The sequence below is a fragment of the Acomys minous genome, assembly GCF_964271855.1.
Source record: "Acomys minous genome assembly, chromosome: 7".
NCBI lineage: Eukaryota > Metazoa > Chordata > Mammalia > Rodentia > Muridae > Acomys > Acomys minous.
In genome coordinates this window covers 65246434-65306700 of record NC_140488.1, presented here as the reverse complement: position 1 = coordinate 65306700, position 60267 = coordinate 65246434, and the positions used below count along the sequence as shown (strand labels likewise).

The window sequence follows — 60267 nt, the reverse complement described above, 5'->3', positions numbered from 1 at the left end:
TCCTTTTGAGATAAAAAAGGATCATACAAGGTGAACTACAGTTTCAAGATGACCTAAATAGAAGATATATAGCAGATATACATACCATAGTGCAAGCTGTGTCCTGACAATGTGAGCCTAAAGGTGTATGTGTGTGTGTGTCTGTGTGTTATCATGTGTGTGTGTGTGTGTGTGTGTGTGTGTGTGTGTGTGTGTGTGAGAGAGAGAGACAGAGAGAGAGAGAGAGAGAGAGAAAGAGAGAGAGAGAGAGAGAGAGAGAGAGAGAGAGAGAGAGAGAGAGGTTTTAGTGAGAAAAGAAATAATACTATGGTAGTGTCCAAGTCTAAGGAAGTAATACTGTCAATTATATACTTACTTGATACAGTAAAATCACATATATCTCTATGAAGTCATAGTTCAAGAAATAAACAATGTAATCATATATGTCTATAAAATAAGCCCCAATTTTTCCAGGTCGAACGCTATATTTCTTTTTCTAAACATTGCCTGTTAAAGTGAATGTTCCCAACTAAATTACATTTGTATTTGCTGCCTGACTAATATTTCTTTCTCTATCTCTTAATTTTCTCTTCCTAGCAGCTCTCCTTATCTGTTTCTGCCTTTTTCCATTTTGTAACTTCTCATTTTCTTATTGGCAATGCTACACAAAAGTGTCTTCTGATACTTGCTTAGCAATCCCAGTGACCATGAATTCAGAGATCTCTGATTCTAAGCAGTGTTGAAACTGTATTATGATAGAAATATGTTCCAAGTAAAGATTATTCTTTGGCAATAGTATGACATAATGAAACTCAGTATAAATAGTAACAAATAGTTTTATGAAATAGCACAAAGTTGAGAATAAATACAAGCAGTATACAATTCATAGACAAATCACTTGTGTGCTTTGGAGCAGGAACTGTGGGTACAGGCAACCAGTAAGTCTACAATGAAAAGTTAATTAGCAATTTACACAGGCTGAAGGAAAAAGTTCAAAATCCATCTTCTCGTATCTCCTATATAAGCCACCCACAATCTCTGTTCACCAGCAGGATGGCATAACTGCTGGAGACCTAAGTTCAGTTAAGACTGCTAAGGTTTCTGCTGTACTCTCAGAATGGCGGATTACACATTTATGCTGACTCAAATTCTGCTCACCTGCTGTTTTTTGATGACAAACTGCTCACAACGTAAGAAAAAATTTGCTTGCTTTATTGCTACACTTTGATGATATAGTGAATTAATTAGGCTTCAGTGTCCAGTTTACCAGCGTTCTAAGCAAAAGCTCTGTCACTGAAAATTTATACTTTCTCAAAGTATCTCCTTTATTTGAGGTGTTCACTTTCTGAAGGGATTTTTTTTTTCTCTAAAGCTAACATGTTGGTTTCTGACCTCTTAGGTAAACATAAAATTGAAAAATTCTGTGGGAAAATAAAAAAAGATCTTATTTTCAGGGGTGCTGGTAATTGGTTTTAAGGAACCTAATGGGTAAAAGTTGGAGTTTTTTAAAGAAAAATTTCAACCTGCAATATATTCAGTTATGTACTTATCTGATATAATCAAATCACATGGATTTCTTTAAAGTAGTGATGAAAGAACTAGAGGGTGTAATCATAACTGTCTATAAAATAAAGCTTAAATTGTTGCCCAGCCAAGAACTATATTTATTTTTATATTGTCTGGTAAAATCATTTGTGGATGAAATTTTCCCTAAGCAGCAATATTTGGCCCAATAATTGTGGTGGAAATTTCAGTAGTGTGCAGTTAGAGGGAGTGAACATTTTGGCCAGCTGAAGTTGCTTTCATACTAAAAACTGAGAATCAAACATTCAAAATCTTACACTGTATTTTTTGTTTTGCTTACAAATTCCATTGTGTTTTGTGATGTTTACCTTTTGTTCCTTTTAGTAATATATTGAAATAGTAAAATCAGGAAAAAATAGACTTTGCAAAAAGTGATTAGTTTCCTTTTGGATGCTACAAGTCTGATCTGCATGATGCACCGTCTTCTGTGCCAAACAAATACCAGGATTCAGACAATTCTTAAACCTCATTCTATAAACTTTCTGGTTTTGTGTCTTTGCTGATGAAAGATCAAAACAAGTCACCATTTTTTTGGAACTAAGTTTTCATGCTTTATGGGTCCTATGATTTGTAAAAAGTGTTCACTTGTTTTTAGACTCTAGCCTTTTTCTCAGTTCTCATTATGATGTTACTGCAACCAAAACGTTAGCAGAATGAATATCTATGGAGGCCTTGAGAAAAAGTTTATGTGTTGGAGCTGAAATGTCTGTTACTGTCTGTGGTTTACTAATTGTGGAATTATTATTATTATTATCATTATTATTAGTAGTAGTAGTCATTATCATATTTTGTTGTTGAAACTAGATTCTTCCTTCATACAATATATCCCAATGACAGTTTTCCCTCCCGTCACTCCTCCCAGCTTCCCAAAGCTTCTCTCTCCCCAAATCCTCTTCCCATCCATTTCCTTTAAAAAAAAAAAGAGCAGGCCTCCAAGAGACAATAACCAAACAGGACAAAACAAGATACAATTAGATAAGCCAAATTTCCTCATGCCGAGGATGGACAATGCAACCCAACAGAAGAGCAAGCAAAAATAGATACATCCAAAGGATTATTCAACCTGCCTTTGTAAATTAGTGACATTTTGCATGGAAGGGGACACAGTTGTTGTTCCAGGATAATAGAAAGAAATTGAGGTTAAGCATATTGGTTGCATACTTCCTCTACCTTTGGATATGATGTTTTTGTCCATAATGCTATGGATTGGCTTCATAAAGCCATATTTTCAAAATAAACAGTATAAAATAGTGTAAAAGAAGATGTTTGGGTATTCATCTTGAATTTTGAGGCCTAATTTTTATCAATATGATGTTTAAAAAATCTTAAAATAGCACAAACTTCTTTCATTCAAATTTTTTCTTTAATGAAAACATAATTTCATCCCCTCCCATGTCTGTGTCTTCCTACTTCCTTCCATATAAACAGTTTTCTTAACATTCAGCACTTTGCATATGTGTAGTGTGTACATTTGAAACATTTTTTTCTGTTGTTCAGATGGTTTTTGAATTTTACTGTTTACAGCCAACTGTACATCTGTGAAAGACTTTGATGATTGTCTAGGAAACACAACAGATTTCTGCCCACAGAATATTGTTTGTGCATGCAAAGATGAAAAGCCTTTCTGCAAGTAAGTAGGATTTATGCTATATAAGAATGGTATATTGTAAGTAATTTCATCTGTTTTTACTTGTTTTGTATATACAATGATGTAACATTTTAAAATAATTAATCAGAAACAATTCATATGCACATAAGACAATGGTTGTGGTCTTCCTAAAGTATTATAAAAATTATACTGAAATTTAAAAAATTACCACTGAGATTATTTTCTGACTTCATGAGAATAATAGCATTAGATTTTCTTTCTTCAGACAGACTTTTTGCAGCTAGTATATCTACTCATTATTAAACTGTTTTATTCCTCTAACAAACATGGAAAATTAGGTGTGTATCATTTAATTTCATCCAATAATGAATAACAATCTTTTGCTTGTAAATTAAAATATGCTTTAGACATACTATGGCATGTGACAGCCTTTCTTTTTCCAGTTATTAAAACATAAAAGTATGTTGATTTATACATTTTATTTTAAAATTCAAGTATATTTTTCATTTTTTCTAACTTTAAAAATAAGAGTATTTCCCAGTCATTTGATATTACTCTGTTGAGAATTCTCTGTTTAGTTCTGAGCCACATTTCTCAATTGGGTTATTTGGTTTGGTGGTGTTTAATTTCTTGAGTCCTTTATATATTTTGAATATTAGACCTTTGTCAGATATAGGGTTGGTGAAGATCTTTTCCCATTCTGTAGGCTGTCATTTCGTTCTGTTGACAGTCTCTCCTGCCTTACAGAAGCTTCTCAGCCTCATGAGGTCCCATTTATTAATTGTTGACCTTAAGGCCTGGGCTGTTGGTGTGGCCCTCAGAGGAAGGATAGCAGGCTACCAAGAAGAGACTTGATATCCTATGAACATATACAGGGGGAAGAGGTCCCCATCAGTCACAGACATAGAGGAGGGGACTAAGGGGAAAATGGGAGGGAGGGAGGAATGGGAGGATACAAGGGAGGGGATAACAATTGAGATGTAATATGAATAAATTAATAAACTATATTTAAAAAATGAGAGTAATTGGAGGAAAAGATAATATATAAATAAGTAAGCTTACCTCATTAACTGAAAGAAAATATAGACAGGACTAAATAATGAAATTTAGTAATAATATAACCATGTACAGGCAAGGGCTCTGAGCTGTGCAAAAATTTTAACATTGGAAAACCACTCTAGACATTGTTCTAGACATTCTGAATGACTGTACTTTCATCTCTATATATGCACTGTTCTGTCTTTCCACTTTATAAGGGTTTATTTAATGAATCAATTACTGAATTCAAGTGCTTTCTTAATACTACAAGTACTGGAATCATACTAAAAACAATGAAGAGTGATTTTAAGCAGTAAGCCATTAAAGCTGTCCCTGATGGCATGTGCATGTATTCTCAACTATTCTGGAGATGGAGGCAGGGAGTTCACTTACACCCATGAACTCCAGATCACTCTTGTCACAAAATAACAAGAGGCATATCTCAAAAACAACATCAAAGTAAAAAATTTTACTTTTTTCATTTTATTGAGTATAGATTCTTTTCTCATACATTATATCTTGGTTATAACTTTTCCTTCATCTACTCCCCTTAGCTCCTTCCCACTTCTCAAGATTCTCTCTCTTTCCATCTCTCATTCAAAAATAACAGGCTTCTAAGAGAAAACAACAAAACATGACAAAATAAAATGTAATAAGAGGAAGCAAAAACTATGATATCGAAGTTGGACATGGCAATCCAAAATGAGGAAGAATCTCAACAGGCACAAGAGTCAGAGACCCACTTGTGCTCACACACAGGAGTCCCATAAAAATGCTAATCTAAAAGCTATAATATATATGCAGAGGACCTTATGCAGACCCATGTAGGCTCTTTGTTTGCTACTTCAGTCTCTGTGAGCTCATATTTGCCTTGTTTAGTAAACTCAGAGGGCCTTGTTCTCGTGGTGTTCTCCAAGCCCTGTGGCTCTTAAACTCTTTTCATTTTTTTTCTTCCTTGGAATTCCTTGTAGACATGCCATTTAGAGCTATGAATTCCACTCTCTCTCTCTCTCTCTCTCTCTCTCTCTCTCTCTCTCTCTCTCTCTCTCTCTCTCTCTCTCCATAATTTCTGGATATGGTTTTCTGTATTTGTTCCCAACTGCTTTATGAAGATCCCCTCTGATAAAGACAAGATAAAGCACTGGCCTATGATTATAGCAGAAATAGGAGTCATTTTATTGATGCTTTCAAAATGACCAGTAGTGTTTGGTTTTATCCTAGGTCTCAGGGCTATTTAGTCTCTAGTTACTGGTTACCTAAGCAGTTTTGAGAAATGTTCCTTCTTGTAGAGTGGGCCTTAAGTCAAATCAAAGATTTCTCACACTGTGGCAAAAATTAGCTGATCCAGTCAATGAGGAGTCATACATTGTCCCATTGAACTATTTTTTTCTCTTGAATATAATGCTTTGTGTGTTTAGAGCAAAAACATGTGTCTATTTGTCAATTCTGATGTATAACATTTAAATAAATAGTTTGGATACAGTTCTTTGTTTCAAAAGTCAAAACCCATAAGGGACAGACATAGTGGCTACATGAAAAATTAAATTCATTAGTAGTTCTTCAAGGAATTCAGTCCCAATGAACAAGATGAATTTGGCCAATCAGGAAGTTATATATGATGTAATGATTTGTTTTTATTTTATATGCATTGGTACTTTACCTGCTTGTATGTCTGTGTGAGTGTGTTAGATCCCCTAGAAATGGAGTTACAGACAGTTGTGAGCCACCTTGTGGGTGCTGGAAATTGAACCTGTGTCCTCCGGAAGAGCAGCTAGTTTCTTAACTGTTCAGCCATCTCTCAAAGTCTGTTTTTATAAAGGCTTAATCCAACATGTCTGTAGTATCTACAGAAGCCAAAAGAGGAAGTTTGATTCCTTATAAAGGGAGTGACAAAGGGTTGTGAGTAGCTATGTGGGTGCTCAGAACTGAACCCCAGTCTTCTTCAAGAAAAGTAAGTATTCTTAACTGCTGTGGTATATTTCCAGCCCCATATGTTTTGGTTTAATAAGCCTTGTATTTTTCTTTATTCTAGCTCTGCTTCTTGAGAGATATATAGTAGATAAAAGTGCCATGGCACAATATTGGTCACCATGACCTGCATAATGAATATTCATACCATTGTTAACCAGTAGGCCACATTTCTGTTATAAAGACTTTTGAACCTGAAAGTGTAGTACTTAAATGTTTCGTCTGCCATTGTGTCATCTAGACTGTGATACCTCACTATATTGCTCAACTACTGTTACAAATAAATGGTGCCCCAGGCCCAGGCTCTTATAGTGCTAGTATCAGTACTACCCTTGTCATACAACTCTGGCCATTAGATATTTTGCTTTTTTATTTTCCTTTTAAAATGAGTGACATAGTAGTGAATTGTACTACAGTGTCATTCCAGATGTTTGGCTTCCCATCATTCAACCTTCTGTATCTCAAACTCTTCCCAGTTTAAGGGTCAACCACTCTTAAACTTTTCAGGCCATAGATACTAGGGTAATCATGGGAGGAGGGGGGCGGTGAGACAGTTTCACAGGAACATCCTGGGAGTCAATAACTACTGAGTAGGACACAAAAGGCCTGTTATGGACATGAATGCAACTTATTTAGTGCTCTTCCTTATAGCATATAGGAGCTGATAAAATAAAGCATTTACCCAGCCCTTTTATAAGTAGGATTGTTCACTCTATGGGTTACAGAGACACAATGGTTCTATCTGTAATAGGCACTGTAACACTGTTAGAGAATCCAGTTCTAAAATGGTACATCTACCCTCAGTTCATTTTCCCAGCTGTTATTAAAAAGCCAGGTGTACCTATTGTTCTTGCTCTTACTAAAAAGCCTAATTCATGCCATACAGATGATCTCTAGCTGCAATGGCATACTTGAAAAGCCTGGTATTGGGTAGTGAGCTAGGTAAGAAACTTTTGAAGCCCTTATATAGCCTAGGAGCCATACAAAAGCCTGTAAAACTCATGGCATCCTGGTAATTGTAAGGTTTGTGGGTAACATTGCTTGCTGTCTGAAATTAAGCTGGCTATATCTGATGAAGCCAACACACCTAAGAATTGTGTAGATAGCCCAAGACTTTGAATCTTGAAGCAGACAGCCCATTAGTTTATGTGTAAGTAAGGGGATAATCTTATGAATTAATAACAAACAATATAAACATGCCTAAAAGGATAGCTTATATACACCTGAGAAATATTAGACACTGTAATAGAAATAAAAAGTACTTAATTCCCAGTGGTCAACAATTAGTCTCAAAGTTACAGTCATCTTTTTCACTGGGAATTCAGAACTATGGAAGATGCTATGAGAAATTAATAATTGGTGCCCCAGTCCCACAGTCCACAATACTGAATTTAGGGGCCTCTCCATTCTGAGCTGTCCACCTGAAAGCTTCTGCTGTCAGGTAGCAGGAGCTGCTTTGCTTTCCCTCTCAGTTCCAGAACTTGCTACCTAATCCTTGCAATCTAAATTCTCCTGCAAATTTTTTACCCTAGTTCTCAAAGACTGAAAGGGTTTAACCACAATTGTGCAAAGCCTCTGATTGCCCTTAAGCAACTTAACTTCACTCTTAATCATGTCATGTCAAGAAAATCCAGGCTGAGCATCTCTGTCGGGAGCAAATTCTTGAAACTGTTATTTGGACCTAAGTCCTTTCCATAAAACTACCAAGATTGTACTTGAGGCTGTCAGAAGAAAGTAAATCATAACAATCTGATGTTTTATATTAACTGCTCGTTATTTCTCCCCCACCCCACCCTGACCCTTCATTTTTATTTCCTTCTTTTTCCTATCAAGTCTTGTGACAAGCTACACCCTGTTCTGGCTACATGTGATCTTTCCCAGGCCAACAGTAGCCTCGCCCACACAATAAACATTCTAGCTGACTATTAGGATAAAGAGAGAGGGAAAAACAGATTACACATTATCAAGGAGCATTTTGTAACAGCCATTTTTCATTGCGGCTATAAAATGGCTTTATCGTGTCCTTGAAAAACTTGAGTACAAATTGCCACTCAATTCTTGCAGAATACCCTTTCTTCCTCTATGTTTTCCCATAGGTATTGTCCTTGTGGAAGATCCTGCTCAGTTAGTCATGCCTCTCCTGCCCAAGGTGAATCATTAAGTAAGGGCAGATTTTCCCTGCATTTGACAGCTATTATTAACACGATGCCTAGGAATGAATGAACAATAATATTACTATTTTCTCAGCTTCATTTCTTCATAAAGAAGTGCCATTTTCTCCCCTGTCCCAGAGGGACATCATCCAGACAGTCAGATTGTCATGAGCTAAATGTTTAAGCCTTTGTAGTATCTAACATTTCTGGAGAGCATAAACTTGGCCAGTTGTAGTTTTTGAGCATGAAGGCCTTTCCCTATACTTCATGTGTTCTGCTTTTTCTTTGTCTTGGATTAATTGTCAGGTAAAAGAGCAAAGCTCGTGTGTGTGTGTGTGTGTGTGTGTGTGTGTGTGTGTCTCAGGTTCCTCCTTGTTCTTCTCTTCTGAACATAAGAAAGGGCCACCATCCATTTTCGTTTTTCTTTCTTTCCCTCAAAGAAGTCCTTTGAATATGTGCACATGAGTGGACCTTGGGAAAAATTGAATTCTATCCTCCTGAGGAACCGCTACATTGATTTGCAAAGTGGTTGTAAAAGTTTATGTTCCCACTAGCAAAGAGTAAATGTCTCCTTTCCCCTACATCCTTGGTAGCATATACTATCATTTGTTGTATTGTTCTTGTATGTTGTAGCAGGGGTAAGATGAAATCTCAAAGTAGTTTTAATTTGCATTTCCTAGATAGCTATAGATGCTGAATATTTCTTCAAATGTTTCTAAGCCAAATGTGTTTCATATTTTGAGAACTCCATAGTTCTGTACCTCATTTTAAATTATTTCTTTTCTTGATTATTGTTTTTTTTAGTTGTTTGTCTACTGTTGATTAGTAACCCACTGTCAGTTATATGTTTGGTAAGTGAGAGGTACACTAATCTGTGGGTAGAAAGATACTACTTTACAAGGCAGTTTGATCCTGTGTCCATTTAGCAAATTAATAATAGTGTATTCACTCCGGACTTGTGAGCTCCCGAACCACAGATTCTTGGCCAGATTTATATATAAGGCATTTGTCTTCAGTTGTGGGGTGGGACTTAAATACAATCAAAAGTGGTGCATTGTCTTCATAACATCTGTGCTACTATTGTACCCATTGGCATATTTTGCCACAGCTGTTATTATAGTTCACAACTAGGTAAAACTGTTGATGACTTTTTCTCCAACAGCAGCTTACACAGTGCCTTCTGGTACTATGAAACCTATGCAGCCAGGAAAAAGCTTCCAAATCAGCATCAATTTGATTTTTCTATGCCCTGTGATGAATGTTTATTTAATAATAAAATCTTACCACCAGGTTCTGGTTGGCAACAAAGAGCAATATTGATAGCCTGTACTGTCATGAAGATTTCTGGTTTACCTCTGAGCAACAAACTGACAGGAGGTATCCCACACTTGGCACTGGGCTTCAAATTTGGCAATCTTTGGCTTCTAGAAAAAGAATAATTATCTGTGTAAGGGAAATTCCAATTAAACTTTTATATAAATTCCTCTCTCTCTCTCTCTCTCTCTCTCTCTCTCTCTCATGCATGTGTGTGTGTGCACGTGTGTGCATGCGTGTGTGTGTGTGTGTGTGTGTGTAGTAGTAGTAGTAGTAGTAGTAGTAGTAGTAGTAGTAGTAGTAGTAGTAATAGTAATAGTAGTAGTAGTATATAATAGGTTTTATATAACTTTTTCAAACATTCTATTTTTTAAGTCATCATCTCACTATGTATCTGATTGCTCTCAGACTCACTGTATACACCAAGTTGGCCTGAAATTCACAGAGAGCAGCCTGGCTGCCCCTGTCTCAAGTGCTGAATTAAAGGCATGTACCACCATACCTCGCTCTTCAAACATTCTTAGTATTAGTTATCCTTTCTACCACCTTCTCTTCTGACCTACTCTCCCATTGCCATCTCCACATAAACATACATTCCCCTTATTCTCTATTTCACATAATCTGTGTTTTTTTATTCCATTCTCCTAAGATCTTTCTATCTCTGCTCCATGGTCTTTTTTTTTAGATTCCCAGTTTCTACAAGTACCCCAAGATAAACATATAAGTCTAGAAATATTGATAGCAGTCCATAAAACATAACAAATTTTAAGGAGGTAGGAAGAAAACAAGAAACAAGAAAGATAATTTAAAGGTAATTGATGAGCTATAAAAATAAAAGAATGTTCTGGAAGCCAAGTGAAAATTCAGCGGAGGAAGAGTAATCATCTGTGTTAAATGCTATTGATAAGTTAAGTGAAATGAGAACTTAGATTACTTTTAGTATCATGAGGCTAGGGATATGAAATGAAATGTTATTTTGGAAGTGTCTGAGACAGTTATTATTCTAAAATTGAAATATATCTTTACATTTAATTCTCACAGTAGTATTGAGTAGTATATAATTGTTTCTTATTGGCATTATGAAATAAAATCTTCATATAAATACTCATTAGTTAACCAATTTAACACATTAATCTGTATTTATCATGTAAAAATGTGGTATTTTCAAATATATATCCATTACAATATGCTTAACTCTAGCTTATTATGAAATGCATGACCTCACTCTTTTAGTGACAGTGTAATATTCACTCTCTTAGTATTTTAAGATGATAATATATCATAATTAAATACATTCATCATGCTGTATAATCAATATTTTGTATTTAATTACAATTCTATATTTTGACCAACAACTTGTCAATGTAATGAACATGTTTAATTTCATTCTACAGAAGCTGTAAGAGATGTCAGTGTTAATTGGAGAACATATTAATTGTATCAATACCCCTTAACCCATCCTACTTTACTTAACCCCGGGCACTTCTCAAACTTAAGCGTGGTAGATAAGTTACTAACTTGCTTACTTTTTAAAAAAACCTCTCTTTATTGTAAGTTGTTTGAGCATATGAATCATTTTGTTTTATTCAATAGTATACTTCAAATATCTGGAACTGTTTTTAGCACATAATCAATATGTGTTGAATGAGTGAAATATTATTGTAAAAATAATTCATTTGTGATTTACTGCTATGCTAAAGAAGAAATATATTCTCACCAAAGTCTTTTTCCAGAAATAAACACATGTAGATAGATAAGATATATGAAAACTGTTCTTTGACCTTCTTACATGGGTGAAAATATGTTGTATATTTAAAGGCACATCCTATAAGTAGATGACTATTAATTTGAAACTGGCAGATACATTTCTTAAAGAATCACAATCAGTGCTATAAAAGATTATAACTATCCAAATCAACTCCTTCATGTCAAGAATACCAGTAATATTTTGTAATATTTTTGTGTTGGAAAAGGCAACAAGTAGCTTACCTTACTAACTGCTTTTATTGTACAACTAGATAATCTCATATCAGTCGTTCAGGAGACAGTGAAGAAATCCCTAAAGACACTACTTCAGCAAACTTCACTTACAGTCTCTCCCAGGGAGGCATGGAAAATCCCATTCTCCTCTCTTCATAAACCCATAGACATTTTTATGTGGGAGTATGCCATGCCAGCTTTTAGTCTATGTACCAGAGGAACCATATTCACATTATTTGGCTGCATCCCAACTCCTATAAAAACACATGTAGCTCATAAATGAGTCACTTTTTTCTGAAAAAAATAAAAAGGAAATTTTGGAGTCATGGGAAAGATGGGGGCAGGCATTCTTTTGGCAGTCAAAACTCTTCTCATGTTTCTTCTTGTATTCCTTGTGGTGAGGTAGAATCAATCTGTTAACGTGTATTCTTTCCTGTAGAAGTTAGTGATGTGTGTCCAGAACTGATGGCTTAAACTGAGCAGAACTGTTGTTTTATAGAAGCCAGAGAACTAGAGTAGTCAAAGTAGAACACACGTAGGAGCAGTGAGCAAAATGTGGGTAGTTTTGAAAGCATTAAGACAGATTTCATTCTTTCTCTGTTCCAATGTACTAATTGCCACATCTTCATTAGCTGGTGGTTAGGAAATCCTGAAATCCTGCAGCTTTGGTATAATCACTCAATGTGTTCAAACTTGTAGATTTGGAGCAATTGCTCAAGTGGAAAATTGGATGATGTAGATCTCTGAAGAAGGAACTTAAGGATAAATCTCACGGTTGAATAACAATGAAATGTTTGATTCTCTCATATGAGATGACTTGTGTTCCCTTATTGTGTGAGATATTTATTTTATCTTTCCCTAGATGTTCAAATTTCAGAGGCCAGTGGGGAGACTACTGGTACATGGGGGGCAAATGTGAACAGCTCTGGAACACTCTGGACCTGATTTTAGTAGCAACATTGCCTGGAATAGCACTGGCTATAATAGTGGGTGTGGTGATCCAGATTGCCCACTACTGTAAAGGGAAGTCAAAGAAGAATGGAGACCATCACAGGTAAATTTCTAAGTACCTCAGAGAAAAGTAAAGCATCTCTCATGTGACCAACAAGTGAATCAAGAAATAATGAATGCCACTTATCATGCATGTAAATGTACGTGTTTTTTTTTCTCTACCCATCAACACTGTAATTCAAAGTCAGTCAAATTAACATTGCTAAAGTACACATATTTGGTTTAGGATTTCTGTAGGGAAAAATTTAAAAAGGGATTTTTCCAGCTTAAAAAATGCAACCAGGAACTTGTCCCATTTCAATAATTTCTTTCCACCAAGTCAAGTGTTGGCATACACCACATATTCTGCCCTGGTAGTGTGGGGACAGTGGACCAGAGCCTGCAGAGCCAGTCCATCAAACTCTCTTATACCAGCAGCACTATCTGAGACACCAACAGATGAATCTTGGCTGCAATGGGACTCTGTCTTCTTAACTAATTTCACCCCGTTGGGCTTTAGTTTCTGCAGCTACAAAACAGAAATGTTTATGATCAGGCCTACTCACTTCAGAAATGTGAGGATGATACTAAAAGCAGCAATCAGGTATTGGCTATTTATTATGCATGGCAGGATGAGTTACAAATGTTTCATGCCTATTAATTCACGTAATCCTCTCAGCAGCCCTATAAAATACTGATGAGACCACGGAGGCATAAAAAGATCAAATAACTTGGCCAAGGTTGTGGTGCCATCTGGTTACTAGGCATAAATTCCATGCTATGCTAAGGGCACCCGATGAGCTAAAACAGTGTTAAAGCTGGTAGTATACCTTGCTGCATCACCCTTATTTCTTTACATAAAACAAACTCTATCTCTTATAGTTTTCAATGCTTCTGAACTTTAGAAACATAAGGGTTAAATGGCAATGTATAATCTCCTCAAGTTTCTATCAGTTAGTTACAATTATCATTTACTTCACTATCATGCCTCTATGAAAAAATAATGTTACTTTTCTTCCAAGCACTGTGAGGATACTTTGAAATATTAGTCATAAATGGGGAGTGTCAGGTACTGTTTGACTCATATTGATAACATCTGGGTTTCAACTTTCAACAAAATCAACAACTTGGACTGCCATAGATATTTTTCTGTAGAAAGAGTAAGATTAAACTCACCAATCATTTTGTCGTTTTAAAGTTCCAATCTTTGTGCCATTATTCCATATTCTTTAAACTCTATATGGTATACATATATACATATGTGTATTCATATGTTTATATAAGTGGTACGTATAATAAATTTTAACATTAATTTTGTAAAATGAAATAATGTGAAGAATTTCATATTATCAGTTGGTATAAGCTGTAAACCCCTTGAGACAGCAAGGAATAATTATAATTACAAGTAACACTTATGCAAATCACTTTAAAAATACTCTCTGTAATGTTCCTATCCCAAGGTTCATTGTTTGATTTATCATTTTTATGTGTATGTGTGTCTGCATATGCAATGTGAAGGCAAATGCCCATAGAAGATAGAAGAGGGCATCAGACATCCTGGAGCTAAAGTTATAAACAATAGTGAACTGTCCAACATGGTTGCTGGGAACTGGATTTGGGCCCATTTGAAGAGCAGCAATTGCTTTTATCCACTGAGCACCTGACTCCGAGCCCCTATTGCTTAATCAATGTACATACATCCCAATTCTCTTTCTTTTGCTGATGCTGTGACCTTGAGTAAACCAAAGTTCACTATATATTCTTCATTTTTCTGCGAGTTAAATGAAATGATTAATAGTATTTAGCAAGATAGACAAAACCGAAATCTTAGCAAGATAGTAGTAGTCTATATAAATATTTAAGCTACTTTATTTGCTTTACTTAACATGATTTTAAGTTTGAGTTCCTTTTTATAGCTCTTTTATTATCTGAATTGTGAATTGATGAGATAACTCTGAATTTACTCTGTGAGATTCCTTAGCTTAGTGAAAAATGTAAAGATTCTTAAACCTGAGTAGGGTTCACACCTCTTTGCCACAAATCACTAAGTAGGTAGCCCAGGAGAGTTTTCCTTCTATTGTTGGGCCTTAGGTTTCTTACGAAATTGAATTTAAAACACCCAACTAGTAAGCTTTCTGTAATATTGAAAGGAGGATGCAATTCTTCATGTAATATCCTGCTTTCTAAAACTTATTTTCAATTTCATATTTAAAAAAATGGATTAATGATAAGAAATGGATATATAAATATGTATATGTACAATAATATAGTAATGGTCAAATCAATAGGGGAGACATATGGATATATGCTGAAATTCCTTCTGACTTTACCATAGTCTGAAAGTTTTTCTAACAAAATGTATAAAATCAGATGAAGTAAAGTACCTAGATCATGAAATAGACTTGACAGATTGCAATTTTTATCAATTCTTTTTCTTGAGTATAGTCTTAAAATGGAAGCATTCATTATGTACTTTCAAAAACAACTATTAAGTCATTGTTCTACAACCAATTATGCAAATGCTTTATCCTATCTGAGTTGTGTTTTTTATTTTTTTATATGCCAGAGAAGAGAGGAGTATGTCAGCACTGCGACCTCAGCATAACTCTGCATATCGTTTTGGTACTGATAGGAATCTTCCTCAACCTAATCAAGGAGAGGTAAACACTGAAACTCATTTGTCAAATAAACTAAGTTTACAGAAGGCATCAAAGTCAGGAATGCCATAGAGAATGAGTCCAGAGCTTTCCAGTGTTAAAAGTAAGTTTTATCATAAGATAAAATTACACAAATATGGGAAGGTTAGTGCCAGGCAATATTTCAAATATCGATAGAGTACAGGCTAGGACTTCAGCATTGACCCTGGAAATGGTTGTTGTTGTTGTTGTTGTTGTTGTTTTAACCTCTTCTATCATTTCCTTCCAAGTAAAATCAAGTTAAAATATATATCACAAACAGGCTTGGAGAAAGCTAAAATATATAGTGTGTGTGTGTGTGTGAGAGAGAGAGAGAGAGAGAGAGAGAGAGAGAGAGAGAGAGAGAGAGAGAGAGAGAGAGAGATGGTTTGCCAGAAGAAGGCAAAAACATTATGAGTAAAAGGCCAAGACTTTGGTCTAGATATTAAAATCTAATATCCAGTAATATTTCCAATTGCCCAGGCCATTTAGAAGAAGTCATTTGGAGATCTTGGAGACTCAGTGTGTTTTAGGGACTACTCTGAATAAAAAAAGTAAAAGAAATCTTGCTGTCACATTAGATCACAAGTATAAGAGGTGTCAGAAATAGTGTTGTCCAAGCAAATCACAAGTGCCATGAAGTAATCTTCTTTTTATTATAGAATTACAAACTGTGTTGAGATTAAATAACCTCAAGCTCAGTACTGTCTTAATATCAAAGCCACTTAAACAATGGGACACTAAAACATTTAACCTAAGCGTTTGTTGAATGAAGGATTTTTGCTGAGTTATTTTCTACTTAAAAATCAAACAAATTAAATATTTGAACTTTAAAATAACAGCATTAAAGATCTGTTCCAAACATCTTTCAAAAAGGAAGATTAAACTACTCTGGATGAATATCCTAATGTAGGTATTGTTCATATGTTTCAAATGATATTCTCTAAAATTATCAAATGGCTTTGGCAGGCTGTTTTTCTCTGAAGTGAGCATTTGTTTTGTAGGAAGAAACTATGAATTAGAGAACTTAGCATACAAGACACACTTTTCCATCTCTAACAATTCACTTGTTCTTAGCCTCTATAGTTATGTCTGTAACCTATCTAGTTTCCAAATCTCTGAGTTGACTGCATTATCTCTCCTTCACTCTCATCTTTTATAAAGTGATCTGGACATTCTGTGTTTGGCTAAAACTCATGAGAAAATGCTTATCAGGTAGGTTATATGCGTTATATACTATTTTCATTTCTTCCTCTCAACCTTTCTGTGGATAAAGACTATTGCTATTATGTCTACCTAAGTGTTTATATTCTTAAATGTTGTTAATATTTCCTTGGCTGGGGAAGCCAAAAATGATCCACTGTGTCTTTCCCAACCTAGCACAATCTTATCTTTAAAATTGTTTTCTAGTTTGGAGACTTTAGAAAGTAGAAATTGACTAATCAGTTAGCTACTTAATAAAGAACTGGAAGACTTTTACAGACTTCAGCTGTTTAGAAAGATGTCTAGATACACTATACTCTAATTATACATTTGAAATATTGCCTTTGATAATGAGGTCTCAGATTATAAATATCAACTTGTTTCCACAGATTCAAATATAGCTTTCCATTGATATTTTCTTTACTCAGCTAGCTAACTCAGTATAAACAGAAAATCCTTGAAGTGTCTACATTATATTTTTCCTAATTTAATTAATTAGATTTAAGAGAGTAGTGGTAAGATTTTATATTTGCTATTTCTATCTTCACCTAACTCCACCCTCTTTCGAAGTTGTTATAATTCTAGCATTACCATATAATTAGAAAGTCCATTGTATTCTGAATCTTTGACAGCAAAGCATGTATGCTGAATAATTTAGTCCTACAGGAATTCACCACTGTGTTTTCTGGTTATTTGGGGGTTTTGTTCTCATCATAAGTAATTAAAATTAATTTGCCTTTTTAAATAAGCTTACTTGCTGGAATACTTGCCACAGAATAAACATACTTGGATCATTTTCATCAATGAAAGTGTACAATAAATATATTGGAGCATTTTGTATTTATTTTGCATTTGCATTTTCTATATTAGAACTTCAGAAAATGAATATATAGTGATATAACTCGACGACTAAAGCATAAATATCAACACTGGATGATAAGTGGTCTCCTTAAAAAGTTATATGGGATAAACTGATAGTTAGATTTTCTAAATTCAGTTGCCAACTTTGTTATGTTTACAAATTTAGTAAATTCAAATCAAGAGGTAATAAGTTAAGGAAATCACTTATTGTCATGTAATTGTGGTGATTTGAAAGAAAATAGTTCTTTTGGGCTCGTAGGCAGTGGCACTACTAGGAGGTGTGGAATGGCTGGAGTAGGTATGGCCTGTTTGTCACTGAGGGTGGGCTTTGACATCTCATATGCTCAAGAGGGGCCAAATATGACATTCTCTCTTCCTGCTGCTGCCTGATTAGGACGTAGACCCCCTCAGTTCCTTCTCCAGCTCCCTGTCTGCCTGCATACCACCATGTTTCCCATTACAACAATAATGGATTAAACCTCTGAAACTGTAAGCCAGCCCCACTTAAATGTTTTCCTTTATATCAGTTCTCATGGTCATGGTGCCTTCTCATAGCAATAAAATCCCAAGACAATAATATATGAAAACATATAATTAATTAAATATTCCTTATATACATGGTACTACTATTATGATTAATGCTCTCCTTAGAAGTCAATATCATTTCAAATAGTTAAGTAATGCCCCTCTATCATAACCAGTTCTGTGAAAATTTCAGTAAACTAAATATCACTGCTGCATTTTCAATATGCAACATCGCTGTAAATGGTTAGTTATTATTTTATTGATATATAAATAACTAAAACTTTATCATTTGTCACTTACCTAATTAATGAATTTCTAAAGAAAATCTACTATGTAAATCAACAAGGCAAGATAGCTGCTTTGCCATGGTAAATTTGTAGTCTTTCTTTCTTGAGGCAAGGTTGCACTTTGTAGGCTTGATTGGCCTCAAGTTTATGGCATTCTAGACACACTGAAGAACCTCATTAATTGAAAACTCCTTGTAGTTTTCAGGTCAATAGTGAAACTGGAGAAATCTAAGTAAAACTGTTTAAAACTTCAAAACCAGTCTCCTGCTCTGGTGAAAGGCAAACTGTTTGGCTTACAGTCTTAAGCTTATATTTAAATCAGAAACAACAATTAGCCAAATTGGGTTACGATTATCTCCATTTTTATTTAAAACTCTCTGTTTTGTACAAAGCTGGGATTTGTGCCTTGAAAGAAATTGAGAATTTCCACATAAATGCACTAACACTGGAAAGGTGATTAAGGAAACTTGCACCATCCTATAGAGAAACAAAGGGACCAACTCTCTAACAAGTGGTCTTCTAATCTCCACATAGTCCTTTGATGTGCTCCTCCACACAAGTATACAAGCACATTTAATTTAAAAAATTAAGAGTGGCAAAACATTTTTCTTGAAAAAAAAAAACCATTGACTTAGAAGTCTATTGTAAAATGCGAAACCTGCAAAAAACAAGCGGTTATAAGGTAAAATTAATTTAATATAAGCGTTGTTGGGTTTGGTGGTGCATGCTTTTTGTCGCAGCATTTGGGAGGCAGAGGCACCCAGTTCTCTCTGAGTTTGAGGTTGGTCTAAGAGTTCCAGGACAGCCAAGGCTATATAAGTGAGACCCTGTCTCAAAAAAAGATGTTTAAGAAAAAATAATATTTAAGATAAAAGGAAATAATTTTCCTCCTGTTAGAGGTCAAGCAGAGAATTAATCATAACTTCATATGTTTACTTCTGTTAGCATTACCTATTATAACCACTAAACCAAACAAATTCATGAATACAAATGTTATGTTAATTCATTAATAAGTGAGTGGTTATGTACCATATGATTTATATTGCTACATATATAGTATCATATATTTTCAGCTTTTGTGGTTGATTTGGTCAGCAAATATTATATTAAGAAAAACTTGTGTCCACGGGGAGTTAAAACTAAGAGATATTAACAATAAAATGCACTCATGGTTTTAATTAATACATGCAAGCAAGACACTAGTAAAAAGAGGTTCAAATATGGGACTTGGAACAAATCAGGGTTCACATACATCCTTTCTGAATTGTAATCACAAAAGACAGAGCATTTCTTAAAGGCATGTTAGTGGTATAGTTAAAATAAATGTTTTTCTTATTGATTTCATTTTTAAGCTTATATGATTAAATCCATGAGGAATATTACAGCTTGGTTGTGAACATCTTATAGTAGTATCAACGCATTATTTAACTTCCAATTTTCAATAATGTTATTGAAATATGGTTAATGAATGGAAATTTGTGATCTGCAAAATCATTCAAATATTTTCATGTTTACAAAATGTTCTCTTTCCAATGATTCTGTTCAATATTAAAAATAGTGGTTTTACCCTTGGAGGAGTTATACATATGAGAGTGCAAGCACCCTAAGGTTGACCAGAAAAAAAATGATTCAATCAGGAACTTTTATCATATCTAACTAGTGCCAGTTATTTTCCAGTTGCTATGTAAACATCTGAGTTTGCCACTGAGTTTATCTCTTAGGACAATTCTTCACGAATCTTTCACTAAATCAACCAGCAGCTCCTCCCTTCAATCCCAGAAAGGCAACTTTTTTTTTTCAAAATGATGTTAAATAATGTTCTTGAATCCAAAGTATACAATGAGCATGCTTGGTCTAAATGGCCTCTGATTTTTTTACCCCTACCTGAGGTCCCATTGCCAAGAGTGTGAAGTTTAGGAAATATGGGTCCTTTGATAAAAAAATAAAAACATTTCTTACTATTCCCTCCATATTATACATTTTCCTTTAAATTTAGCCAGCACATGTTGACCATTTGAGCTTCTAGTAACAGTATGTAATTTATATAAGCCCACCTTGCTAGGGTTTGTCCCTTGACTGAATGATTTTCTGGCCCAACTGGTATATGAGGTTTTTACCCTACCAGAAATTATATTTTCTTCATCACAAGGAGCTTTCTCTTACCTTTCCTGCTGTTTTATCATCCCCTTTACTCTAAACTGTCATTGTAGAATTGGGGCAATGATTTGATATGGCTTCTTCCCACTGGGTGGGATCATTGAGGAAGGCTGTCAGGATATCTCTCCAGTGGGCCTATCTGAAAGACCCTCCAAACTCACAACATTCCACTTATAGTATTTAACAAGCATTTCTTTTGCCATAAGTTAATAATAGAAAAATTCCCTCTTTACTTGGTAGCACACAAATTCATTGGATAAATTAAAATTTTATCTTTAAAGCTCAACTTTGGTGTTTTTAAATTTTTCTCTATCATCTAATAACACAACACACACACACACACACACACACACACACACACACTCTTACTCTCTCTTCAAAGATGTGAGGTGCCCACTAGGTGTTGCTCTAGGCTACCTAGCACTGACTTGTGTAGTTAATGTCAGGGTGCAGATTTACAAGTAAACCTAGAATTTGTATTTCATGGAAAAATGTGGTAATGTATAAGATTATAGGCTATTGAGACAGAGGATTAGAACTTAGCCATTTTTGAATAGTTGAGAATTCTTATTTTCAGACTATTTGGGGTTAAATTAATATTAAAATATATTTTGGGTATGAGATTGCTAAATGAAATAATGAAATGGGGCCTGGAGTATAGTTAGCAATCTACAAATGGCATCTGTTACTATTTACAGTAAGCAAGTAAAACTTGTATGTAGAACTTTCCTACTAGGAGAAAAGTAGTGTGTTGCATCATCTTTGCATTCCAGAGGCTATGAGTACACACAGAATATCGGAAGAGCTCTGAGAGCAGAATTGTGTTGCTAATATGCCCTTTGTACTAAAATGTAATGCATGGACAAAGGGGGAATGGAGAGGATGGGATAATAAATTATCTGTCAAAACTTTCAACTTCCATTTGGAAATTATTCCAGAGTAAGCATGAGATGTGGGCCTAATTCTAGAAAGTATATAGTGAGATAAAGTACAATGATAGTATACTTGTCAGAGCTTGCATCTCTATACAAAGATAGGAGTTTAATTAGTATCTTATGACTTCTTGTTGCCTCAGCAAATTCGCTTATCTCGCTGATATAATCATGAACATATGAAACTAAATCTCATCACCCACCCTGATTGGATATATCAATAATGTCATAAAACTATAACAAAAACAACCACAATTTGCTGCAATTTGCTGATGGCAAGGTGGTTCATTGTGTGGCACTTAGTTCATAACATGTCATTCTGGCTGCTAGAAACATAATTATCTTTCAGTTGTTGATGGAGTATGATTCATAACCAACTGGACTTCAATCCAGTATAGTTTCTCTCAGATGTAAGGGCAAAGGATTAATCCTCTGTATCATTTCTCCACGGAAGGAAAATGGTAGACATTTCTCATTAAATCTTAATTAAAGTGGACCTGGTAATAGACGGTAACATTGTCAAGGATCAATGGCTTTGGAACCTTTTATGACCCAAGCTGGACTAAAATTAATTGCTAATTGGTAGCTGCCTTTGAGAAAACCTGATGGCACTATATATAGGAGCATATAGACAATCTAGTAAAAGATATTATCCTTTTTGTCTTCTACCTTTGCTCACTGATAGTCTGCGATGAAATCATGACCCACATTTTGATCATATATATTAATAAAGCTGGAAACTTGGGACACCAACAATGACAGGAACACATTTTAAATAGTCCTCCAAATATGCTTTAATTTGAATATGCTGTTGTAATCTTGTTGGATATGAATACTGTTTCTCGGTGATTATTGACTTATACCAATTAACCTTCTTGGCAAGTTATCTTTTTATCTATGTGATAATGACCTAATCATTGTATCTGGCCCCCAAAACTTTGAGTAGTGTGCCTGAGTGTTTGGACATCAAATTCTAATATCAATCAAGGAAATCTCAGAGTATTACACAGCAAATTAGTAGTCAATCCTGGAGTCAGATCCTCTAAGACCAAGGGGCACCTAAGTGTTGGTGTACTAACTCCATGGTTAATATTTGAGTAGCTACTTTTCATACTGTGTTAGAGATCTTGTCTGTCAATGATTCACGAAGTTTGGAAGACTCTTGTGAAATGATTTGACATTCATAGTGCTCTTCTTGAACACCAGAAGCCAGGACACCCCATGTACGACTAGTCTTGTACACTGTGTTTATATTAGACAACTACAACTATTAAGGAGGATCCAGGTCTCCTCAATCAGATAATTTAAAAATTACCTATACACTTTATAGCAGATAAACAAATGTAGTATCCCAAGATACTCTTCTGGGGTATCAGGTTGTATTTGCCAACTGGGCAATTTCACTAGTTGTTATTATATATTGTATATATAAAAATGCATGCAATAGTAATTAGTCAAAAGAGGCCATGAATATTAAAGAGATCTGGGAGGGTCATATATGATGGCTTGGAAGGAGGGAAGGGAAAAGAGAAGTGCTGTAATTAAATTGTAGTCTCAAAAGTAAAAATAAAAATAATGAAGTGTGTTTTCTTTTATTATATTATAAACCTATTTTATGTTCTTTCTGAATTTCTCTAAGATTTTGACAATAGATTCTTTTCTCATACAATACATCCAGACCACAGTTTTCCTTTCCTCCATTCTTCCCAGCTCCTCACATCACCATTTCTTCTCTCCCCAAGATCCCCTCTCCCTCTGCTTCCTCTTCATAAAAGAGCAGGCCTCCAAGAGACATAAAGAATGTTTTATTTTAAACAAATACTCACACTTCGTAAATTCACTACATTTACCAGTAGATGGCAGTGATTACATATCAACCTTCTCTCAGGTTTTAGGAAAAGCCTATGTGAAAATTTGTCTTCATTTGACAATGAATGGTATAGATAGTACTTGTAATAACTTGAAACTTAAATTGTGTAAATATTCTTCTGAAGTAGTTGTAGCAAAAGTGAGAGAGCTCATTCGGTAAAGCACTGGTTGCCAACCCTGACTATTTGAGTTTCACTGCTAATTCACTAAATGAGAGAACTGCCTCCTGTGATTTTTCCCTCTGACCTCCACTTGTGTGCCATGGAATACACCTCTCTCTCTCTCTCTCTCTCTCTCTCTCTCTCTCTCTCTCTCTCTCACACACACACACACACACACACACACACACATACACACACACTCAAGCATGCAACACACACACACATATATAAATGTATGCATACACACACTAATGCACGCATGCACACACAGAGAGGTAAATAAGTAAAGTGGTTTTTAATACATTAAACTCTTTCTCATCAGTAATTAATATTTTCATAATCACAATTTTCTAAAATTCATAAAACTTCCTCAGACTATAATATTACTAAATAATAATGCAAAAATTAATAAATGGAAGGAAATTAGGCTAACAGGAGGCATGTTGTAGAAGATTCAAAAACTTGCTGTGAGGATCTGTGTAGGACACTGCAATATGCACAGGTTGTTTTTCTTAGTTAACAAAACCAGCATGTTCGTATTGAATCAGAGGCTATGGGAGGTGGTAACCTTGAGAGCTTTAGGGCTCCATTTGCAAAGTTTTTTTCTACACACTAGAAACTGTTTATATTTTTGAGTTAGGAAAAAACAAACAGCAAACCTTACCCAATATGCAGTTTAAATACTTTAAAAGTGTTAAAGGTTGCAAAAGAAAGAATCTAAATTTTGTGTGTACACATGTGCATATTCATGTGCTTGTGTGGGTGCAGGTATGTACTCAAGTGTGCGTGATTGCTTGTGTGCATGCATGTGCATGCATGTCTGCTTACAAAATACTTTTGCATGCATGCTTGTGTATGTGTATGTGTGTATGTTTGCATGTTTGTGTGTGTGTGACTATGGAGACCTGAAGACAATATCTATCTGGCTACTGTTCCTTATGGATCACATACCACCACATTTATAAAAGATGAGTTCTTTCATTTGCCTGCAATTCAACAAGTAGGCTAGTATGGGTGGCCACCAAGTCGCCTGCCTTTGTATCCCCAAACAAGGATGGCATGTATGATATCTCATGCTTTGGTTCATGTATGGTTTTCATATCAAACTCAAGTTTTTTCTTTGTCATTCAGGGACTTTATTGACAGAACCATCTCTTGAGATCAGTCATGTAGTTTTTAATTAATTTTGTGTGTATGAGTGTTTTCCCTGCGATTGTGTATCTGCATCACATGGGTGCCTGGTAACTGGAGAAGTTAGAAAAGGGTGTTGAAATTCCTGGATCTGCAGTTAGGGGTGGTTGTGAGCTACCTTGTGTGGGCTGGGAAGTAAACCTGGTTCTTCTGCAAAGATGGGCCATTCTCTTGGTCACAGAACCCTCTCCAGCTTCAGGGACCTTTTTTTTTTTTTAAACTGGATGTAAGATTTATTACTGAACATGACTTGGTACGGTACATAAAAGCATCAAAGTAGAAGCCCCTCAGGAATGCAGGAGTTTCTACTTGTCCAGGGGCCCATGACTGGGGATATATTTGTCCCCACAGCCATCAGAAATGATCCACTTCTCAGCAACCATGTCTTCAAATCCATTTGCATTAAACTTAGTGAAGCCCTACTTTTTTGAGATGTGTATCTCCTGGCAGCTAGGGAGTTTGAACTTGGCTCAAAAAAGAGCCAATCACATGCTCTTTATTCTGCAGCTTGATGTGGATGGACATGATGACCTGGCCAATGTGAACCCTGGTCACTGTGTCCTGAGGCTTCCCAAAGGCACCACACATACCTGTCTAGAGCCTGTCAGCCTCCAGACTGACAGGTCGTTGGTTAGGATGACATGGAAATATGAAAGCCTCTCTTGAATATGAAAGCCATCCTAGCCACAACTCTTCACCGTGTATTTGTTGGAACAAATAGAGGCAACCTCCAGTGCCTCAGAAGAGTTGTTCATTTTCATCTGATACCATGTGGCCACAAAGTGGAAATTCATCAAATTTTACCTTCTTCTGTCCCAAGTCAAAGATGTGGATTTCAGCATCAGGGACATCCAGGTAGAAATGAGACTTTGAGTACTGCTTGTTCTTACAATATCTGTAACACTAGGTGGGTGGCAGGTCATGATAACAATAGGATAGTAGGTGGTCACCACACCAGAGGAAAAAAATCAGGAATCTACTTTTTTCAAAAAGCTCATGAACTGTTCATAGGGTATCAAGTCTCTTCTTGGTAACCTGCTGTCCTTCCTCTGAGTGCCACCAGGTCTCCCCCTCCAGGGGATATGGTCAAAGGTGAGGCACCAGATGTAACAAGAATAAATTAATAAAGGAGAAAAAATGCAAAAAAAGAAAACAATATTAAAAAAAAAAGGTCATGAACTGAAATTCGAGTCTTACCAGCAACAAACTTTTCTATTGGCCCATTCTTTCAAATTACCTAAACTTTAGTTTTTAAAATTATATTACTCATTCACACACATACATACACATACTACTTTCAATAAATATACCAAGTTATTTCAATTTAAAAAGAAAAAGAAATGTGTGGTTAAAGTCTCTGAGCTTAATTAAAAGATATACCACCAATATATATTATTATTTTAATAAAAGTTTTATTGATTTGCATCAAACAAAAGTATTTTAAAACAAGATTAAACAAAGAAAAACTAGGACAACAGAAATGATGAAAAATACAACTACCTTATTAAAAAGGTAAACATAATTTATAGGAATAAACTCACCAATGTATTAGTTACATTATTTAGGCTCAAGGTTTTTTTTAATCCCTTACTTTACTTTTTCCATGTTTTTCAAGATTTCAAATGAAACAGTGCTTTCTTGTTGTTCTTGATTTATTTTACTTTGTATAAGGCTCCACAGTTTTGTCTAGGTTGTACCAAATGACAAAATTTTATTTTTAATAGTCTAGTATATGTAATTTAAAAACTTAACAAATGTTTGGGTTCAGTGAAAAGGCAATATTGTTGTAAGGAGAAATAAATTAGTGCTGCAACTATGGAAAACACCATGCAGGTTTTCAAAAATTTATATCGTCACCTCCTTGTAAATACCTACAATAAATAATTGAAATTGCTATTATGAAGAAATGTATTTATTTCATCATTATTCATGGTAGTCAGTATATAGATCATCCCTTTAAATAAATACTTGACCTCTAGACTCTGTGCTTAACAGCATCAGAGGAAATGTTCTGTACATACTATACTTAACAGATGATTAAAAGTATAGATAGAGTATTTTATGTGAAAGAGGGCCTATATTACAGCTACATAGACTCAAAAGGCTGAAACAGAACTGATAGCAAAGGCAAACATCACCTCAATGTAGTGTATTAAGTTTCTCATAACTGAAACAATTAATAACATATTGTTCCAGTGAGAGGGAGGCAGTCCTCCCAACCAAACTATAAATATTGCCAATGAAGGTTAAAAAATGGCACAAAAGAAATCTTCAGGTGAAGGTGCAGATTAAATGGCAGCTCAGATCGTCAGCTCTACGAATCTGTATGTATACTTTTTCTGCATGCCACACTTGAAATTTGATTTAACTTCACATGTGAAAGATCAAAAAGGTGTGTGTGCCTGCATGGATGTTGTTTTAAAATTAGTTCTTAAAGAATTTTCTACAACATGTTTAGATCACAATCACTTCCTCTACTGTTCCCAGATCTATTCCCCCATTTTGTGTCATTTTTCATAAATCCCATTGAGTCCTATTCACACTGCCCACATATTCTTGGATATGTGGCCTTCCAAAAGAAAGTCGTTAGCTTACATCTTTTCTGAACTCTGTGTTCTCAGCATGTTAAATGGCAGGGCTACTCTTTGAAGCTCATTTTCTAACAAATAGCCTTTAGTTAAATGAAGATTATCTTCTGAGTCCTACTCATTGAACAGACTTCACTGAACACTGTAGAGATTATCACTGATTTAAAAAGTTCATTCTCAGGAAGAACAGCATCAAATGGTCGTGTGGAAGAAATTAGGTGCTTCTTTGGCAAATACTTCCTCTAACCCTATGGTAAACTAAATTTAAATAGGTTTTGTTGTGGAAACTTGACATGTATTATTGAAAGTCTAAGTTTTTTACTATCAAAATAGTTCTTAAACAATTTCACACAAGTATACAATGTATATTGACAAATCTCATCCTGCCCTCTCCCAACCATTCCACCACTTTTTCCCTCCTCCTACCCCACAAATCTCTCCCTCCTTCTCTCATGTTCATATTTTATTTTGTTTTGTGATCAACGGAATTATACAAGGGCTATTTGCATGATCATGGGTTTGACACTATCCTTTGAAACCTGCTGGGCTCAGCAGAGGGTATACAACTAAGAATGGGGCTCCAAACCCCAGAGGCGACCAATAGTTCAGAAGTAAAGGGGACAATAAGTCTTTCCTCTTTCCCTGACTAACTGTTGATAGCCAAATTTTATATGAGCCTAAGACAGGTGTGAGTTAATGATTGCAATGGTTGTGTCAAATCTAGCATATTAAATTTCGCAGCCCTTTATATTTATATCACAGCTCTTAAATACTTCCTGCCTATTCCTCTGCAGTGTTCCATGAAACTTAGAGAAGGTGATAGAAATATTTTATTTAGAACTGAGGCAGTGAACTGAACTTTTACTTGTATTCAATATCTTGGACTGCCATGAGTCTCTACATCACAACTGTTCATTGTAAGGAAAGGCTTCTCTGATCAAAGCTGGGAACAGCTTTTGTTTTTTAGCCTAAGAATAGACACTTAAAAGGTAGTTTTATGCCATGTCAATTTACTTACACTACAGTAATGTTTTCCACCAGGGCCTGCAATCTGCCCAGACCTAAACTGTTAACAAATCTTATAGTACAAGACATGTAGTGCTTAATTGAGAGGGCCTCAAAACCAGTCAGAAAGATGTTAGTTGTCCCCAGTGAAGTTCCTATTGCACAGCTGGGACTATAATGCCTGACAGATTGGTCTTCGGATACTGGTTGATATTTCTTATGACCAAGGTGTAGAGTATTCTAGTTAGGGCTCTAATAACCATAACCAAAAGAAACTTGATGAGGAAAGCGTTTATTTGAATTACATGTTTGGAGCAAAGTCCTTCACTGAAGGAAGCCAAGTCAGGAACTCAGGCAGTGCAGGAACTAGGAGGTGATAAATGAAGCAGAGATTATGGTGAAAAGCTGCCTACTGGCTTCTTTTCCCAGCTCACACTCAGTCAGCTTTCTTATATAGCCCAAGAAAATGCCAATATGTCAATCTGATGAAGGCACTTTCTCAATTTAGTTTCCTCTTCTAAGATAATCCTGGCTTGTGTCAAATTGACAGTAAAATAAAATAAAGTAAAATAAAATAAAATAAACAACCAGGACAGGTGTCTTCAACAATACAGTCTTATCTCCTAGTTCTGGCATGCAAGCCAAAGGATTGACAAGAGCCTGTATTGTTTTGAGGACTTCTGGGGCTTCCTTGACCATGTCCAGTGGCAGTATCTCACCCTTGAGACTGGGAAAATGTTCAGTAACTCATCATTTCTTGGAGCAGTGCCATTCAGCTATGAAAGAAAATTAAATATTTCATATATGAGTTTGATTCCCAATGCCCAATGGCATCTCTTAACCATCTGTAACTCCAGCTTCTGACATCTGTGGGCACTATACCTGCACATGGCACATATACATATATGCAAGCAAAGCACTGATGACAAGAAAAGGAAGGTAAATAAATCTTCAAAAATGTATTTATTATTATTGTGTGTGATGTGTATATGTATCCATGTGTTCATGTCACAGCACATTTGTGGAGGTAAGAAAACAAATTCAGGGCATTGGTTCCCTCCTTCCTCCAAAGATCCCAGGAATACAACTCAGCTTCTCAGGCTTGTACAGCAAGCACTCTTACTTCTCAGCCCTCATTCTAATTTTTAGGTTAATTAACTTAAATATAAATGTGAGTAGTACATGGTGCTGGTGGCTATTACACTAAGCCAATGTAGATATGGGCCACTCTGCGTATTACAACAATTTTCTCAATAACTCTAGCCATTTTTGGAGAAAAAAATATGGCTTGCCTCTGTCTGAATGCTGGGCTCAAAGGCGTGCACCATCAAGCCTGGCTTTGTTTTGCAGTCTTGAAAGAGTTCCTTAGTGTGGTTGTTATCTGCTTCCTGATTTTCCTATTTGGGTTATTGTGTTTGCAAGCATGTGATTAAATGCTCTTTTGACCTTCATCTTTTTTACTTACTGAATTTATTAAAACTAAGCTTTCAATGTATAACTCTGAGTTATATCATGTGCAAAATGCCATATTATGCTGAAAGAGAGTAGGGAGATTTCAAAGATATATACAATTAAGTTCTTGCCACCAAAAATCTTTGATTTTTCTTTTTTTATTTGTTTTTGATAGACGTTATGTTTCCCAGTCTAGGAACTCACAATCCACCTGCCTCTGCCTCCTAGGTGCATACAAAAACTTTTTACTCTTCTATTTTTTTAATTTATCTTTTCCCTTCCTTACAAATATTCAGAGAGTTTATAAAAAGATATTTAACCTGAAAGCCAAGTGAGAGAAATTTAAATTTTATTTCTTACTAATTTTTGTTTTGTAATCTAACAATAGTGGAGTAGGCAGGGCCAAGGTAGAAGGGACATATTGATTTAGAGTACTCAGTTCAAACTTACAATAAAGCCAGAGCCTGCTTCTTGTTTATAAGACCCTGATCTGTGTTATCATGCCTTGTGTTTTTTACCTTGTCACATATATGAAAATATGCCTTTTCAGATTTTAATTTTAACAAGGAAGCTTATTTTTAACTAGTCTATTTATTTTGGTTTTTCTTATTTTTTCTAGGAGATAATTTTAAGTAGAAAGATTAGATCTTATATTAGACAAGATCATGAAAATTATTTAAGAGAGTTTTATTTGATAATTAAACTTGACAAACTAAATATTGAAAAATAAAGTTATTTTAAAGCATGAAGAGGATGTGAGTATGTATGTGCATTCTTCTAAAATCAAATAGTGAGAAAAAATGAATATAATGTGCAAATTACTGTTTTTTTAATTTTTCTGATGTTTTAACAAGATGATAGAGATACACTTTTGTCTGTGTTACCATATGCTGTTTTTAGCAAAATCTCAATGATTAGATTTTACCAGTAAAGACGGGGGAGCCAGATGCTAGAGTGAAAGCTTGCTAGTTCAGAGAGGCAGAGAAAGAACCCAGCTGACCTTCCTCCCCAGTTGATGCCCCCAGAATAAAAGGTCCTTCTGGATGCTGTCTCAAAAATACCCTCAAACTGAAAGTCCCTTTTATACTTCCTGTGCGGTTCTCTATCTACCCTCTTGATTTTCTCTTTCTCTCTCTCTCTTTTTTTCCCCTATGTTCATTCTCTGTCAACCGGTTGCTTGCTCTGACTTTTGTCCTGGGGTTGACTTAGTACTATCTTGGATTAAAGGTGTGTGTTAAGGCTGTGACACACCACAACTAGAAACAGGTTTTTCCAATAAACAATATAATCTCAGAGTTCACAGTGTGATAAAATATTTTGCAACACTTCCTCCTTTTTGTCTAAATAAAAAAGGACATATTGTAACTCTAAAATGGAAAATTATTTTTATTAATGAAGCTATTTCTGCCAAGATTCCCACAATGTCCAGTTTGGTTCTATTAAGCTATTTTAGGATTAAGTATTTTTTAGTTCAGAGTTCTGTAAAATGCTCACATCAGTCTCATATGAACTCAGCAACTGAAAGTCCTGAGCAGTTTGCAGTCCGAAGTTGCTCTTTGGGTAGTGTTTGTCAGCTTAGTGGCATCCAAGCAAGGTAAAACACAGAAATCAACCCCAACGTGTCCATTGTTTGTACAGAACCTGGTGATAGAAAAGGCATAGGGTAGTTTTTCCAAGTGGTTATAGTTACCACAGTCCAAGTGGATTTATGATTACAGGGCCCCACTTTCTTCCTGGAGACTTCAAAGGTTACTTTTAGGAATGGTAGAACACCTAAACATTTTAAATACCATTTTAAGCAGATCACTGAAAGTTTTGAGGACTACAGTCTATTAAGTACATCTGAGGTACACAAATATTCCTCCTAGTTACCTGCTTCAGACTTATACCTGAAAACAAGTACAGGAATTGAGATAATTATTTCTAGAATTAGTCAGTACTGTTTATAACAATTAGTATCATGACAGAAAGTTTATAATCTTTCCTACAGCTTTTGAAATAATTTATATTTTAAGAAAAATTTTAAAGAGTCAAATGAATACCAAAAGATTATGAGCTTATTGGCAATAAAATAGTCACTTATTTTTTTTCCTCTGTTCTATGCCAGGTGGCTCTTCTGATACGAGTCAAAAAATTTGGATTTTCTTTTAATAAGCATGCATGGGTTTAGAGAGGGAGAGAACCACACTCCAACCCCAAAACCAGTTTTATTTTTTAATTGAATTGGGACCACATAAATACCATTTGCCTCTTATGTCTGTAGAAGACAGCAATACCATTTAGCCAATTTATTCTTTTTCTTGGGACAATTTCTATTGGTCATCTGTCTTGTTTCTTCAGCTGTTTCATTTGTCCAGTGGTCTCTAGAATCTTTAGGAGGATGATTTTATTCTCCTGGAAATATAGAAACAAAAATCCTGCCTCAAACCTAATGCTGGGGACAGGTTCCCATTTGGACAAGGTGTATTTTTCCTTAGGACAAAATATTTTTGGCAACAGAAAAGAGTATTATCTTCTAATTGAAATTTTAAAAATTTCTTTTGAAAATTTGAAATTAAATATATCTTAGTATGTGGGCATAAGCATACCTATAGCCATATCTGTGTGTGTATATTCACATGTTGATGACATATGACTTATTGATATCATGTATATGATACATAACAAGAAAACATATCTTTGCTTCATAAGAGTGATTTGAGGGCTGGAGAGATTGCTCAGAGACTAAGAGTACTGGCTGCTCTTCCAAAGGTCCTGAGTTCAATTCCCAGCAACCACATGTTGGCTCACAACCATCTATAATGAGATCTGGTGCTCTCTTCTGGTGGGCAGGCACATGCAGGCAGATGTTGTATACATAATAAACAAATAAATCTTTTTCTAAAAGAGTGCTTTGAATATTTGATGTAAAAGGATGAAAGTTATTCAATTATCAAGCTTGTTATATAAACTATTATGGTAGAAAAGAAGCAAAGTTACTTTTTTGGCTTCACAATTTATTTTATTGTATACTACATTATATATATATATATATATATACATACATACATGTATATACACAATAAACTACCTACAGCAAGAAGAACCATGAAACAATCAGGAATTATATAAATGTTACAAGCCACTGGGCAAAATGTCCTCCTTTCGACTACAGACAGAATTCTGCCTAAAAATGGGCAAGCCTCATTGCAGACAGTCAACAGACAAACTCTGCCAAGACAGGGTAAACAAGTCCTCAATAATTCCTGCCTCACAAATATGTCTGTCATATATATTGAGCCAGAAGGCTTAAGAAGATGCTCCAGTGTTATAAAGAGTTTTGGGTGACTGTTCAGGCAGCAAACTGTCTCTGTCATCTTCTCATTCTGGAAGCTGTTAACCTGCACTCCTTGTATACTCAGGTAATTAATTTTATTCCTTTTCAAGTCTCTGATGGGGCTTAAGTTAATTTTTTATTATTAAACAAGTAAATGATGCACATATATTTCTGGATTTCTTATATGTTAAAATATTATTTCTTCATTTACATACTCGGGAATAACATTAAAAACAAAAGTTGGTTTTGTGTTTATCTTGCCCAACTTCAATGTGATAACTTTTGTTTTGTCATATTATGTCTTATTTTAGTATTTTAAAAAATGAATGATTGCAAACCTAACCACTAGGATTAAGGTTAACAACCAAACTGTAACTTATATCTGATGGAAGAGGAATAATCAGTTTTTTTTTCAGTAGAGTAACAGTGGTATATCAACCATTTTAGGGCAAGTTCCATGTTCAGGAGTAATTATCCAACCAAAATGGACTCCACAGATTTTTGTGTGCTTTCATTTGGTTACAGTTTGGTGTTTTGTATGTTTGCTTGTTTTTGCTTGGGGTGTAGTTTATTGGTTTGTAGAAGTTTTCTTGTTCTATTATGGTTTTATTTCTTTTTTAAGAAAGAAGTCAAAGTCGGGTGGGTAGGGAAGAAGAGAAGATGTGGAGAGACAGGGAAGCGAAGAATAGGATCCAAAAGTATTTGTATTTGGAAATTGTTTTAAATAATAAAAATGGAATAAATAGAATAAAATTTTATCTCTTAAAATAAGACACCCTTTGAGCATATATAGGGGGAGGTAATCCCCCTCAGGAACAGTCATAGGGGAGGGGAGTAAGGGGAAAATGGGAGGGAGGGAGGAATGGGAAGATACAAGGGATGGGATAACCATTGAGATGTAATATGAATAAATTAATAAAATAAAATTAAAAATAAATAAATAAGACACTGTTTTAAAAAGTCTTATTCTTTAAAAATTATTTTGGGAGCCACTAATCTCTTATCTCCCTTATTGTAATATGAAAACAAATTAGCTCCGAATCACAATAATTGATTGTTCATTTTACAAAACAGTCGTATGACCCAGCAAAAGTTCACTAGAACAGTTTTTGCACATTCTACAATTCATTATCTCATTAGAAGTAAATTTTTACCTTCCTTGCATATAAAATATGTCATCCAAAAAATGTATTTAGTTATAGCATGCAAACAAATATTCCAAAGGTATAGTTAAAAAGCTTTCTTGCTTTTGTATTTTTCATAAAAATATGAGAAAATATAAGAACTTAAAGCAATTAGGAAGAGGTACATATTGCTATTTTATGGTAATATGGTAAAGTATGAAAGGAAATTCCTAGATGAAAGTCATCATTTATATATTAACTATAACTTCTCAAACCTGTTTCACAAGGAAAACTGCATGTGCCATTGTAACATATTTGAAAAATTATATTTTCATTAATTTTCTATTAGAATTGTAATTTTTGACAGCCTGAATATTCTTTCAAGCATATACCAGAATTGTGTACATTGTAGGTAGTGTTATGATTGATGATAAAGGGAAGAATTTTCTAGTAAATTATGCATTATCACTTTTTACTTCTAGTTTTTGTACTTATTAATGATAATGTATTATCTTTATCAGTGTGTGGCTGCTGTACTGGCCACAGTATTCTTGGATTTTGTATTGGATATGATGGTTTAAGTGTTCTGTAAAGGTGCACCATGTGTTTGTTTCTATTGGTACATATAGTGCAATCAGAATATCTAGGAAATGAGACCTAGAAGGAAGAAGTAAGTTCACTGGGGTGTTCTCTTGAAGAGTTATTGACACTTTACAGAGTTCATATCTCTGTGCGTCTTGATAACTAAGTAGTTCTTTGCTTTGGTTTTTGTTGTTGTTGTTGTTGTTGTTCTACTGTGCACTCACTATGAGTGATGCATTATCATAGGCTCACAGGAAAGGGGGAAAATTGACCATGAACAGAAATCTCTAAAACTGAAAGAAAAAATAAACTTCCTTATTTTTAGATAATTATCTTAGGTATTTTATTACAGTATTAGAATCCATGCACACTTCTGTATAGAATGAATTTTGATCATTCACACAGCAATTTAACTCAACCATTAAACTTTCAAAACATACCAATGTTTCCGTGTTCCAGTACTTCATCTGTATATGCTATTATGGTAAATTTTTAAAATTTGCTAGTTTTGCTGCGATATCCTTTCATTACAATTATTTTATAATTTTGCTATATTTCTTGAGATTATAATATTACCCTCTTTTCCTCTCTTCCATTTATTTCCATGTTACCCACACTATTACCATTTAAATTTATGGCATCTTTTTCTTTAATTGTTGTCACATGTACATTTATATACATATATATGTATTCTTGAATCTATAATACAACTTGTTTAGACCACATTTTATCAGCATGTGTATGTTTTCAGAGCTGACCATTTGATGTTGGATAGCCTATAGTTGGATGTATAAGCTTGACTTTTCAGAAGATTTGTAATAGTGGAAGCAAAGCATATACTTACAGTAGCTTTGTAGTATGTTTTCAATTTTACACTTTATTTATTTATTGTGTATGTGCATGTGTATGTTTAGGTAAACATATTCCACAACAAGTATGTTGTATTCAGAGGGCAACCTGAGGCAGTCAGTTCTATCCTTCCACCACGTCAATTCTGTTGATGGAACTGTGGTCATCAGGCTTGGTAGCAAGATGCCACCTACTTAGTCTTATATATAAAAATCAGGTAGTGTTGAGCTTCCAGTTTTGTTCTTCTTGCTTAACATTGCTTAAGTCAGTTTCCATGCATGCACGTGAAAGAGAAAAGAACAAGTTTTAGTGAAGACATTTTTTTTTTGTGAAGACATTTTTAAATTGGGAATGTATAATAGCACAGCTGCTTTACAGAAATAGTTAGGCACTTGCTCAGGGAGTTATCTACAGTGTTACCATAGGATCTGAAATTCTACTTCTAAACATATAACCAAGAGAATTTGAGAAAGACATATATTTTATTGAGGAATATCTATAGGAAACTCAAATGGCCAAAACTAAGGAACCAAAACAGCCATCAATCAATAGATACACAAAATGTGACATATTCGTGTAATGAAATATCATTTGGTAATAAAAAATAGAAGTCCTGATTTATGTTACAACATGGGTAACCCTTAAAAACATGGCAGTATGTGAAAATGTCAGGAAGTCTTAAAGGATTATATATTTCATGATTTCATTTATATGAAATTTCCAGAAGAAGTTCCATACAGTCAGAAAATAGATTTATAGTTTTCTAGGGCTGGAGTATGGAGTAAGATTTGAAAAGAAATAATGGATGAATCGTACAGAGTTTTGTTTTGGAGGTGATGAAAATATTCTACAATTATACTGACAAGTACACAATTCTATGACTATACTGAAAACAGTGAATTAAATGGATGCATTTTATACTTTATTAATAACATTTTAATAAAACTGTTTTTAGAAAACAGTAATTTCAAATATCCAACAGATTTTTACTTTTGTATTGCGTGTCCTGTTATGAGTGTTTTGCTTATATGCATGTCTGTGTATCAATGCATGCTTTGCCTACTAAGACTAGAAATGGACATGGGATCTCATAGAATGGAGTTACAGTTTGTTATGAGCCACTTTTGTTGTTGCTTGGATTTGAACCCAGGTCCCTTCGAAGAGTAGACAGTTCTCTTAACTGCTGAGCATCTCTCCAGAACATCCATCTGATGTTTAAAGCTCTTCACCCACATTCTCTCAGTTGATCTGCTCACTATCCCTTGGAAACAGAGACTAGACTGTTTTATGCCTGTGATCCTTTCCATCTAGACCACATATTCCATGTCTTGCCTGTCTCTGTGTTCATGTCATTAAAATATAGAATGTACTTAGAGAAAAGTATGAATAACTGAGGAAATTATAGCCCTAGATTAAAATTAGTGTTTTGTACAATTACAATGAAAAGGTATACCTCACTAGGCATGAGGCTCAGGATTTCATATATCGTATTAAATTTTCACAACAGAAAACTCTGTAGTTGATGCTATTATTAACATATTTAAAGAAAATATCCAGCACTCAGGAGATTTAATAATATGGAACTTGTATTACATCTTGAGAACATATGTGATCACCCAAAGTTTTAAAAATTGATGCAGAAGCTGGAGAGATGGCTCAGTGGTAAGAGCACTGGTTGCTTTTCCAGAAGACCTGAGTTCAATTCTCACCATCCACATGGCTTCTCACAACTCTCTGTAACTCTTGTTTAAGGAGATCCAACTCCTTCACACATGTAGACAAAACACTAATGTACATAAAATAAATTAAATAATGAAGTTTTTAAAATTTATGTGATGATAGACTCATTCTAGCAAATTTTGTGTTCTTTTCATCACCATGGATCCATGAGAAATTATTTTAAAATAATAGGTGACATTTGTAAAGGATTTATATTTCATAGAAAATACATATTTTTAAATTGTATTAAAGAATTTTATATTCATTTACATTAAAATCTTTGCATAGGAATGAGACTACTTTTGGTAATATAGTTAACGAATTTCTACCCTCAGTGCTGGAGAAATAGCTCAGGCATTTAGAAATAAATTTAGTAATAAAAATATTGTCATTACCAAAATTGAGTTTAACATCAAAATATAAACAATAAAAAATAAGATTAAAGATATATTACTGCCAGTCATGTTGGCACATGCCTTTAATCCCAGCCCTCGGGAGGCAGAGGCTGGTGGATCAATGTGAGTTCAAGGCCAGCCTGGTCTAGAGAGTGAGTCCAGCCAAGCCTACATAGGGAAACCCTGTCTCCAAAAAAAAAAAAAAAGATATATAGTACAAAGTCACAAAGGTTTCTTTTCTTAGCTATGTATGTATTTTGAGAAAACATATTACAAAGTTATGGCTGTATGTTCTAGGCGGCAGCATTCAGATGCAGAGATGTTCTCAACCAGACTCTCTGAGAAGGGAGAGGTGTGGCTTCAAGGCAGAGTTGAGACCGCTGCTAATGAGGGAGACCGATCATACAATCAAAAAGGAGCAGAAGCCAGGCATTATGTATTATACCTAAACTAACAGAACTTGGGAAGCTAAAGGAAGCGGATTGCTGTAAATTCAAGGTCAGCCTGCCCTACAGAATAAGATTCCATCTCAAAACACACACACACACACACACACACACACACACACACACACACACACACACACACACACACACATATGGAGAGGTCGGGAGGGGTATAGAGAGTGTTTCTACATAATATCTCCTACTCAGGAACACTAAATGGTAGAGTGCTGATGACCGCTCCGGACTCAGTAACAATGGCGTCATAAACCCAGGGCCTGTTGCATTGGCACTTAGGCCCACACTTGTTGGAGTTGCACTTGGGACAAGTGTAGAAGCACCCCAGACAGTTCTCCAGGCAGTCACACAGGTCCATGTCATTATAGATTACCCTGCCACTTTTGTCGTACTTCTTCATGACTTTGTACTTCACAGAAAAATATTCATGCATTTTCAACATCCTTGCTTTCTTTTTCTGCTATCTTGTCTCGGGGTTAAAATCTGCCACCTGTGGGCCAGGATTTTGAAATGCCAAGCATTTTGGCTGCCGTTCTATCTGTTGCAGTTGCTTCAGTCCAATCTGCCTGCTCTTCTCCGGAAACATTTGATCGGTGTGTTCTTGAGTGGACTTGTTCTTATCTGATCACTCATTCTGACACAGTTTGGATGGATACCATCCACTGTGCCAGGAACTTGTCTCAGTAAGAATGAGAGACAGCAGATCAAATGTATCTATGGTCAGGAGGCAGAGCTGGTGCTGTTTCTTTTAAACATCCAAGATACATACATAATCTCTTTATTAGATGTTGGGTGTTATACAATGGAAGAAATTGTAACATGAGTAAGATAAGGCATTTAATTAACACAGCATTTATAAAATGTTCATTGTTGGCATATTCATTCACTCTTTCTACTCTACAATACCCTCAGGGTGTTGTTAATGGTGGCATAGAATGCAAACAGAAGTGACTGTATTTAAATGGACCTTACAATACATTCATGCAACATATATTTATCTGGGCAGCACATGCATGATACACTTATATGAGTGCATTCTTAGATCAAAGATATAGGAAAAAAGTTTTGGTCAATGCCTAAAATACTTAATTTTATTATATTGCTGGACTTGGGGTTAGAGCAAATTTCAATACAACAAAGGAGAGTGTAAATTAGCAAGAATGTTGTTATGAGATTCTGCCACTATTTTGCTGGTTTTACAAGGCCCATCTCTAATATTTTATTGTGTATCACTACATATGTGACATGTTTTAGGTTTTCCTCCCACAGATTTTTTAAGCCACATTTATTTGTGGTTTATAGATTTTCAGTCATGCATGTGAAAATCTTCTCTAAGTTCCAAAAGCCAATTGGCATATACTTAAAAATTTGGAAAGGTTGAAATTGATTCCACAATTGTTCTAAAACACATCAAAGGATAGTTAGGCTTAGTATTTTTGGTAGCTATTGCTATGAAGTAGGAGCAGGAAGCAATTCTTTTGTGGTTTTTGAATTACTACTATTATAGATGCTTTAAAACTGTATTCTACCTTCTATTTCCTTGACTCATTTATTCTCTCGGTAGATGAACACTAGTTATCAGATTTTAAGCACCCAGTGCTTAATTATTGCCAGTCCAAAAGAAGTAAGAGTAAAAGAAATGTGGATATGCTGAATCTTCAAGTACAAATTAATCAAATTTCATTCAGCATGTTTTCTTTTTTATTGGTTTCTTCTTTTTATTAAAATTGCTAATAGGAACAAGAAACATTTGAATAAAAATTGTTTCTGATTATTATTCTCTTTATGGAAATGTGATGCTTGTATACAATGGGATTTTATTAAGCTGTGAATAAAAATGAAATTATAAACTTTTCAGGTAAATGGATGGAAGTAGAAAACATTATACTGAATGAGGAAAACCAGGCCCCAAAAGACAAATTTCACATTTTCTCATTCATATTTGAAGCTTGACATTATTTAGATTGTGTTTTTAACTCAGAGTGCCTGTAGATGTCAGGAAACTAGAAAGATACGTAAAGGAGAAGGAAAATCTTAAGAGAGTGGGAACAGCAGAACAGAAGTGACATGAAGGAAAAAAGGAATAATGGGGAAGGAAGTTTAATTGGGGTGAGGGTTGGGAGAATAAGGAAGAGAAAGAACAAGAAGTTATCAAAGGGCATTCAGAAAAGTGTAAAAGTAAAAATAGTAGATTAGTTTTAACTGAAATGTCAATAGGCCTTCTTTATTCTTGAATATTCTTTGTGTTTGTATATATGCTCAGGTAGATATTTTATAAGGCTATTAGTATTTGGTCATAACAGATTTCAGAGTCTATGAGTGAAGAAATCAATGTTATTATGTTTCGTCTTTAGCATGAAATATATCCTAAATGGTATTAGGTACTCTCTAATGCATTCAACAAGGTTCATTGAATTCTGATGTATATGACTATAACTGTTCTCTATACTGAGTTTGAAAATATATCCTGCTGAGTTCGTTTTTGTTGTTTGTGTGTATATTAGGTTTCAGAGATCAGCACTCCTTACTAGACAATTAGGGGGCTCATTCCTGGAGTTCACTAACTCTCCTCTTTTCAGAAGTCATCAGTTGCCTAAATTTTCTTGTCTAGGGGTGTGACCCCATAAGATTTTCTTTTTCTCACATTAGGATGTCCATGGATGTGCCACTGTTCAGATCTTGTTTATGTAGCTATTTCTATGACAAACTGTTTCACACAAGACTTCATCGTTGACTAGTTCTTAAAGTCTTTCTAGCCCTTTTCTGAGAAGTTCCTTGAGCTACAGATGCAGAAGCTGTGGTATAGATGTATTCATTGGGGCTACATTCCTGCAAGCCACACAATTGATCTCTGTATTGTATCCAGTTGTGGCTTTCTGTGATAATCTTCATTTGCTGGGAAAATAAGCTTTTATCAGGAGTGATATGTGGACAAAATAAAATGTATGCCAGAATTAATGTTGAACTAGAAAAGTGGTAGATCTTCTTTATGTACAGGACTTCATTAGCCCCAAGTTAGATTTCTACTTCCTTTCTGTTGGGTAAGCTTTAAGTTCAAATAAACAACTCTTGCTTACTATACTTTTATGAGTATCTTGCCATGCTGGTCATTGTTGTGATTCATAGATGTCACAGCTGGACATTAAGGACTATTAATTGCTTCCCTCCCTTGGCATTTCTGGTACCATGGAAGCTAGGAAGTAGGCTTTCGAGTTAGATCCAGATCCAATAACCTGGGTCTTGTGTTCTAAGTGTAAAGTATCTTCAGCATCAGGAGCCTACCTATAACCTCTCAGAGGCAACCAGGGGCAACAGCCATCGTCAATATTGTTTGGTGAGTCACTTGGACTATCCTTAACAATTGTTTTAAAGATTTAAAGTTCAAACAGATTAAAGACCTCAATATAAAGCCAGATTCACTAAATCTGTTAGAAGAAAAAGTAGGGAAGAGCTCTGAGTTCATTGGCACAGGAGATGACTTCCCAAACAGAAAGCCAAAAGCTCAGGCTCTAAGATAAAACAATTAATAAATGGGACTTCACGAAACTGAAAAGCTTCTGTAAGACAAAGGACACTGTCAACAGAACAAAAGGACAGCCTACAGACTGGGAAAATATCTTTACCAACCCTACATCTGACAAAGGACTAATATCCAAAATATATAAAGAACTCAAGAAATTAAACAGCACCAAACCAAATAAGCCAATTAAAAATGGGATACAGAACTAAATAGAGAATTCTCAACAGAGGAATATCAAATGGCTCAGAAACACTTAAAGAAATGCTCAATGTCCTTAGTCATGAGGGAAATAAAAATCACAACTCTGAGATTCCATCTTACACCTGTCAGAATGGCTAAGATAAAAACTCAAGTGACAGCACATCCTGGCAAGGATGTGGAGAAAGTGGAACATTTCTCCATTGCTGGAGGGAGTGTAAACTTGTACAACCACTTTGGACACCAATCTGGCATTTTCTTAGAAAATTGGGAAACAGTGCTACCTCAAACCCAGCTATACCACTCCTGGGCATATACACAAAAGATGTTCCACTACAAAACAAGGACCTTTACCCAACTATGTTCCTAGCAGCTTTATTCATAATAGCCAGACTCTGGAAAACAACCTAGATGTCTCTCAACAGAAGAATGGATTAACTGTGGTACATTTACATAATGGAATACTATTCAGCTATTAAAACCAAAGAAATATTGAAATTTACAGACAAATGGATGGAGCTAGAAAAGATTATTCTGAGTGACAGAATTGATAGGCATGGTATATACTCACTTATAAGCCGATAATACCACATAATACAGGATAACCACACTACAATACACAGACCTAAAGATGCTAAATAACAAGGAGGACACTGGGAAGGATGCTTAATCCTCATTCAGAAGGGCAAATATAATAGACACCGGAAGTGGTTGAAGAGAAGGAACAGGAAGGGAGCCTATCATAGAGGTTCCTCTGAAAGATTCTACCCAACTGTGGATCAAAGCAGATGCCGAGACTCACAGCCAAATTTGGGGGTGGAGTGTAGGGAGTCTTATGGAAGAGTTAGGAGACAGAAGGATCTGGAGAGGACAGGACCTCCACAAGGAAGCCAATGGAGCCAACAAATCCTGGCTGATGGGTGGGTGTTAGGGGTTGGCGTGGTGGGATGGGATTGGGGGTTGGAGGTAGAGGGATGGGAGTTGGGAGTTGGGGAGTGCAGGGTTGGAGTTTGGGGATTGTGCTTGTAGAGACTGATTTACTAACCAAGAACCATGCATGGTGAGGACCTAGACCCTCTGCTCAGATGTAGTAGATAGGCAGCACAGTTTCCTGGTAGGTCTCATAATATGGGGAGTAGGGACTACTTCTGGCATGGACTCTGGTGCTCATTTATTGATCACTTCTCCCTGGAGGGACAGCCTTGCCAGGCCGCAGAGGAAGAGGGTACAGTCAGTCCAGATGAGGCTTGATAGACTGAGGTCAGATGTTAGGGGAGGAGGACTCACCCTTTCTGAGGACTAGGGGAGAAGAAAGGGGTGCAAGGGAGGGAGGGTGGGATTGGAAAGAGACCAGGGAGGAGACTATAATTGATATGTAAAGTGAATAAATTAAATTTTTTAATTTAAAAAAGAATAAGTTTGTATAAACTTAGATTTACTATAATGTTTCATATATGTACGAAAATGTGTATTTCTTGCTTCAAAAATGATACTGTTACAATTCAGCCCTTGTACATGTACTTGGAGTATTTTGGTCTTTGATTACTAAGTCTTGTCTTTTTTTTAAAAACTTACTACATTATATTGTAGCTCTGTATTCAGCCTAAAATTTCTCTCCACAACTAAATTTGTCAACTGTGCTTTATTTATGAAGATTTTCACATCATGACAGGTAAGCTTAAACTTAATCTTCGGTTAAGGCTTAGATTGTGTCTGAAGTGTAACTTCCATACAATTGTTCAGAATGCCATTCTCTATCACTATATAGGTGGCAGACAGATGAGAGTTGGCAGATAGCTATATCAATAGATGTTTGCAAAGTTCCTAGTATCTTTATTTACTTTTTCTCACTTGTCATTGTGTAGGAAGTGGCTTAGAATTATCATGATATTTAGGTATTAGCATGGAGATGTAGTGTGAGCAGTTATACACTGTATTTCACATTTCCTTCTAGTCATGACTAACCAATTTCTCTCCCTCTTAAAAAATCTCTGTGCAGAATCCCTGGAACATATCCCACCAGGAAGCCCTTTCTGGAAGTTCTTTTTCTCCATCATCACAATTATCCAGAACAAATTCCAAGTAAGCTGTCTATCCTATAAAAGTGAAGTGTAAAGTACAAACACTGAGGAAGAAAGACAAGAGTATCTCATTAGGAAATAATTGCTTTGGATAGTTCAAAGTCTTATATTCTTTTGGGGGAGGAGGGGATAGGATAAAAAGTTGCAAAGAAAAACAGGCATATACAGTTTCCAACTGTGAGTATCTATATAATGGTATTTCTGTCAGATTAGGATATACCTCTTTTGCATATTTCCAGAGAAAAACTCAGAAGTGACCAAAATTAAACCTTAGAACTTTTATTGCTCTGCTTCCCCATTTATCTAAGTATCACAATTTCTTAAGCATTCTGAGAAAGAACATAGGGACTATTCCCTATCAAGCCTCTAGTTTTGTAATATAATTAAAAGAAAAATGGTTTAGTACCTTCCAACTTTATGAATATACCATTATTTCATTGTCTTTTGCTCCAATCTAATGACTTCTGCATGACTTCATTTCATATAGAATATAGTCATAATAATTTATTGCATTATAATATCCTTACAATGTGTGCATATTTTATATTTTGAAGTATTCTAATTTTTTATTCTTAAAATAGCTTTATTGCTCAAGAACACAAAGAAGGCTTTCTTTACAACTATCCAGCTCATAACTGGAATGGCTCTCCAGGACCAACTAACCCTGCAGTAAACTATGGGAACAAATCTTTGTCAACCACATACTCGAAGCCAATCTTTGTATGTATAAAGCATGTCACTTTCTACTTATGGTTATCATCATCACAATTCCAGGGCAGATAACATAGTGAACACTGGCATTCATTATGCTAATGATATAACAAAATCAGTTCAGATATAGGCCTAGAAAGTTTACTTAATAAATCACTACATCTGCTTTTTCAGTTTGTGTAATAGGGTTAGGAAATGGTAGTCAGACATATAGATTACATAATATTGAATAGGTATTAAAGTACATATAAGTACAATAACATGCTTTGTATTAATTTGTACACTATAATTTATATATGAAATACTTAAATTAGCAATTATTAGGAGATTTAAAGGCAATATAAACTGATTAAATGCTAGAAAACTTCCTCAGAGATGGACTAACATTCATCTTGTAAAGTAACCAAATGATTTTTGGTAGTATCACAAAACTACTTGTTTTTTTTCATACATAGCACTCAGAAATGATGCTTCTTATTGTAGTAAAGAGATTCTGAGTTGAATAGTATCTAAGCCAGTTTAGAGGAATTATAGTACATGCATTTAGTGGCTATTTAAAAGCAGCTAAAATTCATTTACTAAAAGAAATAATTTTGTTTTAAATAATTGTGAACATATAATAATTAAACTTTTTCTGAAATAAAATGATATGTGCCTAATTTTATAATACATAGGCATATCTCAGGAAGCTTAGACATTTTATCAAATGCCATGTAATTAATTTGATATTTTTAACTTCCTTGCAGGATTTTTCCACATCCGGTGCCCCAAGAGCATCCTATGCTCCAAAAGAAAAGAAATATTCAGTTTATGAAGAACCAGAGATACCTTACAAAATAGGCCGTGCACACATGAAATCCAACTACTAATTTCCCTGTGGAAAAAAAAAATGTTTTTGTGTAGCCTACATATAGCATTTTGTTATATTCCAAGAAAACACCACAAATATGATTTCCATACTCTAAATATTTTTCCCTATAATTCTGCTAATTCTTCTCTTTGTGCCTTGAATGTTTTCTTTGCTGGCCCCTCCTGATGACTATAATGCAAAACTTTCATTTCTTCTATCCAATTCCATTAATTTAGTAAGTGCAGATATTCATTATTTCCAAAATTTGGTACAATACCTGGGCATTTATTTGTGGAATTTTTTACTATGTTCAATGAAATGAAAAGAAGATCAGTTTCTCTTTTTTTTATTTTATTAATTTATTTGTATGACATCTCAATGGTTATCCCCTCCCTTGTATCCTCCCATTCCTCCCTCCCTCCCATTTTCCCCTTACTCCCCTACCCTATGACTGTGACTGAGGGGGACCTCCTCCTCCTGTATATGCTCATAGGGTATCAAGTCTCTTCTTGGTAGCCTGCTATCCTTCCTCTGAGTGCCACCAGGTCTCCCCACTCAGGGGACTTGACCCAGAAGCAGAAAGAGTTAAATGGTATATACTCACTTATATCTGGATACTAGCCCAAGTCCCATGAAAGCCTTCACTTACCAGGAAACTGGGACAGAGGGGAGGACATCCTATTGAGACTCCAGATGAGAGAAGCATGGGAGAATAGCAAAGTAGAAGGATCCAGAGGGTCCTAGAAACCTACAAGTAGAACATTATGATAGGCAGATTTGGGCCCAGGGGATCTGCTCAAACTATGGCATGAGCCAAGGACAATACAGGCGGTAAACTTCAAACCCCTACCCAGATCTAGCCAATGGTCAGAACATTCTCCACAGTAGAGTAGAGAGTGGGGTCTGACTTTCAGTTTCAAACTGTTTATAAACAATAGTGATTGATAAAGGCACTTACTGGCAATCTTGACGACTTGAATTCAAGCCCTAAGATTCATGGAGTAGAGAAAAAAAGTGGAGATACTGTAGGGAGTGAGGAAGAGTTAACCTAAACAAAAGGTAAATAAGAATGTCATATGAGAACTACTGCCTCCTTGGAAGAGGGAGAGAAAGGGAACCCTGCAGGGCTGAATAATGCTGCTCTTAAAAGCCATGAATTTTTTCATCTATTTTTTAATTAATTAATTTATTTGTTCATTTTACATTCGAGTAATATCCCCCTTCCCCAGCCCTCCCAGTCCCACCCTCTCTCCTAGTTCCCCTGAGGTCCCCTTCCTCCCCTTCCCCTATTCCTCCCCCTACCCACCCACCCCTAGCTCAAGTTGCATCAAGACTGAGTTCATCCTCTTCCCCTGTGGCCTGGAAAGGCAGACCAACCAGGGGGTGGTAATCAACAAGAGGCAACAAAGTCCATGCCAGAGACAGCCCCTGCTCCCCTTACTAGTGGACCCACATAACGTTTGAGCTGCCCATCGACTACATCTATATAGAGGACTTAGGTCCAGTCTGTACATGGTCCTTGGTTTATCCTGCCTACAAGCCATGGAATTTTAAGTAAAAATCCTAGTGCTGCTGAAGAATACCACCTTATGTGCCATTTTTCTAAGAGTCTTCATCGCTGACCCTCAAAACACAATACAGGCTCTTAATCTTCCTCTTGGTTACCCACCAGAAACTAGTTCAGTAAGAACCTATCACTGAAGACACTGACACCCTAGTTTTATGATACAGAGAAACCATGCTGGAAATGAGCTATGCATATTTCCTGATGCATAGTTGCCATAGTGCTGAAAGATGTTCTGTTATGAAAACATAATTATAAAAAGTGTTACTGGGTAAGTGAAAGTATCAGTGATCTTATCCATCTATGAACTCCACAAATTACAAAACAACTGCCAGGTAAGATGTGTCAACTGATGTCCTAGTGGCACAACTGTTGTGGGAGTAATCAACAAATATCTGGTTTTATATGAGGCTTGATTCACAAAAATAACTCTTTCTTGGTACTATAAACCTGGTTTAAAAAAACCATGGATGAGGAAGACATAAGTCCTAGCTAAATTTAGCTAAATTGTCATGGCTTAAAGCTGCATTCCAAATATCTATATTTATATTCATAGACAAGTGCTACTCTTATCCTTAAATAGAAAAGCTTCTCTTTGCAATAAAAGAGGATTTATAGAGAGATACTTGAGTACTCAAGGTGTGAGAATAAGTGGTGGCTGAATGCTCAAACATAAACAGGCATTTATACAATCTCCTCTAGGGCTTAGGGAATGTTGTGGAAAAAGAGGCAGAAAAAAAACGTAAGAACTGGATGAAAGGGACAAGGACAGTGAAGTACTGTCTTGTGGGCAGCATACAGGCAATGTGATTATGATATTTCAGTTATTGCTACCTGTAATAGTCCTGAACAAGACAAGGCCTGTCAACAAGAAATCATGGGTTAGGGACAGACTCATGCACTCTTACCTCTCTATATTCATTATTGGCTACTGAAGGTTTTGGAAGGAGAGATAGTATGTTCAGTTACATACTCACTGATGAGCTCGCCAGCTCAAAGGGACAGCTCCTAACCCATACTCTCAAAGATAGCTCTGGTTAGGTTTAGCAAATCATAAGAAACAAATAATTGAGGAGTAACTGAGATGGCTTAGTCAAAACGGTTCTTGATGCCAATGACCTATAACCTGAGTTCAATTGCCAGGCCTAACATGATGGGAGGAGAGAACCAACTCCTGCAAGTTGTCCTCTGGCTACACATACATGCGTTAGCATGTATGCAATATCACCCCTAATAAACAATAAATCAAAATAATGTAATAAAAGACAAGAATAGGGTAAAAGAACATGCAAGGTATGGCAAATGTAGTTGGAATATTCAGAGTGGGTTGGGTACAACAGTAATCAGAATGCATTATATGCATATATGAATTTGTCAAAGAAAAAATTTAATAAAAGTTACCTAAAATTTTTAAAAATGAGTAATCATAGTGATATAACAAAAATTGCATGAAATCAGTATTAAGTTAAATAACTATTTGAAGTATAAAATTAAGCATGAATTAATTTGTAAAAATAAATTAATAATTGTCAAATGGTTTCTGTAAAGTGAGTAGTACAAAAGAAGAATCTCCAAATCTGGATTCTTCTCTCCTGTATTTTCCTTCTTCCCCAGATAAATCTCTCAGAAATACTGTACCCTCTCAAGAACATGCACAGGTGTGTCTCCTAGGTGATTTTTAAAACTGGTCACATTGGCAGTGAAGATTAAACATTACAATTCCTTCTCTTGTCAACTTGACACCCAAACATATAACTTTAAAATTATTTATTTCATTCTTTTTATTCTCTCATACAATCATCTCAATGTGCACTCCCCTTTTCTTCTCCTCTCAGCTCCTCCCCCACACACTTCCCTCTCTCCAGATCCAATGTTTCTCCTGTTTCCATTCAGAAAAGATTCGCTCTCCCCCACTTCACCCCTAGTGATATGAACAAAAAAAAGGTCATGAGTTTGAAAGAGATCAAGGAGGGTTATATGGGAGTATTTGGAGAGAACAAGGGAAGGGGAAATAATGTCATCATATAACTTCAAAAACTAAAAAAAAAACAAAAAACAAAAAACAAAAACCAGTTGTAAAATTTTCATGTCTTTCTAACATTCAACATATTTTTTAACTGTGAGCCCCTATAATGTCAAAATCCCCAACCAAACCTAGTTTCATACTTCTAACACACTGACATTCCAAAAGAAAAAAGCAAGACTGAAAGCAAGGAGGGCAAATGTCAAACTCTAAACTTCATGTCATGTCATCTTAGGCTTGTGATGGAATCCTTTAGACTCCAGAGGGCTTAGGTAACTCAATCCTTCCAGCTTTGTTTATAGATGCACACACAGCATCTCTCTTGGGATGGCTTTATTCTATACTATTAGCATCTCTTAGTGGTTGTGGCAGCTCCGACATCCTGACGTCTCCATTACTTAGGCTTCACCTTTACATCATACAGTTGCCAATCAGGGTGTTCCTTGTAGAGAATCCAATCTTGTTATATGATGCTTGACCTCAGTGTCTCTCTGGAACTGTTCTGGAAAACTCTGTTATGCCACTGTTTTTGCTTTCTTCATTCCTACAGTACCACATGGAGACTGCTGCTAAGCCTACTGCCATCTCATGTTGGAGCTTGTTCCCTTTGGTCTAAGGTTGTGTCTGCTTCTGTGAGCTGTGTAATAATGAGGTTTTACATCACAGGGTCCAGGGATGGCTGCAGTGGGACAGCAGCATTGGTGATGGGGGCCAAAAGGAGCTGGTCACTCTTTAGCTCTCTCTCTTTGTACTTAATTTTCAAGCTCTCAGGCTGGTAGCCTTGTTATTTGGGGCCGCTGGTTGGAGTGAAAAACTCTATCTATACTTTAACTCATAAACTTTAGGCTATTCATAGTAAGTTTTCTCAGTAGAACTATAACTAGATACTTCTGTTTATTATGAGTTTAAAACAGTGGTTTTATCTGTATGCTCATTATGAGTTCATAGTCGAGGTTTGACGTTTTTCTTATTTCAAATGTACATGTTATTTGATCAAACCAATAGTTTTATGTCAAGGTTTTTCTAAGAAACAGGTGTCTGTCTTGTCTTGTATATCTACTTATTCTTTGTTTCTATATTTATAGGGTCTTTCTTATCGTGGTGCATATCTGGGCCTTATCCTTGGACTAAGCCTAGAATGAATATATTTCCTTGATTATTAATTTGTTTCAGTTTTGTTTTTCTTCTAAATGTAATTCACATGGAAGTTCACAGGGCTCCTAACAGATTTTGATACATGGCAGGAAGGTTTTTTAAAAATTACTTGAATCAATTCAGAAATTCTATTAATTCACCATCAGGAGTATGAAATCATCATTTTGTTTAAACAGCTCTATGCCATGAACATACATCTTTAATATAATCTGCAGAGAATCTGCCCAATAGAGTGAAGCAATAAGCAGTGAGGGTCTCTGCCATGTCAGATACATGAGACAAGCATGGAAAGGCAGTATAGCAACAGTAAGAAGTCTCAATGCAAAATCCCTAGGGCTTTGCCTAAACCAGGGATATACCCATTCCTCAGCTGTGCAAAAATGAGTGGGCTGCCTCCAGGAAGCTCATTTGCTTGCTTTTGTCAATCCAGCATATAATAGTTCCCAGCAGAGATGACAGTGGTGCAACACTTGATCTGTCAGAAAACTGCTTTCTCAAAGGATTTTCCAACCAGAGAATTGGCAGAATATTTGCTTGGTTAGAGATATCCCAAGATACTTTTGAAGCTATTGTGAAAGACATTATCTGATTTCTTTCTTAATCTATCATTTGTGAGTAGACATGCTTCTTGTTTTTATGTGTTAAATTTGTGTCTTGCTATTTGGCTGAACGTGTTTGTCAGCTGTAAGGATATCCTAGTGAAGCTTTTAGGATCTATTATGTGTAAATTCATATTACCTGCAAATAAAGATAGTTAAATTCTTCCTTTCCTATTTGTATACCCTTGATCTCCTTCATTTGTCTAAGTATTGTACTGAATAGATGTGGAGAAAGCGGATATCTCCATGTCCTGTTGCCGATTTTACTGGAAATGCTTTGATTTTCTCTCCATTTAGGTTGATGTTGGCTGTGGGTTTACTGTAAATTGCCTTTATTATGTTAAGGTATGTCCCTTATATCCCTAGTATTTTTAGAACTTTTATCATGAAAGGATGTGGGATTTTATCTAAAGCCTTTTCAACACCGAATTATATGGTTATATGAATTTTGTCTTTCAGTTTCTTTATTTGGTGCATTACATTTGTTGATTTATGTATGCTGGGCCATCTCTGTATCTCTGGACAAAGCCTACTTGATTGTGGTGGATAAACTTTTTTATGTGCTCTTGGATTTAGTTTGCAAGTGTTGTATTGTATTGATAATTTTTACATCTATGATCATAAGGGAAATTGGTCTGTAATTTTTGTTGGGTCTTTGTATGGTTTAGGTATCAGTGTAATTGTGGCTTTCTGAAAAGAATTAGGCAGTGTTCCTTCTGTCTCATTTTGCAGAATAATTTTTTTCTGAGGGTGTGGTAGAGCTAAATCATTCTGGTCCTAGACCTTTCGGGCTTGGGAGACTTTAACTACTGCTTCTATTTCACTATGTGTTATGTGTCTCTTTAAAATACTAATCTGATCTTGATTTAAGTTTGGTATGTTGCATAGATCAAGAAAGTTTTCAATTTCCTTAAAGGTTTTCAGTTTGGGTGAGTAAAACCATTTAAATTATGTCCTTATGATTGGTTGGATTTCTTTCTTGTCTGTTGTATGCCCGCCTTTTCATCTTTAATTCTGTTAATTTGGATCTTCTCCCTCTCTGTCTTTTGGTTTATTGAGCTAAGGTTTTATCAATTATTGTTTTTTCTCAAAGAGCCTACTTTTTAATTCATTCATTCTATGTATTATTGTATTGTTGTTTCTATTTATTGAGTTCAGCCTTGAGTTTGAGTATCTTCCCATCTATTCCATTTGAGTGTTATTTATTCTTTTTGTTCTAGAGCTTTCATGTGTGTCATTAAATTACTAATATGAGCTCTCTCTAATTTTTATTTTTTATTTTTTAATTTTTATTAATTTATTCATATTAACCTCAATGGTTATCCCATCCCTTGTATCCTCCCATTCCCCCCCCCCCATTTTCCCCCTCCTCCCATCCCCTATGACTGTGACTGCGGGGGACTTCCTCACCCTTTATATGCTCATAGGATATTAAGTCTCTTCTTGGTAGCCTGCTATCCTTCCTCTGAGTGCCACCAGGTCTCCCCATCCAGGGGACGTGGTCAAATATGAGGCACCAGAGTACGTATGAAAGTCAGACCCCACTCGCCACTCAACTGCAGAGAATGTCCTGTCCATTGGCTAGATCTGGGTAGGGGTTTAAAGTTTACCGCAGGTATTGTCCTTGGCTGGTGCCATAGTTTGAGCAGGATCCCTGGGCCCAAATCTGCCTATCATAATGTTCTTCTCAGTGTTTTTTATTGTTAATTTTCTATATTCAAATCTTTTTGTGGATTGTAACATACAGTAATTAAGATTTTTACTATCTTTAAACTGCTTCATGTAGCAAAACATTTTTTCCGTGTAGACTGATAATTTTTAAAGTTTTTACAAACACATCTATTATATATATATATCCTACAGCAAAAAGAACCATGACACAATCAGGAATTATATAAATGTTACATTCATAATGTTTTGATTATTTGTATTTGGCAGCCATGAAAACATCTTTCCTATTTTGGTGAGTCTAAAATTCTGAATATAAATCAATAGCTATCATATCTCATCTCTATCAACTTAAAACTTCTATCTATACCTAAAAACATCTTAACCCCTAAACAATGAAGCCAAATTGTATAGCTAAACTATCTTGTCTTCAACCCCATCAGAGACTGGAGAAGGAATAAAATTAATTACCTGAGTATACATGGAATGCATGTTAGCAGCTTCCCAAATGAAAAGATGACAGAGACAGTTTGCTACCTGAATAGTCACCCAAAAGTCTATATAATGTTGGAGCATCTTATTCAGCCTTCTGGCCCAATATATCTGACAGACATATTTGTGAAGCAGGACCTATTGAGGACTTTCTTACCTTGTCTTGGTAGAGTTTGGCCATCCAATCTGCCTGCATCCAAGCTTGCCCATTTTTAGGCAGAATTCGGTCTGCAGTAGAAATGAGGACATTTTGCCCAGTAGCTGCTTTGCCACATTTGAAGCCATCTCCACAAGGAAGTTCCCCTTGTTGGTTACAGAATCCCTATGAATTATTATTAGATGCCATTCTTCATATGGCATGAATGAAGATTTACAGATGTCTTTTTTTCTGCTCATACAAAGAGGAGAGAACCAGCCTTAATTGTTCTTTGCATCACTCGTACCTTATACATTTATAATTTTAGTACTGTATAATGCTTGTGAAAGATAATATGTTTTCAGAACAAAAGAACTGGACACTAACACTGGATCAGACCTGACAGAATTCATTCCTCTCAACATGCTGGACACTGACATCTTGTATCGCTCCTGCTCTCTAGTGTTTTTTTTGTACACACTTAGTCCTATAAATTTGCCTCTTGAACCAACTTCATTATACCCAATAAATTTGAGTATATAGTATTTTCATTTTCATTCTATTCTTAAATTTTTACATTTCTTTCTTGTCCCATTTTTCATTCAGTAGAGAGCTGTTTGGTTTCCATGAGTTTGTATATTTTTTTAATAATTTTTTTATTAATTTATTCTTGTTCCATCTCAATGGTTATCCCATCGCTTGTATCTTCCCATTTTTCCCTCCCTCCCATTTTCCCCTTATTCCCCTCCCCTATGACTGTTCCTGAGGGTGATTACCTCCCCCTGTATATGCTCATAGGGTATCAAGTCTCTTCTTGGTAACCTGCTGTCCTTCCTCTGAGTGCCACCAGGTCTCCCCCTCCAGGGGACATGGTCAAAGGCAAGGCACCAGAGTATGTGAGAAAGTAACATCCCACTCTCCACTCTACTGTGGAGAGTGTTCTGTCCATTGGGTAGATCTGGGTAGAGGTTTAAGGTTTACTGCCTGTATTGTCCTTGGCTGGTGCCTTAGTTTGAGTGGGACCCCTGGGCCCAAATCTGCCTATCATAATGTTCTACTTGTAGGTTTCTAGGACCCTCTGGATCCTTCTACTCCTTCCCCTATCTTTGGTTAGTTTTGGTTTTAATTCTATTTTGTCATTTATTAAAGTGGCTACATCTGGTTGGGTCTCTTTGGGTCCATTTGCTTGGAGTAACTTTTTCCATCCTTTTAACCTAAGGTGATATCTTGCCTTGATGGTAAGATCTGTTACTTGGGTACAGGAGAAAGATGGATCTGTTTTCTAACCCAGTCCACTATTTTATAGCTTTATATTGAGGAATTAAAGCCATTAATATTGAGAGTAATCAATGAATGGTGTTTATTTATTCCTATTATTTTGTTGTTATGACATGGATTTTTTTTCATTCTTTTTATTTAACTTGGGTGTGTCTAATCTCTTTAGATTGATATTTTCCTTCTAGTGCTTCTGGATTTGAAGATACTGCTTAAAGTTTGTTTTATCAACAATATTATTTTCTCTATTATGATAGACAGCTTTACTGTGTATAATAGTCTGGGTTGGCATCTGTGGTCTCTTAGAGTTTGCATAACATCCATCCAGGTTCTTCTGGCTTTTAGAGTGTCCACTGAGAAGTCAAGAGTTATTCTAGTAGATCTGCCTTTATATGTTACTTGCAGCTTTTAATATTATTTTTTGTTATGTTCATTGAGTGCTTTGAGTATTATATGTCATGGGGAATTTCTGCTCTGGTCTTGTCTATTTTTTCTTCTGTATATTTCTTGTACCTTGATAGGCACCTTCTTCAGGTTAGGCAAATTTTCTTCTATGCTTTTGTTGAAATATTTTCTATGCCTTTGACCTAGGATTCTTTACCTTCCTGTATTTGTAGGAGGGTTTCTTTGTGTGTGGTGGTTTTGTTTGTTTGCTCTAGGGGATCTATGTCTTTCTTGTCTTCAATAAGATTGGTGAGGCTTGTTTCTGAGATTACTATTTGAGTTCCTACCTTGTTATCTCAGTTTGGGTTTTCTTTAGTGATTCTGCTTTTTTATCTTGAACTGTTTTCAATATTTCTTCTCTTGTTTCTTTGTGTTTTCATAGACTTCATTAATAAACTTACTAGTTGTATCAGTGTCCTGTGGTATTATAAAAATTATCATAAAAATGGTTTACATTCCAGAATTATTCTCTTAGTTCTATAGATTCTGATCTGATAATGTATCTCACTAAGCTAAAAAGTAGATATTGGCACAGCTATATTGCATGTGAAGAAATATTTTTCTAGGTTTCACAAGATATTAGTGACTGCCTATATTTCTTGGCTCTTAGTTCTTCCTTCCATTTTCAAAGCCTGTAACAATGGGCTTTCTTTCACCCTTCCTTCCTTTTTCTCCTTCATTAATTGAAACAGGGCCTCATTATGTAGTATAGGCTGGCCTTGAACTCATAGTCACCTTTTCTCATTCTTCCCAATGTTATAATCACAGGTATATGCTGCTGTACCTGGCTTTAATAATTATTCATTAAAATAACATATGTAAGTTTAAAAGTTGAAAAATATGGACACTAGTATAATCTTTCTAGGGGCTATTTTAGTCCTGCATAACAACATTTACTTATGTTTCCTTTGTGGAGGTGAGGAAACATGTAGCTATTCCTCAAATTTGTGAAAGTTGGACTTCATGACCTCCCTTATTCCCTAATCAACCTCTCTCTTTATGTCTCTCTGTTGCTTCATCTCCAATATCCTTGTATATATAGTCTTTAACTTAATTTCTCTTTTTATTCTCCCTGTCTCTAGCTAACTTCCTGGGTCATTCTATCTCCACAAATACTCTATCATAGTAATAAAATATTGACACTGTTCAGTTTTTTTAAATTTCATGACCTTAACTAGGTCATGTAGTTTGAATGTAGCATCTGCTCAGATACAATGGGTACAAGAAAGAATGAGTAATTATATTGGTTTTCTAAAATATTATACTATAAATATATTTTTTCTTTAAAAATATAAAATAAAATAAATTTCTTTACCCAAACTAGTATACTGACATACTAACCAAATTCTAATAAAATAACAGTGCCTTTCTCCAGGATCTAAGATTCACAACAAAGTATCACTAATGTGTAAATTACTGATGATGATGTTATTCTTCAATATTTTCTTAATCCCCTGGGATATGGAATGAAGAAAAAATTGTCAGCTCAATTGCAATGTAATTGATCTCTAACCTCTGGTCTTTCTACTTCTAAAATATATCTCAAATATGTCCCATTTAACATCTTTATCAGTATCTGTGCTTTCATTATTTTTGTCTAAGAAACTGCCATCTATTGCCTAGACAACTTTAAGAGAATACTAGTTGTTTTCCCCATAGCCACACCTACCTACATCCATTCTTATTGCCATGTTACACTTAGTATTTTATCATGCAAATTGAATATCATTATATCTGCCATTGAATTATTTACTATATCCAACTTACCCTAGAGTAAAGCTTTGAATTCCTTTTAAATGTTTGACTTTTAAGACTCCAAGATATAATCTCTGAATTTTTTGTTTCTTTTCATCTCTGTTTATATTGATATCTATCAAGCATATTTATGCCTGTTAAAAATAACATTTATATAATATTTTCCACAAGACAGTGTGAAATGCTTTGCATTCATTCATTTATGACAGTCTTATGACATCTCTATGAGAAGAGTGTTAGTATTTTTCCAATTATGAATGAGAAATTACATCATAATATGTAGCCCAAGACCATACAAAGTGTCAAACCAGAATTATTCTTATAATTATTCTGACTCAAGCATATGCTTCTATTGTAGTGTGTACTTTCTCTTTTCTTTACATACCACTCTTGTTCACACTTTTTATTCAAGACCTACTAGACTTAATTTTTTTGCAGGGGGGATCTTCATATATGTTATAGATTTTTAGATAAATAGATTAAAATTACCTTCAGATGCTTCTGTGCATGATGTAGCAATCCTAGACAAATGTCTAAACTGGGCCTGCCCTAGAAGAGCTTCCTGTGAAAGTCATGAGGCCCAGAATAAAAACAGACTTCAACTTGATAATAGTTTCTGTGGCTCATTTTGAGAGATATATAGGGTCAGACCTGGGAAACAGGGCTTCTGCAGGTCTTTAACACAAAATCAAACTCTAGTTGGTTCCTTTAGGCCTAAGCAGTAATATACTCTGAGTGTTTAGTGTATTGCTTCCACTGCTAAGGCTGGTCTAAGAAAAGTCTGGGCAGTTGTGTTTTCTATATTCTGATGAGGTCTCAACAGACCGAGTTTTCTACTGTGAGTATTCACATCAAAGTGGGAACAGATACAGGATAACCAAAGGCATAATCTAGACATAGAAGATAATGTTTGCACAATAATTAGTAGACAGCATAGATCTGTGATTGTTCCATTTCTAGTTTCTATACTTACTCAGTTGTGTAATACTGGGCAAGTAACAGCTAGTATGTTACCATTTCATGCTGTCTACAGCAATCATAGTAATAAGTATTTCATGAATTTGTTATATGAAATGAAATGAGGCATGCAAAAACACTTAAAAGAGTGCTCAGAAAATACCAAATTGCCAATTAATCATAACTACTCTTTACTTTTACCAAATATAGCAACAGGGCTGTTGAAAACAATGGTTTCTTCTGTAAACACAATTTGCATTAGAAGGCACAAGTCCCATGCTTGTTTGATTATATCTACCTCAACTGACTTTTCCAAACTTTCCCCCTGCTTCTTTCTCTCTTCTTTCCAAATATGATTTTTCTTTTGACATATGCCCCTTTGACTGTCTAATTTAATGATGCAATTATGACATCAGGCCTCTTTGTTGACTCTTAAATCTGTGTCACAGTGGGAAAGTGTAATTTCTAATTGCTTGCTGTTGGGTGCAACAATGAGTTTAGTTTGTTTTTATGATACTATCACGCATATTTACAAGTCTTTATAGCACTTGTTCCTTCTGACTACAGGAGAGAGACAAAATATGTCAAAGACATTCATATGCTAATGGAGTAAGTACTCTAAGAAAACAAATCACTAGAGAAGTTGCACTGGATTTGTTATTTAGTGCAACAGATGGAACCTAATATTTCACACATGTTAGGTAAGGTCTTTACCAATGAACTACAATGGAATACTCCACTTTACACTACTTTTCTAATCAGAATTTCATAGATAAGATTATTTAAAGTTTGCATACAATAGTTATTTTGGAAGTATCATTAAAACAGTATTGACCTTATATACAATGCTGATCATGCTGATCTCTGAGGGGTTATTTATCCCTGTGGGGTTTTAATACATTTATTATTTTATTTAGGTAGGTATTTTGGATATTTAAGATATCTGCCTTCATACCATTTGTTTAATATACTTTATCCACAAGATTTGTATTACTTATAATCTATAAAGTTTGGAGAACTTGGTAAGTGCCTAGATAGGAATGTTTTTAGACTAGAAAAAAGGTACTTTAAGTAAGGCAATAGAGACAATATGAGATGCCAGATGAGGCCAAGAGGTTCAGAAAAATGTCATAGGTCCAATGAAGGATACACCAAGCTCTCAGTTTCCTTCTCTGTAAAATTAATGTGTAAAACTAACCATTTCACCACGTAAGCCAAATCCTGAATGGAAGACCCAAGATAAGGAGACTATGTATTTCATATGGTAGTCAGGGTGATTAAATGAGATAAGACATGCAAAGTACTTAAAACAGCTCAGAAAAAAAGTAGCCAACTAAGCATATGTGCAATGGTCTATTATAAAATTGAGGTTATAGTAAATGAAATGTTGTGGATAATGGTGTAGAAAACAGCTTATATCTAGAAGAACAATTAAAAGAACCTATGCTTCTGGACATGGGAAGAAAAAACCCCAGAACAAAAACAAAGTCATGAAAGGTTGCTATCAAATTGTCAGACCAGTGTTATCAGCACAGATCAACAAGACACAAACTAGATACTGGGCCCACCATCCTTTGGGGAAGAAATTTCCTACATACATAGTGCCTAGAGTTTAAAATAGAAACTCAGAATAATTTCCCACATATTGGCAGGCTTGACTCTATGATAAAAAGTGAATTACTTGAAAATAATGGATAAAAAGACTAGGTACAGTAGCATATACCTTTAATCCCAGCACTGAAGGAAAGCCGACTGCTGTGAGTTAAATGCTAGTCTGGTCTACATAAGAAGTTCCAGGAAAGCCCGGGATGTGTAAAGAGGCCCTGTATAAAAAACAACAATAAGAAAATGGATTACAGGACCAAGATAATTCTAGGTAATGATCATCAAAGCAATTGTTTTGCCAAGGAATACAGATGAACTTGGAAGAAAAACTATTACCTAAATAGGTGTTACAAGGACTGAAAAATGACCAGATCTTATTTCCAAAAATAAAATAATTTTCTTTCTTTTTATTCATACATTTTCTCTCTGACATTTTATATATTATATATAATGCTTTTTGGTTACTCTCTCTCCATTTATTGTTTCCTTCCACCTCACTGTAGGACTTCTGCATACGTTTCTTACACATCTCTTTTCCTATCAGTAAACTTTTTCCTTTGATGAGTATGAAGTCTCCCTCCATACGTCTTCTGACTCATTTTGGTCTGGATTATGTGTTTTCAGATAGCTATATGTTCTTGTTTCTTAGTTCCATTTGCATAGAACACTGTTCCTCATTCTTTACCATACGACACTATCTGTCCTTGATACTGAGGCATATTTCTTGAGGGTAACAAAATGATGAATCTTAATTTCTTATTCAGTCTTCCATTTTGTGTCTTTTTATAATAAAGTAGAAACTATTAATATTCAGCTTTATTTTTAAATGTGTTAATTTATGTCATTTTGGTGATTTTCTGTTTTTATTTCCTCACATGTATTTTGACTAATTGTCCTGGATTTTTTAAAAAAATCTTTTCCTGTGACCCCTCAGGTCTGGTTATCTTTCTATTAAGTTTTAAGTACTGCCTCCAGTATTCTCTGTAGTTCTAGTTTAGTTATCTTAAATTCCTTTAGGTTGTTTTTGTCCTAGTTTAGTTATTAGGTTGTCTTTGTCCTAAATTTTTTTTTATTTCACATTCATTTATAAAAGGTTGCCTTGCTGTGTGTAGTATTCTTAGTTATTGGTTGTGCTACGCTGGACCACCTGGGATCCCTTCCTTGCTCCAGTGGCTTTTCCAGCCAAACTAACAAACTTGGGCCTGATATGGATCTGTTGGGAAGCCCCCTCTAAAACCCAGAACACTCTTTAACTCACCCACCTCAA

General features: G+C 35.3%; 2 protein-coding genes and 1 pseudogene across 4 annotated transcripts; 1 reads left to right on the top strand and 2 right to left on the bottom strand.

The window, feature by feature from the left end:
• Window positions 1–1096: 1096 nt before the first annotated feature.
• LOC311601388 (uncharacterized protein) lies at window positions 1097–45590 on the top strand (the record flags this gene model as incomplete). Of its 2 annotated transcripts, none has more annotated exons than XM_084788795.1 (7): window positions 1097–1169; window positions 3088–3193; window positions 12488–12679; window positions 15182–15275; window positions 43685–43767; window positions 44348–44486; window positions 45224–45590. In XM_084788795.1, 7 exons carry the CDS (start codon window positions 1097–1099, stop codon window positions 45344–45346), a joined length of 810 nt encoding a protein of 269 aa, XP_084644921.1. In that variant the 3' UTR covers window positions 45347–45590. The 2 variants fall into 2 exon arrangements, with proteins under 2 accessions (XP_084644921.1, XP_084644920.1); XM_084788794.1 differs by having other exon boundaries at window positions 15182–15305.
• LOC311601994 (large ribosomal subunit protein uL16-like) lies at window positions 24782–28768 on the bottom strand (annotated as a pseudogene). Its single transcript has 2 exons — window positions 28682–28768; window positions 24782–25379 (listed from the first exon to the last, which is right to left on the bottom strand). The product of its transcript is annotated as a large ribosomal subunit protein uL16-like (transcript).
• On the bottom strand, window positions 38152–38409 carry LOC311601993 (ARL14 effector protein-like; the record flags this gene model as incomplete). The annotated part of the gene is made up of 1 exon (XM_084789722.1): window positions 38152–38409. One exon carries the CDS (start codon window positions 38407–38409, stop codon window positions 38152–38154), a length of 258 nt encoding a protein of 85 aa, XP_084645848.1.
• Window positions 45591–60267: the final 14677 nt, after the last annotated feature.